The sequence below is a fragment of the Notothenia rossii genome (genome assembly GCF_949606895.1).
Source record: "Notothenia rossii genome assembly, chromosome: 4".
In the NCBI taxonomy this organism is placed as follows: Eukaryota; Metazoa; Chordata; class Actinopteri; order Perciformes; family Nototheniidae; genus Notothenia; species Notothenia rossii.
This window is the reverse complement of record NC_136902.1, coordinates 59,330,007-59,401,266: the sequence shown is the minus strand read 5'-3', so window position 1 is coordinate 59,401,266 and position 71,260 is coordinate 59,330,007. Positions and strand designations below refer to the sequence as shown.

General features: G+C 41.9%; 4 protein-coding genes and 1 long non-coding RNA gene across 12 annotated transcripts; 3 read left to right on the top strand and 2 right to left on the bottom strand.

The window, feature by feature from the left end:
• The first annotated feature begins 2,449 nt into the window (after positions 1-2,449).
• LOC307037920 lies at positions 2,450-10,743 on the top strand. Its single transcript, XR_013807821.1, has 3 exons — positions 2,450-6,520; positions 7,375-7,451; positions 10,377-10,743. It is a non-coding gene; the product is annotated as an uncharacterized lncRNA (long non-coding RNA).
• An 18,675-nt stretch (positions 10,744-29,418) lies between these two features.
• LOC307038228 (uncharacterized protein) lies at positions 29,419-33,365 on the top strand (the record flags this gene model as incomplete). Its single annotated transcript, XM_079679559.1, has 7 exons — positions 29,419-29,479; positions 30,413-31,089; positions 31,195-31,240; positions 31,963-32,054; positions 32,203-32,313; positions 32,439-32,712; positions 33,159-33,365. Exons 1-7 carry the CDS (start codon positions 29,438-29,440, stop codon positions 33,363-33,365), a joined length of 1,449 nt encoding a protein of 482 aa, XP_079535685.1. The 5' UTR covers positions 29,419-29,437.
• LOC307038229 (uncharacterized protein) lies at positions 33,055-38,523 on the bottom strand. Of its 7 annotated transcripts, none has more exons than XM_079679562.1 (13): positions 38,056-38,523; positions 36,777-37,002; positions 36,601-36,676; positions 36,174-36,454; positions 36,033-36,071; positions 35,865-35,938; positions 35,675-35,755; positions 34,995-35,377; positions 34,751-34,913; positions 34,548-34,654; positions 34,325-34,469; positions 34,054-34,180; positions 33,055-33,915 (listed from the first exon to the last, which is right to left on the bottom strand). In XM_079679562.1, the coding sequence occupies exons 8-13, from the start codon at positions 35,090-35,092 to the stop codon at positions 33,614-33,616; spliced, it is 942 nt and encodes a 313-aa protein (XP_079535688.1). In that variant the 5' UTR covers positions 35,093-35,377; positions 35,675-35,755; positions 35,865-35,938; positions 36,033-36,071; positions 36,174-36,454; positions 36,601-36,676; positions 36,777-37,002; positions 38,056-38,523; the 3' UTR covers positions 33,055-33,613. The 7 variants fall into 7 exon arrangements, with proteins under 7 accessions (XP_079535688.1, XP_079535687.1, XP_079535689.1 ...); XM_079679561.1 differs by lacking the exon at positions 38,056-38,523 and adding an exon at positions 37,249-37,401; XM_079679563.1 differs by lacking the exon at positions 38,056-38,523 and having other exon boundaries at positions 34,995-35,094; positions 35,172-35,377; positions 36,777-37,200.
• A 5,008-nt stretch (positions 38,524-43,531) lies between these two features.
• Positions 43,532-56,952, top strand: LOC307035969 (uncharacterized protein). Of its 2 annotated transcripts, XR_013807250.1 has the most exons (4): positions 43,532-43,645; positions 44,031-44,249; positions 44,715-55,736; positions 56,111-56,952. XR_013807250.1 is itself a non-coding variant. In XM_079675875.1 (3 exons), the coding sequence occupies exons 1-3, from the start codon at positions 43,581-43,583 to the stop codon at positions 44,929-44,931; spliced, it is 501 nt and encodes a 166-aa protein (XP_079532001.1). In that variant the 5' UTR covers positions 43,538-43,580; the 3' UTR covers positions 44,932-49,537. The 2 variants fall into 2 exon arrangements, 1 of the variants encoding a protein (XP_079532001.1); XM_079675875.1 differs by lacking the exon at positions 56,111-56,952 and having other exon boundaries at positions 43,538-43,645; positions 44,715-49,537.
• A 220-nt stretch (positions 56,953-57,172) lies between these two features.
• Positions 57,173-62,903, bottom strand: LOC307035968 (G2/M phase-specific E3 ubiquitin-protein ligase-like). The gene is made up of 11 exons (XM_079675874.1): positions 62,777-62,903; positions 62,356-62,665; positions 62,139-62,230; positions 61,692-61,739; positions 61,402-61,469; positions 60,483-60,575; positions 60,066-60,376; positions 59,779-59,957; positions 58,180-58,352; positions 57,862-58,057; positions 57,173-57,750 (listed from the first exon to the last, which is right to left on the bottom strand). The coding sequence occupies exons 2-10, from the start codon at positions 62,648-62,650 to the stop codon at positions 57,895-57,897; spliced, it is 1,422 nt and encodes a 473-aa protein (XP_079532000.1). The 5' UTR covers positions 62,651-62,665; positions 62,777-62,903; the 3' UTR covers positions 57,173-57,750; positions 57,862-57,894.
• Positions 62,904-71,260: the final 8,357 nt, after the last annotated feature.

Here is a 71,260-nt window from a genome sequence, read left to right as displayed (position 1 = left end):
TTTACCCCCGCTATTTTTCTAAATCTCCTCTGTCCGGTGCGCGCGCTGTCCTGCTATGTGGCGCGCAGTGTTGGGTGTAACGCGTTACAAAAGTAACGGAGTTACAGTAATATATTACTTTTTGCTGTAACGAAGTAATGTAACGCATTACTAATGAAATGTGGGTAATATATTACCCGTTACAATGCTCAGTAACGCAGTTACAACACATTTTAACCCGAAATTAAATGGTGTTTTGTTTTTTAAGAATGTACTAACATAGCGAGACATTCCGACACCGGACAAATTGTGCGGGTAGATTAGTAAACCTGGTGTTTACCCTTCAGGCTTCGCGTCGAGATCTTCGGGGAAGTTGAACGTTATGCAACCATTCAAAAAAGAGAACGTAGCGAAAAATACAAACAACACATTGTGTCAGGTGCGCGTGACCTGCTCCGCTGCGCGTGCATCATTTCCAAAGTGCTTCCACAACAGTGACACACATCTGATCTGTGGATAATCATTTATACGAAAATGGTTAAACCAACCATCACTAAACGCCAGCAACACTGCATCTACTGCAGACAGTAGCAACAGGTCAGATGCGGACATCACGCTACCCTCCGTTGTGGACACTAGCTTACTCCCGCCTGACTCGCCGGCCCCGGAGCAGCAGTCTTCGTCGCCCAAAACTACGCCGCCCCTCTGCGGCCCGCAGGTGCCAGGTATATCTAAACAACTACCCGCCTGTACAGTGGGGTAAGGCGGTCATTTTGCAGCTTGTGGTATAAAAATAGACAATGGCTAGAATATGCATGTGAAAATAGTACCATATTCTGACATGCCTGTAGAAATGTTGGGTCAAAAATAATGCATACAATAGCACAGATGCCTTCACCACGAATGGCTACAAAAATATCTCATATCCCAAGCTTATTATCAACGAGCTGATGTTGCAGCTGAAATGTTCTCCAGGTCACAAAGTCAACCTCACATAATGATGTGATACCAGTTTTCAAGCACAGTAAATATTCTCTTCCCATCGTATATGATGGGACCAAGCTGATGATGTAGTAGGCTACATGGTTTTAATAATACTTTTGCCTTTCAATGTTTGCCATTTCAAACCATGAGCATGGTTTAAATAATATTTGCCTTGATTTACAATATGTTAACCTTCATTATAGTCCTTGACAGCGGTCTGTACTGCTGTATTAACAACGTGTCACATGTTAAGAATTTACAATCAGAATCGAGTATTCAACTAAGCCCTGTAATACAAGTTGTTAGTAGCCTTAAGGGCCTACACAGTTGTTATGTTATACCACATTGCCCTTCACTGGATGCATAATGAGCTGCACTAAAATACATTTTAGCATTTAAAATACCTAGCTATTCTTTTGCGGTTATTTTGGTGAAAGTAACTAAAAAGTAACTAAAGTAGTGTAACTCATTACATTTCAGAGAAAGTAATATTGTAATGTAACTTATTACTTTCGAAAGAGAGTAATAAGTAATATGTAATATATTACATTTTGGAAGTAACTTGCCCAACACTGGTGGCGCGCACGGCTGCCTGGCGCCGTTCTCAGCGCCTGTTCGTGCACTATAGAGAGAGCTCGATCGGGCAACCTCTGTCTGCACAACGGCTGTCACACTGGCTGTGTGAGGCTGTGTCACAGGCATATGTCTCCTCTGGGGTGGAGCCCCCGGAGAACATCAAGGCGCACTCCACCAGAGGAATTTCCTCCTCCACGGCTTTGCACGGAGGAATGTCAGTCGAAGATATTTGCACGGCTGCATCTTGGTCTTCCCCCTGTTCATTTATTCATTTTTATTTGAGGGATGTCTCCCATTCCTCTCTGACACACCCTGTACTGGGTGTCCTGTCGGGGTGAGTGACGTCAGGGAGCCAGCTGTGCGCCTCTCTCCTGCCTTTTGGCACGCGGAGAGCGGCCCATTTCCCCTCTTATAGGAGGGATGTTCCTTTTTCCTCTAACACACTTTGTACGGAGTGCCTGGTCAGAGTGAGTGACGTCAGGGATCCAGCTGTGCGCTCTCCTGCCTGTCTGCACGCAGAGAGCTGCTGTTCCCCCACTACGATCGCAGGACGAGGTGGGACTTTCGTCTCTACTTTCTCACAGCGGCCGGTATGTATTGTTCCCAGCCTTCACCCCGTCGGGAAGATAGGCATGTTTTGCTATGTTCCAGGTACGGTGATGAGCCATTACGTATGGCACATCAGGCAGGGGGGTGTTATTGAGCAGGTATGTCTGTGCCTCTAGTGCCGGGCGGACCCAGTGGGGCGCAGACTACATCATGCTTCGCCCTTAACCCAATAGCGATAGCCTTAGAGGGCGAAGCCATATATGAAATAGAACTGAGGTTACCTACTGTAACCCCAGCTTCTATGAGTAAATGGCGCAGCCCTATAAGTGCGGGGCCCCACTGGCTCTACGAATAGCTGAAGAAAAGTTATGTTGTATGGGAGCAGATTGCCGGGCCACCTTCCTATTTATACCGGAAGGAGGCCCGAGGGTGGGGCCCACCTTGCGGGTGGGCGTGGACTACAAGTGTTTCAGTGCTGCGCGGGGGCGCAGGAGGATTACCCAATAGCGATAGCCTTAGAGGGCTGCGCCATTTACTCATAGAAGCTGGGGTTACAGTAGGTAACCTCAGTTCTTTTATTAAATAAATTAAATGCTTTCATTTTAAGTTGTGAGTTTAGTGTTTTTGACCCTAAGAAACACTGATGCATTAATCAATAACAATAATCCACAGCTCCTCTCTCCCCTCAGCCATCACCCCCTCCCCCCCACTGGCCAGTCAAATCCTCTGGAAAAACTCCAGTTCCACATTTTTGTTCCACTCCATCGCCGATGCCCTTTAGCCACTATTAAAACTCTGTGTTGAACACTGTCTTCACAACACATTTGCAAATACATGCATTTAAAGATATTTTTCTAGCAGGCACCTCCACTATCCAACTGTGCCGGGGACAGATAATGTCATGTAGCTGTATAAACTATACATGCTATCCAGCAAAAACTTTGACCGGAAGGCCGGAGGCCGCTAGTAGCTGGTAGCTGGACGTGGCCGCGACATTAGGTTGCGCGTAGCCTATTGTAAAAGCTAAACACACTACAAAACTCAACCTTATATCCAGGAATGAAACGCTATAGAGACTGTGCTACAGTGGAATAAATAAAAGCAATATTATTTCGTGTTTTAAAGAAATAAACTCCCCTTGATTTTAGATACTTACTGTAGTCCGTTGTCAGATGAAATTAATGAAAGTGAGGTGATTGTGGGTAACGTAACGTGGCTACGTCACGTTGCCGTCAAGCGCGACGTAACGTTGCCGTGGTAACGACGGAATCTTCTTCTGGTTTATTGTTGTTATAATAAAAATGATTATTATTACTATTAAACAAAAATAATTTAAAATACAGTCAGTAGCCATCGTCATTCCGATGTGGGGGGAGTGGTTTTCACCATCATTATCATCATTATATATTTTTTAAATGACTAATATTGGCCTACAATACCCCTTTATTGATCAAATAGGAATATAATTGTCTTTTAAATAACGTAAACTAAAGGGAAAAAACTATTTGACACAGCTGAAGCTCTGGCCTTCCTTAAAACATAACTAATTTAATAAAAACCACAGTTGTATTACACACAATGCACTGTTTTTTGAGAAAACAAATTTGGTAAATAATGCACCATAATGCATTCTGACGAAGAAATTTTTTTTATGAATACAAATAAAATAAAACAAGCCTCCCGTGAGTTACTACAAGCTATAAAGTAGTTTTTAAAAACGTTTTATAGAATAAAAAGCTCACTGCAGGACGTTGTAGAAATGCGTGTGTGCACCACGACAAAGGAGCCTCATTCACTTTACATTGGCTTTCTTTGCGTGGTGCCGACACGTAAATGTAACAAATGTCGTGACTCCACCACGCAATGCGGTGTTAAGGAGTCGTGGAGTCACGCATTCTGGTGAGATCAAATAAAAGCAATGGCTTGCTATTGAGTAAGAACATGTTTTCATGAACCACACAGCTTCCGGTTTTCCTATAACACGTAATGCCGTGAGACTACCAATAGAAATACATTGCTTTTAAAATCGTGCTGTGCAACACGAAAAAAAGGGGAAAATCGTGTTGGTGAACACAAATCAATAGATTAAAAATCGTGTTTGTGAACATGAAATGCCATGAGACTGGGTTGACTCAGGAGGGGACATTGACAGAGGATTATTGGAAAAGTACATATTAAGTACCTCATAGTACTTGTGGGGGTAGTTTCACTAGTACTGAGTCCAACAGGATCAATCTCACGAAGAACTAATGGCAACAAAAAAGAATTCCTTCATCAAACTTAGCAGAAGTGGCTTGATTTTGTTCTCAGCAGGGGACTTTGACATAGGATTTCTCAAAAAATACACAGTAAAAGTACTTCAATGTATTGTAAATAGTAGGCTAATACAAAGTCAAACAGTATCAATTTAATTAAGAATGAATGGTAAAATTATATTTTTATCATTCATCAAAGATAGCAGTAAAACATGCATTATGGAGGGGGACTCTGACAGAGGTGGCTACACATTAAAAGTTCTTCATTTTATTTCTGGTAGAAGTCAAACTAGAACCGAGTCCAACAGTGTCAGTTTCCTTAAGAACTTATGGTAACAAATATTTGTATAACTCGTCAAATATAGCAGGAATAATGAAGAGCAGCTGATTTGAAAAAACAAACGCGAGAGACGGCTGAGTGACCGCAGTGCAGAACCGCTGTATAGTTTAAATCTCCTAACAATGTTGTCCATTTTAGACAGAGGCCTATTATATTTACAGCCCTTAATAACATCAATTTTCTGGGCTCAATATGTGTCTTGGCCGTTTTCGTTGTGATCGCTAAATTCCCCCTGTTTATAATAATCACCGGTCCTTCAGCAGGATACTGTAGTGATTACAAGTGTGATTTTAGCAAACGAGTGCTTTTGTTTTGAAATCACTTCCGTGAGTTTGGCCCCGCCCCTCGCTCCAAGGACCATTTGACCATTTAGTAAGGTAAAAAGCAAAAAGCAAAAACGCCTCTCAGACGCTCTTCCGTTTACGTGTTTAATAAAGAAAAACAATTGGACGGTAGATACACGGATTGGTTTTGGTTTTTGATAACAACCCTCTTTCAATTTTCCGTTTTGTATTGAAGAATGAAGAAAAAAAGTCCGGTGGACCGGAAGTTAAAGAACATATTTCAAAATAAAAGACACGAGGCTATAATGGCAATGCTGTAAAAGTTCAATCCTGGAACCCGATCCTTGGCCCCCCTGCTAAAGGCAACCATGCTGACGAGGATACGTTTATTTCTGCATTGACATGAAGATATGCGTTTATAGAGAATACAAGTAATCGTTGCATAACTTTATTTCACTGACTTCCGGTTTGTACTGTGTCGGCAAATCCAGTGTCCAGCTTGCATACAGGTCTGCAAGATTTACCTGTGACAAATGTCAGCGATGTGAACAGAACTGTCGCCCTACTTTCACTTGCACACTGCGGTCAAGCCAGCCTCCACTCGGGAAAACCTAGTCAAGCCAGCCCTCACGTGATATTGCGGTGCGCGAATATCCTATGCATTACGGTAGAGTAAAAAAAAATCATCCCTCTGTGTTTAGATGAGAATAAAACAAAAACTGTCCAGTATCAAAGACTCATTTCACTTCAGGGTGATAGCAGGACATCCCATCTAGTCACTCAGAAAAAATCAGGACATTCTGATTTACAGTTTCAAAATAAAAGACCTTTGAAGTCTCATATATGAGCTATCATCCCTGTTTTTAGATGAGAATAAAACAAAAACTGTCCAGTATCATAGATCCATCTCACTCCAGGGTGATAGCAGGACAACCCATGTAGTCACTCAGAAAAAATCAGCACATTCTGATGTACAGTTTCAAAATAAAGACCTTTGAAGTCTCATATATGAGCTATCATCCCTGTTTTTAGATGAGAATAAAACAAAAACTGTCCAGTATCATAGATCCATCTCACTCCAGGGTGATCGCAGGACACCCCATGTAGTCACTCAGAAAAAATCAGGACATTCTGATGTACAGTTTCAAAATAAAAGACCTTTGAAGTCTTTGAAGTTATTGTCGTCATGGTAAGTGCCTTTTTAGTTAAAGTAATCAAATAATTATGATATTCTGAAGTGGGTTTGATTTCTGTGAATTAAATCCATATCTTTTTTAATTAATTTATACCTGTGCAATTATAGTCGACGATAAAAATATGACAAATACATAGTTCAAAATAATTGACCAAGAGTTTATTTCAGTTGTTGCTTTAGAACAGCTGCACTGTGCAAGAATCAGACCCATATGATATTGTGAATGCTTTTGTCATTTAGATGGCCAGGGCAGTGATGGCGGCATTTCAAGCTGTTCCAAAAATCCTTTTTGGGACATCAAAAAAGGAAATGAAGGAGGAGAGAAAAACCATGGCTCTCCAGATACTGAGGGCTTCAGGTTTGTAGAGAACGTTTTTGTCTGTATTTTTGAGGAATAAGAACAGAAAGATTTACACACAGGTAAACCACTCTGCCGATTTTATTTACAAAATACTATTGTGAGGGACTGTGCTCTCACGCACGGTTTAAATGACGAAAGGAATTGTTGTAAAATATTTAGGTTTATTAACAGAAAACATGTCCACAGTATAACATGCAAAATATATCAAAATAAAGTCACAGCTCTACTGGCAGCAGCTTCCAAAAACAGGTCACTCTGGGGCCAACAGGTCCTCTCAGGACCAAGTCTACTGCAAGAGACAAGAGCAACATACTTTAATTGTGTGACTGATTACTTGATCCTTGTCCGGCTGTCTGGTCTCCGGCTGAGTCACTCCCATCTCACCCAAGCAGCTGGTGCTCTAATCATACCCCACAACCACAACTATACTTAGTGATCCAAGTGAATTATGGCAGGTGATCAGATAATTTGGAAAGCTAATCGATAATTACGCGGGGATCAGTGCAGAGGCAGATGTGAGAAATTTGTGGACAGAATAGAGACGATTGAGAAACCAGGTATTTGGTTTTGGGCAGGAGGGGGGATCTGTATTGTGATTGGCAGTACAAACAGACACAAAAACCGAGAGATAGATGAATGGAATGGTAAATAGGAAGTGGAACTGAATAGTGTCCGGTGGAGATTTTAAAACAGCTTACCATAACAGTAATTCACACAGCAAATAGTACCTTTTTTAAATTGCTGTTTACCAACGCAACTAATTGGTTAATGAAAGCTTATTTATGATAAGTTGTCTCAACACTGAATTTCACACTAAATAGCTGATGTTTCAAATTGTTTTTACATTTTAGTGTTCAATCTGGAAAACAATTGTGCAATGTGTTCGATGGCAAAGCCACCTGGAGATGGGCCTGAAATGACAAATTGGGTGAGTAAACTGAATTATTGAACAAAAAATAAAAAATAAATAGTTATTGTAGGAGCCATGAAACATGTTTAGTATTGCGTTCTTGTTTTGATATAAGATATTTGTTTGAGCACTATTGATTGGTTGGCTTGGGTCACATGGTTATGGGCGGCTCTCATTATAATCCTGTTCACCTGCGTGAGGTGTGGGTGGAAGAGAGGGTGACACAGGGCCGTTATACTTTTTGTTGACCGCAAGTTGAAATGATTGCTTTGATTATTATTACAATGTAGCCTATGTCTGTTCACCGAGTTTTCCTTAAACCACATTATTTTGCAACAGAGTTTTGGATCTCAGCAAGTACTTTTTTTAGCGTGTCACACAATATCAAACAGGCCCGGCCTCAGCCTCTCAGCGACTTTGTTTGTTTCCTGCTGTCGCTACAGTTATTATTACTAAAAGTTACATACAAACTGATGTTGAAGTTACTCATTGGAAACCATTTGTTCCATAATAGTATGGGCTCAGAACAGTCTCATAAAACACACATGCACACAGAAGGATTCCCACTTGTATTTCATGATCCGCAAAAGGATTCACACTTGTATTTCCAGATCCACACTTGTGTTTTTCAATGCACACACAAATGTGTTCCATTTCATATACATGTAAATAAAATCCAAATACAGAAAAAAGTTTTACATATGTATTTTTGATCCACACATATTTGTTTTCCGTTTAAAACCTCTGCATCTGCAAACGCAAACCGCTTTCTGTGCACGGATCGCTGTGCATTCGTGTGTGGGTTTTTTGAGACTCCCCTGACGGTCAGCCGATTCGTACTTGTAATTTTTTTTATCTATAGCCAATCAGATGTCTCCTCAATTCTAAGCCAATCACATGAGCGTGCCCCCACGAGGGTAAATTTCTTGCGTTCATGACGTAGCGCTTCATGTACGCATTTTGCGCAGTCCGGAGCTGACAGGTCCATGGAGCCTGCCTGCAGGCGCTAATCTCAGGACACCTCCACTCTCAGTACATTGCCACTTTCCGAACAGGAAATGCATGCAAATACAAGCCTTTATATTATTCACTAAGAAGCCAGTGCTAGACAGTGAACTGTCAACTGGGGGGAGCCCCGCCGGTCATTATCGGCCGATATTCACTCTAAATAGTTTGATTGGTGCTCTCTATAAAGACCAATCAGGAGAGCTGGATCTGATCGATATGGACATAAACGCGAGTGAAGTGTAACCGGACGCGACAGAAGCCCTGTCTTAGGTCGACTATTTTCATTTCCTCGCTCCTCGGTCCTCGGTCTCACCGGAAGTTGATTTGTCTGCGCCATCTTGAGTACCGTCCCATGGTTCTTATTTCTGCCGGAGGACCGAGGATCGAGGAGCGAGGAGCGATAATGGAGGAGCGATAATGGAGGAACCACCACTCCATCTTCCGATGAAATCCTCAGATACTCGCCCCGCCCCCTTACTGTGTATCGCTCACTGATTGGACGATGCAGTGCATGCACTGATCTCATGCTTCTTGTTCTTGACATGGGAGCAGTATCCCAGCGGAGTGAAGAAAATAAATGAAACTCACGAGAGTCACTCCTCAGTTTAAACTGTGTTTTGTTTCAATTCATGTATCATTTAGTTACAAATATGTGATATATCTGAACAACAAAGTAGTCAAAAATCATTTTATTCATTGATTGGAAACATTTTCATGATCACTTTTTTCGTTTTATATTTTCATTCATTGTTATTTCCATTCAGTCAGTCATTACTGTAAGTGCTATTAAAATGTTAATGTGCTACATATCCACACAAACAAACAAAGTGTGCAATCCAATGAATGTTAATCTAACTGGGTTTTGATAGATAATATATATCTTTTTCTTCTCTCAATTATTTTATTTCTATTGTGCACTCTAACGAATATTAATCAAACTATTGTTCGTTTATACATTTTAAGAATGGTGTTTATCTTTTTTGAGAATGAGTTCGTATTTGATTTATTTATTGGGGTCTACAACAGATGATACAAATGTTTGTGTCAGTAAATGTGTGGCAGGGGTGTTTGTGAAAATAACGGGGACAGAGCTGCTGTCAGACGAACAGCTGTGCGGCGTCATCACAAACGGACGTCGCTTCACGTGACGCTCCGGAGGAAAGGACGTCCCATTGCTCTTAAAACTCATTTCCCTGCTTCTCGTGGTTTCCTTACTCCTCCATGCTTCCCTGGAGGGAGGGACTAAACACAGGGAAACTACGCAAGTGAGGGAAGCAAGGATTTAATTTAACCGACCTGAGACGGGGCCAGAGAGATCAGATCAGCTGCTGAGTCTGACGGAGAGACGCAGCTCTGCATGATCACCTGAAGCTCCGCCCTCTGTTTGGCGAGCTGACCGGACTGCACAAAATGCGTATATGAAGTGTCATGAACGCAAGAAATCATACCCTCGTGGGGGTGCGCTCATGTGATTGGCTTAGACTAGAGGAGACATCTGATTGGCTATAGATGAGAGAAATTACAAGTACGAATCGGGTGAGCGTCAGGGGAGTCTCAAAAAACCCACACACGAATGCACAGCGATCCGTGCACAGAAAGCGGTTTGTGTTTGCAGGTTCAGGTGATTTAAACGGAAAACAAATATGTGTGGATCAAAAATACATATGTTAAAACTTTTTTCTGTGTTTGGATTTTTTTTTTTTTGTTAAAACAAATTATTTACATGTATATGAAACGGAACACATTTTTGTGTGCATTGAAAAACACAAGTGTGGATCATGAAATACAAGTGTGAATCCTTTTGTGGATCATGAAATACAAGTGTGGATCCTTCTGTGTGCATGTGTATATTATGAGACTGTTCTGAGCCCATACAATAGTGACAGGTCAAAATTTGAATATCAAGTTTTAGATTTCCATCTTGTCATTTTGTAGATTCAATGTGACACATGCTCGAGATGGTTCCATGAACAATGTCTTGCCATGGACACTCGAGAACTGGAAGAAGCCAGGGCTGCAGCATGGGATTGCTGTTTGTGCCCTTGATAAAAACGGATTGTCCCGCAAAGTCCCTGGAGCCAACCTCGATGGGCATACACTGTTATTTCAGTATTATTTGTTTTTTATACTTTAGTTATGTATATTTGCATTTCAATTTTTGTAACATTAATCTCTTAATATTTATGTTATGTTACATTTATTTGATCATCTATTTTTCACACATTTCATTGTGTTTTCTATATTTGATTAGTTCTATATTATTAAGTTATTTTATTCCTCTATTTCTATCTATTCAACTTTTTTGCACTCTATTAGTAATGTTAAGTATTGTTTTTGTATTTAAAATGTATATAAAACGTATATATTTTAAAACAGTTTCCTGTTGTCTGTTTTTACATCCTGTTTTTGTGTTTCCCTCAAGTAAATTACCTGATTCTGTTTACCTGGTGCCCATGTGTGTTTCTTACCCTCCCAGCTGTTTATTGTCCTTGTGATGAATTTTGTATGTATAAGAGCCTGTCTGCCCCAGCGTTTCTCAGTTCGTCGTCGTTCCAGCCTATGTCTTGCCCTGCGTATTCCCTCGTGTTGTTATTGTGGATTCCTGTTTCTCGTGCCTTCCTGGTTTGTTCCTTTATTTTATTTGTGTTATATTCTAGACATAATATTTAACATAAATTGTACACATTGAAAACCTTTTTATCCATTACAAAATAATAATATTCAAAACTAATACATCAGAATATAGACTTTGGCAAATACCGTAAGTAAACTATAAGAAATATAATAGCGCATTTTTTTGTCCTCAATATCTGCCTCCCTTGTTTTAATACTGTGTTTGGGTCCTATCTTACAAATGCCCAATCGTGATACATACCATTTTATTTTCAAAATAAATCAGAATGTCCTGATTTTTTCTGAGTGACTACATGGGGTGTCCTGCTATCACCCTGGAGTGAGATGGATCTATGATACTGGACAGTTTTTGTTTTATTCTCATCTAAAAACAGGGATGATAGCTCATATATGAGACTTCAAAGGTCTTTTATTTTGAAACTGTACATCAGAATGTCCTGATTTTTTCTGAGTGAATAGATGGGGTGTCCTGCTATCACTCAGGAGTGAGATGGATCTATGATACTGGACAGTTTTGTTTTATTCTCATCTAAAAACAAGGATGATAGCTCATATAGGAGACTTCAAAGGTCTTTTATTTTGAAGCTGTAAATCAGAATGTCCTGATTTTTTCTGAGTGACGTGTCCTGCTATCACACTGGAGTGACAGTTTTTGCTTTATTCTCATCTAAACGCAGAGGGATGATTTTTTTTTACTCTACCGTAATGTATAAGATATTCGCGCACCGCTAAATCACGTGAGGGCTGGCTTGAGTAGGTTATTCGGAGTGGAGGCTGGCTTAACCGCAGTACCTGCACCCAGCAGCAAGCGGGAGAACGATATCTCATACAGTTCACACAGTAATGGAACAGTTGTTAAGCATTATTTTGTCCAACTAGTCTCTACATTATGAATTTGATGTTTGTCTAAACTGCTAAGAAGCTGACAGCTGAGTTAGAACAGAAAGACATGCAGGCCATAATCACTAGACGCTCAAAAGAGGAATGTGTGTGTAAGGCTTACATGAACTGAATTGAAACACTGTCCATTAGTTGATTAATAAACAAGACATTCAAGTCAAAGTTTTAGGCATTTTCATTTGTAGCACGCTGTAAATATGGACTATGAATGAACACATGCAATGTGGAAACATCGTTTTATTCTCAATACTCATAACAGTATCAGACACAATGACTTTACTGAGAGTGAAGATGACATGAACATAGTTACTGTATGGTACTGAAGACATAATACAATATATTGCATTTACCTCTTCCTCTAACTCTCTCTCCAGTGGCCTTCATTGTTGTGCACAACAAAGTGTTCAAGCTCAGGTTTCTAAGTGATCTAATTGGTTACATGAATTTTAACATGTGGGTAACATTCTGGGTGCAGCGGCTTGATAATTGAGTATGGTATTTCAATCGCAGTGTTTTGCAAATAACACACAGGCTGTCGGTTTTGAATAACGTGTCAAATGTAAATAAGAGTGTGTAGTTATTTGGTCAATCCAGTGTCCAGCTTGTCGCTGTGTGACAACGTCATGTTTGTTGCGATACCTACAAGATTTACCTGTGACAAATGTCAGCGATGTAAACAGAACTGTCGACCTACTTTCACCTGCACCCAGCAGCAACCGGGAGAAATGTTTCAAGTTGTACTGAAGTTACGTCTACAATTAAAGGGTGAGTAATTAAGCTTTTATTTCTGTAACGTTAAACTTATTGTTTTTCTTCATCAAGTTTGACTACATTGAAAGATAGAGGAGGGTCAGTATGTGCATTCTTAATGAACATACTTTGTATTTTGTATGTGTCAGGGTGTTGAAGGCACAGGTCCATGAAGACAGGCCCCACAGTGAGTTCAGGATGAAGTGTTGTTACTGTCTTAGTTACCGTCTGGTTAAACATGTTCCTGGAGATTCGGCTAATTGTAGACAGGTTAGACACAGCCAATAGTAAAACATAAACTTTAATATAACTAGCACAAGGTAGCTACTCCCCAGAAATGGACTGACTGGTCTGTGTGTGCTGCACAGAGGTCACAGTTGTGTTTTGTTCCTGTTCTGTTGTTAAAGAGTCATTTTTCTTCGTTCATAGTATAAAAGTAAATCAATTCATATCAGTATGTATAAGAAGTTGTAAGTATAGAAAACGTTTAGGAAAAAATATATGACTTCTTATTTACTCCTTAAAATAGCATAATGTTATAAAAACCAAAATGTTACCCTAAAATAAATAATACAAAGCAAACTGAATATGTATTTATTTTTGTTTCTCTTCTTACAGGTGGTTACAGGTGGGGCTGAAAGACTCGAACCCCGTTGAGCTGGAGCATCATGGCTGCAGGTGTGACGTGTGTTAATCTCCTGTTCCAGTCACATGACTCCCAGTGGGTCCCCAGTACTCAGCTGTACAGAGCAGAGCAGCAGTGGTGCAAACAAAGAACTATGGCAAGTCTGAGAATAATGTAATTGTAATTCAAATACTAAAACTACGCACTCGTCATGTCTCATTCACACATCATCTCATCATTTCTATATCTTGCTTAAACCCACAGTGTGTAAAACCAGGCCCGGAAGAGAACATGGCTGGGATGTCCGCAGTCCATAGCAGAGAACAATGTCAGAGAAAGTAAAATGAGAGATTAGTAGTTATGTGAAAGTAAGCTATGCACACAGAATAGTTGATGTGTTGATGTCTCTGAGAGCTGAGAGCTGCTGGATCTGTCTGCCCTCAAAGTGGATCTACAAGGACTTCACTGCTGCTTCTGCACCATAGGTATCCCTGTGAGGTGCCACTAGTGGACTCTGCTCTTGGTAAAGTTCAAGCCGGCAGTCCTTTGTCATATGAACATCACCATGACAGCTAGAAGTCACACCGCTGCCCACCACCATGCTCCACCACGGCCAGATCTACCACTGTCTGGCTACAGACTAAAACCCGCATGCGTTTTTTGTTGTTGTGAACATCAACAGCTGCCCTTAAGGGGATAGTTCTGGTCTTTTGAAGTGGGGTAGTATGTGGTATATATCCATAATCAGTGTACTAGAGTAGTCGTGTGGAGAAACATACAGGAGCCCCGGCACAGCAGAGCCATGTACTGCTGAGGACGGGGGCAAAAGCAACATTTATTTTATCCACCCAAAAAAGCTATATCAGTTTAAGTGTACGTTGTTTAATGCTAAAAAATAGCGAGGTGGGCCTTCATTTTTGGGTGGATAAATTAGGTTTTGCTGCTGTGTTTTTAGAAAAATATTTGTGGCCTATTACAGCTTTGTGCAATTACCAAGACACAAACTGGTACTTTTGGCACAATTATTAAACTCAAGTTGCCTTTCATCTATTGAACAGATATGCTAAATCATAAGCACATCGTCTGCTTTATACTAAGTTTGATATTCCAAAATACACTTTTTGCAAATAACTACTCACTCTTATTTAGCCTACATTAGATACGTTATTCAAAACCAACAGCCTGTGTTGTTTGCAAAACACTGCCATTGAAATACCACACTCAATCATCAAGCCCCTGCACTCAGAATGCTATGTTAAAATTAGATCACTTAGAAACCTGAGCTTGAACACTTTGTTGTGCACAACAATGGAGGCCACTTTTGGAGAGAGAGTTAGAGGAAGAGGTAAATGCAAAATACTGTATTATGTCTTCAGTACCATATAGTAACTATGTTCATGTCATCTTCACTCTCAGTAAAGTCATTGTGTCTGATACTGTTATGAGTATTGAGAATGAACCTATTTGTGTGTTTCCACATTGCATGGTTTCATTCATAGTCCATATTTACAGCGTGCTACAAATGAAAATGCCTAAGACTTGAATGTCTTGTTTATTAATCAACTAATGGACAGTTCATGTAAGCCAGGGCTATTCAATTACACATTCAGTTGGGCCAGATTTGATAACTACAAAATTCAGCTGGGCCAGACATTCAGCGGCCTGTAAAAAGCGGGTAGTGACACATTTTAAACCAACACATATTACTGCGATGAAAAACATGCAATTTTTATTCATTGTTCATCCAACAAAGGTACGTCAAAAAGTGCATAAAAACACAACAAATTAGCATTAATTTAACAGAATCTGAAAAAAAAGTGCAAAGTTGTAGCATTACATTTGTTTGCTTTAGAAGTCAAATATTCAGGTTATCTTTTTTGAACCAGGCACATCACAAAGTGCATTTACTGAATACAATAATAGCAGTCTTAATAAATGTCCTCACATTAAAAAAAAAAAAGCTAAAGAGCTCCAATGCAACACAAAGAGGTAGTACTGTAGCAATACTATTTTTTCACTTTTCAAGTAATAACAAAAAAATCATACGTTTTGGTCACATTTGACCCAGACACATTACAAAGTGCACTTAAATGAATACAGAAAGAACTGTCAAACCCTTCAGTGCACAAACCCATAACAAGGGATACGGGTAACTATACGAATGAATACTACACGTCTACTATAGTAAACTAGGTGCTTACTATCACCGCATTTGTGATTTGTCATCGCTGACTTTCTCAATGGGAGAAGGGACATTTTCAGTTTTGAACAAGAGCAGTGATTTTTGGCTCATAGGATGTCAATCCTAAGATATTGGTGAAGAGTGCTGTCAGTCAGGAAGCACGAGTGCTACTTTTGATTGAGTTCATGTGTGAAAAGCTTAATTCACATGTGCATGTTGATCCAAACATACTGAGCACACAGATCGCTACTTTCTGAACGTTAGGGAACTGCTGTTTTTTGAAATCACTCCAAAACTTCGCTGGCCCGTTAGTGCGCTGCATGTCAATAAGTTCCAGTGTATATTTCCCCTTGTCGATGCAGGGGACCACTTCCTTTGCTCTGGTTGATACGTCCCCCTCTATTGCAACAGTGAAGGGGTCTCTGGCAAAGCCCATCACCTCTGTGGACAGAGCAAGTCCATCCAATCGACCGGCAAAGTTCTCTTTCAACCTCGCAATGAAATCTATAGGTTACTTACGTAACCCCAGTTCTCAGAGTAACATGAAGTGAGATGTCTCACTATGGGATGCGCCTCAACGCATATGCACCAGAAGCATCAATCTCATTACGCCAATCCTGATTGGCTGGTGATCTTGACGCCAACGTCAGGGAATCCACCAACCCTATAAGTAGCTTGCGCCACGACGCAGGCGTCATTCAAAATAAGCACCTCTTCTCGCTTCGCCTCAGCAAGAAGGGCCGTCAGGTGAGACATCTCACTTCATGTTACTCTGAGAACTGGGGTTACGTAAGTAACCTATAGTTCTCATTCATAACACTCCGTTCGATGTCTCACTATGGGATATTGAGACTCCCGCATTGCCAGACATGCTTATCTCGAAAATCACCAACACAAAAACAGAACTTAACAGGTAGAACCCTGTCCCAATACGGGGCCCAGCACTGCGCGGGCCACACTTGGAGCAGAAACATCTAGCCTGTAAAAGCGGACAAAAGTGAGCGGCGAGGACCAGCTCGCTGCTGCACAAATGTCTTGAATGGAAACACCCTTGAACAAAGCCCAGGATGTAGCCAATCCACGAGTAGAATGAGCGCGCAGGCCCGTTGGTGCCTGCAAACCCTGACTCGTATAAGCCAGAGCAATCGTCTCCACAATCCAGTGGGAGAGCCGTTGCCTGGTAACGGGCTTGCCCTTATGAGGGTTAGCCCAAGATACAAAGAGTTGGTCATTGCACCGAAACTCTTTCGACCTGTCCATATAAGTGCGCAAAGCACGAACCGGGCAAAGCAAATTCGGCCGCTGTTCCCCAGAGGAACCTAGCGGTGAAGGAAATGCCTCAAGGTCAATGGGAGTGCATGAGCCAACCACCTTAGGCACAAAGGCCGGGTTGGGCTTCAGCAATACTCTCGTTTGCCCCGGGGCAAACTGAGTACACGAAGGATGCACAGAGAGCGCGTGAATATCACTGACTCGTTTGGCAGATGCCAGAGCCAGTAACAACACTGTCTTCAGTGACAAGTGCTTCATGTCAGCGTCTTCCAGGGGTTCAAATGGAGCTCGAGCGAGCCCATCTAAAACCACCGTCAAGTCCCACAAGGGCACCAATGACCTGGAAACGGGGAGGAGCCGGCGAGCCCCTTTCATAAAACGGCAGACCAAGGGATGTTGACTAGCCGTCTTTCCCCCAAAGCCCACATGGCATGCGGCAATAGCAGCCAGGTACACTTTGATCGTGGAGAAAGCTCTGTGTTTATCAATCAGATCCTGTAGAAATGATAGAATCACACCGACAGGGCATTGAAAAGAGATGTGTTTCTTTTGAAGACACCACTCCTCAAACACCCTCCACTTACAGTCATAGAGAGACCTGGTGGAGGAAGCCCTTGCACTCTGAATAGTGTTTATCACTTTCTGAGGGAGCCCCACTGTACTCAGGTTATACCACTCACGGGCCAGGCCCATAGCGCCAGGTGCTCCGGGTGAGGGTGAAAAATCATTCCCCCCGCCTGAGATAGAATGTCCCTGTGTAGCGGGAGCTGCCATGGCTGTCCGCACAGCAGCTGATATATCTCCGCCAGCCAGTACATTGCAGGCCAGTGTGGAGCTATCAGGATCAGTGTGTGGCGTTGTTCTCTCACTCTGGCCAGAGTTGGAGGAATTAGAGCCAGGGGTGGGAACGCGTATAGAAGGACCGGGGGCCAAACGTGCGCGAGCGCGTCCACGCCTAACGGTGCATTTAGATCGCGCATTGAAAAGAACAGCTGACATTGAGCATTTTCTTTTGATGCGAACAGATCTACCGCGGCCCGGCCGTAACGCACCCACAGCTGACTCACAATCGTTGGATGTAGAGTCCAGTCTGCGTACAGTGGTGCACCTCTGGACAGCAGATCTGCCCCGAGGTTCATCACTCCCGGTACGTGTGTCGCTCTCAGAGAGAGGAGACGTCCGCAGCTCCATAAGATCAGTTTGCGTGCCAGCCTGTGTAACTGTAGAGAACGCAAACCCCCTTGGCGGTTTATATACGATATCGTGGTCGTGTTGTCTGTCCTCACGAGGACATGATGTCCCCTGAGAAAAGGCAGAAAGCGTCTTAGGGTGAGAAACACCGCTAAGAGCTCCAGATAATTTATGTGTGACCGTTGGAGGTCTCTGCTCCAGAGACCCCTCACAGGTCGACCTTCGTATGCCCCCCCAGCCCGTCAGACATGCGTCCGTGGTGACCACCTTCCGCGATAAGACAGCACCCATAGGCACGCCTCGCACCAGGAAAGTCGGGTGCAGCCAGTGGCGTAGCGCCGTTACGCAGTGCACAGTGACCATCACTCTCCGCGCGCCATGACGCGTGGGGTTTAGTCTGAGGGCAGCTACCCAGCGCTGAAATTCCCTCATGTGTAAGCGGCCCAGACGTACTACTAGGATGGCTGACGCCATGAGCCCCAGTAACCGCAGACACGATCTGAAGAGAACATATTTGCGTGGCTGGAAACGAGCGAGGCAAGCCCTGAAGGCTCTCACTCTCTCCGCTGACAGGCGGGCTGTGAAGGGCACCGAGCTCAGGCGTAAGCCCAGGAAGAGCACCGACTGGGCTGGGGACAACATGCTCTTTTCTGTGTTTATTACAAAACCCAGGTCGAGCAGGTGTTTCATGAGGATATTCGTCTGCATAATAGCCTCCTGCTCCGACTGTGCCAGAAGGAGCCAGTCGTCTAAATAGGTTGCCAGGCGAATCCCCTGTTGTCTTAACGGGGCTATCGCTGCCTCCGTACATCGCACAAACACCCGTGGGCTGAGAGACAGACCGAAGGGAAGCACTCTGTACTCGTAACAGACACCCTGAAAAGCGAACCTCAGATATTTCCTGTGTGGATAATATACTGGGATGTGAAAATACGCGTCTTTCAGGTCGATTGATGTGAACCAATCGTCCTGACGTACGAGACGCAGTAGGGATGTGTGAGTGAGCATCCGGAATTTGTATTTTCTGAGATACCCGTTCAGAGCCCTTAAATCTAGGATGGGGCGAATTCCATTCCCTCCCCGTTTGGGAACGAGGAAATATTTGGAATAGAAGCCGCTCTGACTCCGTTTGGAGGGTACGATGGATATGGCTTTCTTTTCTAGTAGCGAGAGAATCTCCTGCTCTAGAATGTGAGCCGACGCTCCCCGGGCATGTGATTGCACAATGCCCGAGAAGCGAGGGGGGGTGACAGCGAATTGGAGTCTGTAGCCCCGTGATATCGTTTTGAAAACCCAAGCAGAGCATGTGAGCATTTTCCACCTTTCGCTCCTCAGAGCGAGCGGGGATGTCACCATATCTCTGTTGTCTGCACCCTGTGACCGCATTGGTTGTGTTATGGCGCCCTCTAGTGTCTGAACACGGTGGCGCTCTAGGGTGACAACCTCGGTTGACACTGCGCATGCGCGCGGTGATGGTGCGTTCACAGGCCCGGCCACCGTCCGCATTCCGAGAGAGGCGTTCATAGCCACTCTCAGAAGCGGAGCAGTCGCCTGACTGTTTATTGACATTATTATTTGTCTTTTTAATATTTTCAACTGTGCCCTTGGCTTTAAGCCTGGAAGCAACAGTGGCAAACATTTTATTTTTAGACCCTTGTGTGTGTTTGTGTGACTTGAACGACTGGCAGGAACTGCTGCCAGTGCTGTGAAGTCTGCTTCCCTCATGGCGCGAACTGGAGGATGACGTGCAGTCATCACCCGAGGCGGCGGGAAGGCGGGAGCGTGGTTGTCCCCCGGAAACACATGGGTGCTGGATACGTGTGGAACACGATCCAGGGCTGAAAGAGAACAGGAAACCTCCAGCCCTTTCCCCGAGGGGGGGAGGGAAGGCTGTCAGGCTGCCCTCTTCTTCTTCCTCGCCTGGTGACTGAAAGTCTGGGTCGGCGGTGCCTGTGTGGCTGCTGCCGGGACCGGGGACTTTCTCGGCCAATTCGTCCGCGCCTCGCGTCTCGGTGGGAGACCGGGGGCGGGCTGTGGCTTCTGCCATCTCGGGACCTTGAACAGGGCCGAGTGCGGGGTAGCCTGGGGGAAGGTCCGTCGCAGGACCGTTGGGGGCGGCGGCTGGGCTTTCCGAGGGAGGCAAAGCTGGAGAGCTTCATCCTCCTTCTTCTTGGCCTCACACCGCTGTTGCATGGAGGCAAGAGCTGAGCCGAATATGCCCTCAGGGACGATTGGCATGTCCAACACGTCCTCCTTTTCCCGGTCGGGGAGGTTTGTCAGGTTCAGCCATCTGGCTCTCTCCTGCACCACCATCATCCCCAGCGATTTTCCTGTGGCCTGTACTGCACAGCGCTGCACGCGGAGGCAAATATCCGTGATCGCCATGATCTCCTCCCACACGGCCGGTTCAGGCTTCACCGTCATGTCCGCGCACAGCTCCGCTTGGTACGCGGTTAGCATGGAGGAGACATTTAGCGCCCTGGCGGACAAAGCAGCCGCTTTGTAGGCCCGTTCAGTCATTGCGGACTGGAACCGGTCCGCCTTTGTCGGCAGTGTGGGGTTCCTGCTCGGGGCCGCCGACACCCGCGGTTGGAGGTGGGCTGCCACAAGCGGCTCCATAGGAGGCATGCGGAGTAACCCGAGCTTCTCCATGCCCTCACAGTCCAGAGAGGAGGCTCCCTGGATTGGGGCCTTGCTGCTGAAGGGGCGGTCTCTCCAGGAGACCGACACCTCATCCAGCAGCTCCGGAAATACGGGGAGAAGTTGCCTGGTCAGCCTTGCGGCTTGGGGCAAGTTCTTTCCCTCGTATCTAGACCTGGAGGGCTCTCTGGCCGCTTCAGGCCAGGGGATGTCCAGCTTAGATGCAGCGCGTTGACACACGGCCTGCAGGTCCATGCTGAGGCGGGGGAGCGGTGGCTCGTCCTCGCCCGGGGAGGTAGACATGGCCTCAGGCTTGGCAGCCTGGGCAGACGAGACGAAGATGTCATCTTCGCCTTCGTCTGAGTCGGAAAGAAGAAACTCCGAGGCGTATTCTTCTTCCTCCTCCTCATAGTCCAGCTCCAGGACATCCTCCGCGGGTGAGGCCATGGTGAGGTCCAGTTGGGAGCCCCAGCTTGACACAGCACGGGGCCCCCTTCCCGCGGCTGTCGCCGCCACCGAGTCCCAGCTTGACACAGCGCGGGACCCGGCACCCGTGGCGGTCGCCACCATGCCCTGCTCGCCGGCCGGCGAGTCTACAGGCATGGGGAGGTCTCGGACCGGCATGCTAGCTTGGCGCGCTAGCCGCCTGCGGCGGCTTTTGGCGGTAAAACGGGAACAATGCCCGCACGCGCCGGGGGTGTCGATAGCCTCCTGGGCATGTTGCAGCCCGAGGCAAGACGAGCAGACCTGGTGTGAGTCAGTACTCGATATCTTTAGCCCGCAGCCGCAGAGCCGAGCCTCCGACACTCCGTCTCCTCTGGTGTGAGGGAGGGAAGAGTCCATCTTAGCTAGCCTTGGTGCGGCGTAGAAAGGACAAACGAGCAACAGGCGTGTTACCGTTTGCGGGAAAAAATCCAAAAACCTTACCGTTACCCGTTGGAAAAAAACGGCAGGGTAGATTCTGATATTAACTGGAGTGTTAATACAGTAAATTCCCGTGCGAAGCAAAAGTAGCTGGCGAGCGCCCGTCGACCGAAGGTTAGCTTCGTATATCAGTCTGTGGACCGTTAAGCTAGCTAGCTACTGATCTTTCTCGAGATGTGCTCCGAAGCGAGAAGAGGTGTTTGAATGACGCCTGCGTCGTGGCGCAAGCTACTTATAGGGTTGGTGGATTCCCTGACGTTGGCGTCAAGATCACCAGCCAATCAGGATTGGCGTAATGAGATTGATGCTTCTGGTGCATATGCGTTGAGGCGCATCCCATAGTGAGACATCGAACGGAGTGTTATGAATGAGAACTGTCATCACATCCGTGATTTGTGCCGGAGATGTGATGTGTTTGGGGAGCGTCAGAAAATGCATCATCCGACCCGTGCTCAAGTCGGTCGTGAAAAGGTCCAGCTTGACTTGGATCTGCTCCACAAGATCAATGACTGTTTTGTCTCTGTTTACGCTTCAGAGTTGAAAGAGACATGTTTTAGAGTTGCTATCATAGGACCACCGTTACTAGCACCACTATGCACTTTCAAAAAACTTGCTGCGTTGTGGTTTGGTGGTTTCTATGCAACGCCGAGTGTTGCATTCATGGTCTGTACTAGTAATACTAGGAATTTGGCTACGGGAGGCTGGGCCACTCGGGAGTTGGTTCTGGGCCGCATCTGGCCCGCGGGCCGCCAGGTGAATAGAACTGATGTAAGCCTTACACACACTACTTTGAGCGTCTAGTGATTATGGCCTGCATGTCTTTCTGTTCTAACTCAGCGGTCAGATTCTTAGCAGTTTAGATAAACATCACATTCATAATGTAGACTAGTTGGACAAAATAATGCTTAACAACTGTTCCATTACTGAGTGAACTGTTTTAGGGGCCGACTGTATGATATATTGTTCTCCCGCTCTCTGCTGGGTGCAGGTGAAAGTAGGGTGACAGTTCTGTTCACATCGCTGACATTTGTCACAGGTAAATCTGGTAGGTTTGCAACAATGACGTTGTTCAATGGTTGTCACACAGCGACAAGCTGGACACTGGATTTGCCGACACAGTACAAACCGGAAGTCAGCGAAATAAAGTTATGAACAGAGCTTGCATACGTTTGTATTAATCTCTATAAACGCATATCTGCATGTGAATGCAGAAATAAACATATCCTCGTCAGCATGGGTGCCGGAAGCAGGGGGGCCAAGGGTCGTCAGGCTTCTGGGTCTTTTACAGCATTGCCATTACATCCTTGTGTCTTTTATTTTTGAAATATGTTCTTTAACTTCCGGTCCACCAGACTGCTTTTCTTCATTCTTCAATACAAAACGGAAAATTGAATGAAGTTGTTATCAAAAACCAAAATCAGACCGTTTTTTGTATTAGGTCTTCTTGTTATTCGTTTTTTACGGTGGCCCTGAGAGGCCAGGGTGCTGCAAATAAAAGAACGCTGCAAATAAAAAAAACGCTGCAAATAAAAAGAAACAGAAACGCCACGCAAATAAAAACGCCGCCATGCAAATAAAAAAGCCACAACGGAAGTGAATTACCGGGGACTATTATCGCTGATGCACATGCGGTTTTTTATGCAAGAGAAGAAGAAGTCTGGGGGATCTCCAGGAAACATCAAATGGGTAAGTTTATAATGTTAAAGTTACACAGGATGTAGATAATATCTGTCGCTGCCGTATTTATGACTTTAAATGACGTTATTTTGTGTGTGGGAGCAGATTATGTGTGTAGTGTATAATGTTAGTAGAACATAGCTACTTTTATCTGCTAACGTTAGCTGTTTTCTAAACAAACGGATCTGAGCCGACCGGGACTTAAAGATGATGCTAAGACACACAAAGTAAGTTGAATATGCCTTTATTCAACAGACGAGCTCGGGTCCTCTCCTCAACATGCTCTAAAGAAGGGGTCTCAGACTCAATTTACCTGGGGGCCGCTGGACGTAGAGTCTGGGCAAGTCTGGGCCGCTTCAAATATTCCGCAAAACATTTATTAAAAAATACAACATTAACAGTTATTCAACATCTTCTTAACATGAACTGTTCTTCACAACATAACTATATACAGTTGCTCTTTCTTACCTACTCCTTGCTGGTAGAGACCTGGCAGCGCTTCCTCTCACACAGCTGAGCCACATTTGGTTTGAGGGAGGAAGCAGTTGAAACCCTCAGTATGGCTTGAAGATGTGCATCAGTAAGTCTGGACCTGTACTTTGACTTATTGAAGTTCATGGTGTAGAAGAGCTGTTCACACATATATGTGCTCCCAAAAAGGCACATGGTCCACTTGAACATCCTGGAAATCTCAGGGAAGGAGGGGGGCAAATCTCTCATGAACACTTCCCTGAACTTGGCTTTGAGCTCAGAATTGCACTGCAGGTCGATGAACTCCATTTGAAGCACACCAGGGGCATTTTCCACATCAAAGGAGAAGGGGTCTGCAAACATTTGTAAAGTGGCTCTGTGTGTCTTGAAGTCTGCAAACCGCTGATCGAATTCCTCCTGTAGCTTCACAATGGCATCAATATACTTCTCACCACTGAATGCTGTGCCCCTGTCCATGAGAGCCTTGCATGCTGGGAAATGGCAGAGGTTTTGCTGAGGGAGCTGGGCTTTCCATAACATCAGTTTTGTAGAGAATGCTCTGACATTGTCATATGCTGCACTAACAAGCTGGCCCTGGCCCTGCAACTTCTTATTCAGAGCATTCAGCTCCTGCGTGATGTCAACAAGAAAAGCTAAGTCCATGAGCCATTTGGGATCACTCAGCTCGGGAACAGCCATCCCACCCTTCTCCAGCATGAATACTTTCAGTTCTGTTCTCAACTCAAAAAACCTCTTCAGGACGTTTCCCCTGCTGAGCCAACGTACCTCTGTGAAGTAGAGCACATCCTCATATTCTGACTCAATTTCCTCCAAAAAAGCACGGAACTGGCGGTGCTTTAAGCCCCTGGATCTGATATGGTTGATGCACTTCACAACGACAGACATCACATTGTCAAACTTCAAGCATTTGCTGCAAAGGGCCTGCTGATGGATAATGCAGTGCAGAGCAATAGCCTCCTCCACACCCTCCTCCTCCAGTTTTCTTTGAACAAGTGCCACTAGCCCATTTTTTCTCCCTGTCATTGATGGCGCTCCGTCCGTCGTAATTCCAACATACCTCTTCCATGGCAGACCGATATCCGCAATGGCATCACACAGTTGCTGAAATATCTCCTGAGCGGTGGTCTGGCCATCAATCAATGTTTATTTATATAGCCCAATATCACAAATGTTACATTTGTCTCAGTGGACTTCACAGTTTGTACAGAATATCAGTATGACAATACGACACCCTCTGTCCTTAGACCCTCACATCGTACAAGGAAAAACTTCCAGAGAAAACCCCACAGTTTAAAGGGAAAAATGGGAGAAACCTCAGGGAGAGCAACAGAGGAGGGATCCCTCTCCCAGGACGGACAGACGTGCAATAGATGCCGTGTGTAAATTGAAAAGATAATACATTTGCAACATAGGTAGTCCAAATGTTTTGAAATGCATATGTGTATAATAAGAAGATGAATCCACGAGGATATCCATCCAGGACTTATGATCCAGGACCGCAGCCACGACTCAAGATCCAGGACTCGCAATCCATGACACAGGACCGCAGGATCATCCATGACTCCGGATCCCGGCGTATATAGACACCAAAAAGAAAGAAATTTGGGGAAGCTGGGTTAATCGGAACATGAGAGTACACAGGTATAGACAGAGAGAAGGAAGAAGTAAGATGTCCCCCGACAAACTAAGCCTATATCAGCAAAACTAGGGGCTGAATCTAATCAGCCCTAACTATAAGCTTTATCAAAAAGGAAGGTCTTAAGCGCACTCTTAAAAACGGATAGGGTGTCTGCCGTCCGAACACAAACTGGAAGCTGATTCCACAAAAGTGGAGCTTGATAAGAAAAGGCTCTGGCTCCCATTGTACTTTTAGAGACTCTAGGAACAACCAACAACCCTGCATTCTTGGAACGCAATGCCCTAGTAGGACAATAGGGTATAATGAGTTCTTTATGGTAAGATGGCGCCTGCCCATTAAGGGCTTTGTAGGCGAGAAGAAGAATTTTAAATTCTATCCTGTGTTCTATAGGGAGCCAGTGTAAGGCAGCCAGAACAGGAGTAATGTGGTCCCTTTTCCTAACTCTGGTTAGTACACGAGCTGCAGCATTTTGAATCAGCTGAAGCGACTTGACTGACTTCTTGGTACACCCTGATAATAAGGAGTTACAATAATCCAGCCTTGAAGTAACAAATGCATGGACTAGTTTCTCTGCATCGTTTTGAGGCAAGATATGCCTGATTTTTGCAATGTTACGTAGATGGAAGTAGGCGGTCCTTGAAATTGATTTTATGTGGGCGTTAAAGGATAAATCCTGATCAAATATAACACCAAGATTCCTTACAGTCTCACTGGAGGCCAAATTAATGCCATCCATAGTTAATATATCTTTAGATAATTTGTTTCGTAGATTCTTCGGGCCAAGTACAATAACTTCAGTTTTGGTCGTGTTTAACATCAAAAAATTTAAGGTCATCCACGTGGCCATGCATTGGTTTCACTGTAAGCAACTCCTCTGTCTCTTCAAAATTGTCATCAACACCACGGACATACATTGCGAGCTGAGCGGTGTCAGTGATGTCTGTGCTCTCATCAAGAGCCACAGAGTATGCATGGAAAAGTTTGGCTTTGTCGCACAGCTGTTCATATATGTCACTTGATAAGTCAGAAATGCGCTCTGCCACTGTGTTAGCTGACAGGCTGATGTTGTTGAACTGACCCTTCTTTTCCGGACAGACTATACTTGCAGCCTGCAACATGCATTTTTTTACAAACTCGCCTTCCGTAAACGGCTTTCCCGCACTAGCAATCATCTCACTCACCACATAGCTAGCTTCGACTGCTAAATCAGCCTCATTGCTTCCTTTCTTGAAGAGATTTTGTTGCTTCCATAGAATGTTTTTTAGCTCTGTGACTTTTTTCTCTCTCTCATCTCCCAGGTATTTTGCATACTCTGCATGTTTAGTTGAGTAGTGACGTTTGACGTTATACTCCTTGTATACAGCGATTTTCTCTGTGTATATAAGGCACGTTGCGTTTCCCCTGTACTCAACAAAAAAATATTCAGTCTCCCACTTCTCCTGAAATGTTCTGTGGTCATCATCAATTTTTATTTCCCCTGAAAGTTTTGATGAAGACATGGCGATATATTTTGCTTCCACTCTGTGTTACTTTTGGATCACTCTGGATTGATTGCGCTGCGCGCATTTGATTGACGTGTGGCGGAGTTCCCTCGGAGGGGGGAGGGGCGAGGGAACTCCGCGCAGCAGTTCCCTGCCAGCAGCAGCAGCAGTATGGCGCTATATTTGTGCCTCTATCCTGAGCACGCAATGAAACATGTTGAGCATAGAAAATGCTATTGAGCGCGCACTTGAACACTTTTGAGCACAGAGAAATATATTTTCTCTCATAAAACTCCTGCTCCGTGCGCAGGCAGACCGCTGCACGCGCTCTCTCTCCCTCGCTCGCTCGACCTCTCCAGCCTGTGCGCGCTCAACTTTGCCTGCGCGCGCTCAACTTTGCCTGCGCGCGCTCGCTCAAATTGTCACAGCGTTACAAATGTGCCACAAAACCAACCAATCGGAGAACTCGAGAAGGTCAATTCTGATTGGCTGGCCGTCTCCAATCATATCTGAGATGAGAGAAGAGAGGGATTTTCATCTTCGGTTGCCATCAGGCTGTTGGCGTTCCTATTATCGTTGACATTTACAGGACATGACAGACTCGAACGAAGAGATTACTACGCCACAGTGTCAGGTGAGTTATACATTTCTGGTTTTCTGATATCACGTTATTGTTTGTAATACCTTTGACGAAACCTTTTATCCGATCGTTTCAGATAAGGGTGAGTTTGCTAGCCGGCAACATAGCTATACAGGACTGTCTCAGAAAATTAGAATATTGTGATAAAGTTCTTTATTTTCTGTAATGCAATTTAAAAAAACAAAAATGTCATACATTCTGGATTCATTACAAATCAACTGAAATATTGCAAGCCTTTTATTATTTTAATATTGCTGATTATGGCATACAGCTTAAGAAAACTCAAAAATCCTATCTCAAAAAATTAGAATAGTTCCTCAGACCAAGTAAAAAAAAAAGATTTATAACAGCAAAACACAATCAAACATTTGAAAATGTCCATTAATGCACTCAGTACTTGGTTGGGAATCCTTTTGCACGGATTACTGCATCAATGCGGCGTGGCATGGAGGCAATCAGCCTGTGGCATTGCTGAGGTGTTATGGATGCCCAGGATGCTTCAATAGCGGCCTTTAGCTCATTAGCATTGTTGGGTCTGGTGTCTTTCAGCTTCTTCTTCACAATACCCCACATATTCTCTATGGGGTTCAGGTCAGGGGAATTTGCAGGCCAATCGAGGACAGTAATGCCATGGTCAGTACACCAGTTACTGGTGGTTTTGGCACTGTGGGCAGGTGCCAGATCATGCTGGAAAATGAATTCCTCATCTCCATAGAGCTTTTCAGCAGACGGAAGCATGTAGTGCTCTAAAATCTCTTGGTACACAGCTGCATTTACTCTGGGCTTGATGAAACACAGTGGACCAACACCAGCAGCTGACATGGCTCCCCAAACCATCGCTGACTGTGGGAACTTCACACTGGATTTCAAGCAACTTGGATTTTGCTCCTCTCCAGCCTTTCTCCAGACTCTGGCGCCTTGACTTCCAAATGAAATACAAAACTTGCTTTCGTCTGAAAAGAGGACTTTGGACCACTGTGCAACTGTCCAGTGCTTCTTTTCCTTAGCCCAAGTCAGACGCCTCTTCCGTTGTCTTGAGTTCAGAAGTGGCTTGACCATGGGAATACGGCTATTGTAGCCCATTTCCCGGACACGTCTGTGAACAGTGACTTTTGATACCTGGACTCCAGCTTCAGTCCACTGTCTTTGAAGCTCCCCCAAATTCTGGAAGCGACTCTTCTTCACAATGCTGTTAAGGCTGCGGTCATCTCTCTTGGTTGTGCAGCGTTTCCTGCCACATTTCCCCCTTCCAACAGACTTTTTGTGGATGTGCTTTGAAACTGCACTCTGTGAACAGCTTGCTCTTTGAGAAATTTCTTTTTGTGTCTTACCCTCCTGATGGAGGGTGTCAATGACGGTCCTCTGGACAGCAGTCAGATCAGCAGTCTTCCCCATACTTGTGATTTAGTTTACTGAACCAAGCTGAGTGTTTTTCCAGGCTCAGGAAACCCTTGCAGGTGTTTCGAGTTAATTAGACGATTCAAGTGATTCGTTGAACACCCTACTAGTATACTTTTTCATGATATTCTAATATTTAGAGATAGGATATTTGAGTTTTCTTAAGCTGTATGCCATAATCAGCAATATTAAAATAATAAAAGGCTTGCAATATTTCAGTTGATTTGTAATGAATCCAGAATGTATGACATTTTTGTTTTTTTAATTGCATTACAGAAAATAAAGAACTTTATCACAATATTCAAATTTTCTGAGACAGTCCTGTATGTTCTTTATATAAAAAATAAAAAGATGACTGATTATAGTAGATTTGTTCTTGTGTAATTATTGACTCATATTTCAGAAATGCTTTTTATTTTTCTGTATTTATAGGGCTGTAGGATTAACATTAGCCTATATGTCTTCTTATCTTGAGACATCGGCTGTTGTGTGAGTAACTAAAGTTTGACTCATCCTTCTCTATCAATCCCAGCTGGCCACAACATCCGACAATGTCGAATGAACAGCAACAAAATGTCACAGCAAGGCCACATGTAAGTCGTTTTTGATTTGGTTGTCTCCTGGGACCCAGCCCATTGAAAATGTCCTCTGTAGTGGACATTTTGTTAACACGCATCTCCTTTTACTCTTTTGAGCTACTCTATCAATCCCTGATGTACTGTACAGAGGACATCCTGGTCTTTCCAGTGATGTGTCATTGGTTAAAATTGCATGCTGGGAAGTCCCTCTTTCTTTTCATCCAAAATGGCTGGCATACCAAAAACAAAATGTTATAGAAGCAGGAGGAGAAGTCAAATATTGTTGAATAATTGTAATTTTTACCATGAAAATCATATATATTCTTGTTTATTAACATGTGAGGAACTATATAATTAGTTCTGAAAGCAATTAAATAATTCAAGTTTTCAAATAACAGCCCTTTTATAAATGTCCATTCTAGTGGACGTCAGGACCATCTTCATGGACTTAATGACTCAATATTGTTGCAGGAGACGGAACTGAAGCAGACTTTTTCTGTACCAGATAGTTCAGGGAGATTCAGATTTTGAGCTCTCAGATGATGAGAGAGAGAGGCTTCATATTAATCTGCTGAAAGTGTTGCTTTGTGCTCATTGAAAATAAGATTTGGATGTTGAAATATAAAGCCTCTGGTGCACAAATACTGAGAATTGACTTTACAGTGAACTAGGAGGCATCGTGTTGCAGTTAAACTTGTGAAATGAAACATATTTGCATATTTATAGGTTCTGACATTTTTAAGGAGGGAGGAGTAGATGTAATTTTAAGGAGATAATTTAACTTGTTTTGTGGATAAACTTTATCAAACTAATTATTATTTGATATTATATAAGGGGTAAATGTAACGTTATTACTAGCTTCCACATCTCATAGCTCGTTATCAGTCACCTATATGACTAACAACGAGTCCCTCTTCTTAACTAATCTGAGCTCTGTCTGTCCAACAGGACATATTGAGACAGCAGTTGATGGAAAGACTTCTCACCAAACTGCAATCAGCCTTGAACCAGCAACCACTAAATGTGGATTATTTGGAGTTCCTGACTCGCCATGAGCTGATTATGTTTGAATCGTTCCATGAGCAGATAGGAGGTGTATCAGAGATTACAGAAGCAATACGAAACCTACATCATGTTGTCCGGTTGGAAATTAACGCAAGGTCTATGCCCATTGTAGAACAGGAAACAGAAGTTGGTCCAGGTTCTGGTCAACCCAAAATTGTGATAGAGAGAGAAAAACTAACACATTTGCTGAACACACATCTGCCAGTCTCCTGCATTGCAAAATGCCTCTGCGTTTCAAGAAGAACGATTTACAGGAGAATGCAAGAATTTGGCTTGTCTATAAGAGGATCATACAGCAAAATGACTGACCAAGAACTTGACAACGTAATTTTAGGTATTAAAAGTCAGATGCCAAATGCTGGTTATCGAATGGTTCAAGGCCATTTGGTTTCAATGGGCCTCCGTGTTCAGTGGTGGAGAATGATGGCCTCTATGCATCGGGTTGATGCTGCTGGGATCTTCAGACGGATCACAGAACTAGGGTGTGTTGTGCGAAGAAGTTATTCCGTGCGAGGCCCTCTCTCCCTGGTCCACATTGACACAAATCATAAACTGATAAGGTAGAGTAAAATATCCTGTTTATGCAATTACCTACACAGTGAATGTTGGGAGTATATAATAAGAACAACTTTAGTTATATAGTAACCTTTTTCCCTTTTGAACAGGTACAATATTGTGGTCTTTGGTGGAGTGGATGGCTACTCAAGGAAGGTAATTAATGTGTTGTTGCTTATTATTGTTAAAGAAATGCAGCTTAAAGTACAAAGCCTCTTGTGACCAGCAGTTATACTTCTGAAATAACACTTATTTGCATATTTATAGATTATGTTATACACATCTTAAAACATGTCTAGGGGGGAATCATCAATTTTATTAGCTTGATGCAGATTGTTTTGATTGTATAATTAGAGCTTAAAATGCATATTGTATGAAGATCTCAACATCCACACGACGACATAGCTGACCTATGCATGGAATCATAATCTGCTGCTTAAGACATGTAGTTCTTATCGTTAGTTTGATCAAAAAGTGTATATTTTTTCTCCTGCTCCTTGGAATAATTATTGAGCTAGAAGGTAATGATTCCTGTTTAGATCCAATTATTATTATCCAATCTGGTTATACTTTTTTAATACAAAGCATCTTAAGGGAGCAATAATGTATTGCCTTAAAGAAAATATATCTGAGGAAGCTGTAATAAATCAAGCTGCATTTTAGTATGTAAAATATACCAAGTTGATATTTTTGAAAATTACCTATATAATAATTGAAATACCAAATCCTGTTGATGGTTCTGTTGAAATGAAATGAAACTATGTGTAAAGATTTAGGACGTGCCGATCTTTCTTTTATGGTATAATACAACACTAAAAGCTCTAAGGCTAGCCATAGCTGAAAGCAGATGTAAATGATTTCATCTGGTTTCTATGCAGATCATGTACTTGGATGCTGCAACAAATAACAGAGCATCAACTGCATACTCATTCTTCCTGAGATCAACCCAGCTTCATGGCTTACCATCAAGGTATTTTGCCCTGTCAAAACAAAAAGTGGATGTTTTTTTACACAAATATACTAGTTACAATATCTTTCATTTCGTCTACTGAAGTTAAAGTAAACCTTGTTAAATTAATTATTCAATAATTTATTATTAAAATGTATTTTGATCTTAGGGTAAGGGCGGATCAGGGAGTCGAAAACGTGGACATCGCACAATACATGTTTGCCACACGGGGCACAGGAAGAGCCAGCTTTATCTCTGGAAAGAGTGTCCACAATCAGAGGTTAGTTGTGTTTTTGTCTTGAAATGTTGACTGTATAATTATTAGTAACTGTAGCAGTTTGGTTGTTCAATGAAAGCACAAATAGCTGTATAAATCCAAGTAAATCAATTAAAATGCAATTCTAGGATAGAGCGACTTTGGCGTGACGTCTGGGTTGCAGTCAGCAGCAAGTACCATGATGTTCTTCACTCTCTGGAGGAAGATGGTCTGCTTGATATCTCTGATGTGGTTCACCTCTTTGGTGTGCACTACATCTTTGTCCCTCGACTTCGAGCAGACCTTGACGCCTTTATCCAAGGATGGAATAATCATCCTCTAAGGACAGAGGGAGGTCTCACTCCTGAACAGCTGTGGTGTATGGGACATCTACAAGATCTAGACAAAGGGGAGAGACTTGAGGTAACAGTTATAGAGTTCCCATTAAATATATTTTAAAAAACAATTGAGTTGTAGGCAGATATATCTAGTTTTGAGACATAATAGACATCAATGCCAATTGGACAATGGAGCATGAAATATTTATTTCTAAACAACATGGTTAAAAGGTCTGAATCAATGTGAGCTTCTGTCTTCAATTGTGCATAGATATGCTGTAATTCCATTTTTTTCCATCTACAAACCTTACAGTTCTGTTGCATTGAGTGATGAGAGGCATATCTGACAGATGTATAACATTATTGGAAACAGCAACCTGTTCAATAACTAGTATTTCTAGAATAATACAACTTTGAGTAAACAAAATCACCTTTATGTAACATGTTTATTTTTAAAAATCACACGTTACATAAGTGTATGAAAATACATCATGTACTAAACGTATTTTAATTGTTTTCCTGGATCCTTAGGAACTTCAAGACCCAGGCATCAACTGGGAGAGTACCATACTGCAAGAAGACTCAAACGGGGCAGTTGTGGTTCCTGAAGTTGTGTGCCCCCTGGATGACGAAGACCTAGAAGAACTTCAGAGAACTGTTGATCCTCTGGAACATTCTCAGTCACATGGCCGTGACTTGTACACACGATTCTTGCACCGTGTGTACAATGACAATTGAACGTGAACTCTTAAACTGACACATTAGCTGATTACAACAACCTTGTTTAACAGATATCTGTTGAGAATACACAGAGCCCAACCATTGGTCCTTATTTGCCTTTCTGCTTGTCTGATGTTTTGTTAAAAAACTTTGTAACAATGTATGCTTTCCCAACTAATAAAAGCATGACTTCATCAAACATTAACAAATATATTTAAACATATATACACTCAGCTCTTGCCTTAGTTTGAGTAGAGCTAGTTGTTTTAAACTCTGTGGAATCCACCACCATATCTCACTGCTTCACCCATGATTCTTCTAAAGTCAGTGTAAGTGCTGAGATGCTTTACTGGAAAAGTCACAGTTTTAGTGCACGCACTCACAATTGGGTAACAAATTAAGTGATCTCCTAGCCGCTCCCTGCAGTCATGGTCAAATTTGCATGTTATTTTGAAATGTCTCTTTTCATCAGGGAGGATGGGGATGTGGGCCTGCCCTGTCATCCACTGGAGCACGTGTGGCACTGCAAGAGGCTCCTTGTCACCAGCTGCACTGTCTGTCTCCCCATCTGTGACGGATGTATATTTTAAATAACACAAATTAAGAAAAGCAAATATCCAAGAACATTTATTAGGTATGTGCTCAGTACATTCAAATCAGTAAAGCATTCATTCATATGTGTACTGCATTCTACAGTATATCATACCTGACATTTCAACTTCCTGCAAGAAATCTTGCAGGAAGTTGATCACCTTCCTCTCAGTTCTCTCCTTAGACGTCCCTTTTTCGCTAAAACGTGGCTGGCAGTTCATCATGATGAAATCTGCATCAGGCTATAAAGAGAGTGAATGCAGATTTAGTTTAATATCTTGCAAGTGTTCAAACCAAAGCTATTAAGGCAATACAGAATGAAAAGTACAATACAAAAGAAGAATAGAGTCTAAAAATAAATAAATAGTGGCAGTTAAAATTCTTACTTTGGTGATCTTCCCTGGAACAAATAAGGAGTGACAAGCTTCAGGGTTTCTAGCCATCTGATCCACCAGGCCATACAGCTCCATGCCCTTTCTGAGTTGCTGCAGCATTGGAATCAGTCTTGTTGTGGAATGTAAGACAATTGCTCTTTGAAGAAAAGCAGAAAGAAATTACACACTGGTTTGAAAAATAAACATTGTCAAATTAATATTGTACAACTCTTACCGAATGATGCTGTCTTTATTGTCCAGTTTGAGCTGGCTTGTATATCCACAGCTGACAATTTCATCAGCCCACAACATCAGAGACTGCTCATCTGCAGAATCTTCAACCTGAGAATGTGCAACATTGAAATAAAGGACAGATTTACAATAGGTGTTAAAACATATATCAAATTCATATCTAACAAAGCTCAACAGAGTACTCACCTTGCTGATGAGAAGACCGGATTCTATATCAGAAACATCCTCCTTTGAAAGTGAATGAATGTCCACCTCTCCTGTGCAGAGGAAGTTGTAGCACCACGCTCTCAGAAAGGCAGGAGGTGGGCCACCTTGTGCGATGCTTACTGACATTATTTCACCAATAGTTCTGTGTGCAAGGTAGAGAAAGTCTTTGTAAAAAAACTCCTTACATAAATGACAACGTGTACAAAAACAGTATGTTACCAACCTGAAGTTGTCATTATCAAGGTCTGTCAAAGAGTACTTAGGATTTTTCCCCTGGCTCCCAGTTCCTTCAAAGAATCTGTTTTCAATACCTGAAACCATGTCTTACAGAAAAAAAGCAAATAAGCAATGATCCTTTGGTTTTGTTTAATATCAAAACTAAACAGTTAAATGAACTTACCAGTCAAAAACTCTTTCCTTATTGCTCCAGTGTCAATGCCTGCCTCTCCTATGTAGACCACCTTAAGAGCACTGGCAGGAGATGCAGCTTTTTTTCGTTTCCACTGGAGAATGCCCCTGTCTGGAAGGCCGTCTCTGTCCACACACAGTTTGAACTCTGTTGTGTTGTCAACTTGGTGTTCAAGTAAGCGCAATACATCTTCCGTGCTTAAGGAAGAGGACAGAGAAAATATAAGACTATCCCAATTTTCCAAACATTTTGTATACATTATTGCCATATAACTGTCCTATTATTATGCTGAACAATATTTGGGAAAGAAAGGGCTATCAAATGGCGTAATTAGAAAAGAGTGCACCATGTGCTATGTTTTGAATAGCCTGTTAAAATAATTTGAGAGCTAGCTTTTGGGGGAGACATTAAAGCATGTGGATTGCATGATGGTGCTCATTATTTATTCTGTATTTGATATAAACTCATGCAAATGTCATCTTAATAAAACGTACCTTTTTGGTTTGCATACTGGAGGTTGAGCAGCTGTACTTGGACTATTGTTCTCTGATGCAGGAGTCCCTGTACATTCAAAGCTGCACAAACAATATGCAGTTTAAAACACTGAATATGTAGACATTCTACAGGTGGTACATCTATCAAATATAATGTTTATGATACAAAGAGCAGAATAAGACAGATCACCTCTCTCCACATAGACTAGCATGGACTGTGATTTAATCGTCTGGGAATTCTTTGGTGCAAATTGGACACACCACCTAAAGTTTGAAAGAAATATGCTCCATGTTACAAACAGCTGAAACACTAAACTAAACTGATTGTGCAGTTTAGTTGTGTGCTGTTCTACTGTACCTTGCAAGCGTTCTCCACGATACACAATTCATCAGAGGACTGCAGATTAACAAAAAAGTCATTTATTTCAATAAACAATTTATATTTTCCTCGTCTTTTTCTAAAGGCAATTTACCAAATACAAAAAGAATTTGCTCTCACCTCATCAACAGTCTCATCAGAGGACAGTTTTCCACTGCATGTCCTAATGTGTACTGCAAGCATCTGCAAAGGCATCACTTCATGACATTGGAAACATGTCTTCTTTGGCATTTTTGCAAAGCAGTGCGAGTCAGGAGGCAGTGGAGCGGTGTCCAATGTCTCCTGAAGTGGTACTATGTAAAAAGTGGCTTTGCCACCTGCTGACATAGCTCGCAGAGCTTTGACAGAATACCCCTCTGCTTCTGGTGGAATGACAGTGAGCTTTCGTCTTCCACTGCCACCTTAATTGAGAGAAAGAGAGAGAACATGTTTTGTCATTCTGCCACCTCTAATGCTTACAACAAGTAATCAATACCTCAGAAGGGTTCATGCACACCAACAAGTAATACAGTAATATGAAAACTCAACAAAACAAAATCCCACAAACCTGTAGCCTTATGCAAGAGCCATCCTCCACATAGACCCTCCATTTTTGGAAATGTGTCAGCCAGGAGCCTTAAAATCTTGAGAGAGAGAGAGAGAAAAACATTGATGGTGACAATACGCTGAAGTACAATAATTGACTTTAATGATAAGTCAAACAAATGAACTGACAAACGATACCTCTGTGTGATCACCATCTTCAGGAAGAGTCAGTGTTTGTCTTCCCATGCCTGCCTGGAGGAGTTCAAGCTCCTCAGTTGGCAACGGTGTGTGGGCGATATTTTTTGGCAACAGATACAAATGTAAAGCAGTTGTTTTACTTGTTGTCTTAACAAGATGCTTGGTGGCAGTCAAACACCTCTTTTTACCACGACGGAAGTTTGGTTTGAAATATCCTGGAAAAGATCTGTGGAATAAATTATATGTTTTATATTTATTTATAACAATCAAGTGTTGCACAAAAAATCTAAATAGTACATGTTGGCTATATATATTTTCCAATGCTATTACAAACCAAGTCTTGTTCAAGTCCAAGTTCATATTTTAATTTAATCATGTCAGCGATGTGACTACTGGACTTAAGAAAACAACATTGATTTTTTGAATTTTTTTAAGCAAAACGAAAATATAATGATGTGGCTGAAATACGAACCTTGCCATCTCTTGCGGCACTGTCACTGGCACTACATTCCTAGGTGCAGGAGGCTCTGTCTCCGTCGGCCTTCCTGAGCCGCTTGCGGCCATAGTGTTAAGGAGCAAAGACACCAGGTTTCTGGCTGCTGACTCAACTGCACCATCGCCCGAAATCAATTCAGGATGTAACATTAACATGATCATATTTTCAGTTAAACTAGAACCGCCAGGGGTCAAGGTACAATGTTCTTTTATTTATGATACTAGAACACAGGGTTAAGAGTGCGTTTTTATCGCAGAGTGATGAAACGTATACCAATAGAATCTGTGGACTCAGCGTTCATATGACATCTAGTATGTGCAGATTGCATGAAAGATCGCTACCGTGAGTTATGTGCAAAGTCTCTCTCTCTCTCTCTCTCTCTCTCTCTCTCTCTCTCTCTCTCTCTCTCTCTCTCTCTCTCTCTCTCTCTCTCTCTCTCTCTCTCTCTCTCTCTCTCTCTCTCTCTCTCTCTCTTAGGAACCGCAATAAACAACAGGCGTTGCTTCGCACAAGATCAATGGCGCGAAAATCACTGAATGTTCTATAAGGTAAATATTACCGGCTGGCGCAGATGGGTATAAATGGCAATTTATATTGACAATATTTGTCTAATACTAGCGCTAATATTAGGCTACGGTTTGTTAGCTGTTTGCTTAAACTATCCATATAGCTATGTTGCCGGCTAGCAAACTCGCCCTTATCTGAAACGATCGGATAAAAGGTTTCGTCAAAGGTATTACAAACAATAACGTGATATCAGAAAACTAGAAATGTATAACTCACCTGACACTGTGGCGTAGTAATCTCTTCGTTCGAGTCTGTCATGTCCTGTAAATGTCAACGATAATAGGAACGCCAACAGCCTGATGGCAACCGAAAATGAAAATCCCTCTCTTCTCTCATCTCAGATATGATTGGAGACGGCCAGCCAATCAGAATTGACCTTCTCGAGTTCTCCGATTGGTTGGTTTTGTGGCACATTTGTAACGCTGTGACAATTTGAGCGAGCGCGCAGGCAAAGTTGAGCGCGCGCAGGCAAAGTTGAGCGCGCACAGGCTGGAGAGGTCGAGCGAGCGAGGGAGAGAGAGCGCGTGCAGCGGTCTGCCTGCGCACGGAGCAGGAGTTTTATGAGAGAAAATATATTTCTCTGTGCTCAAAAGTGTTCAAGTGCGCGCTCAATAGCATTTTCTATGCTCAACATGTTTCATTGCGTGCTCAGGATAGAGGCACAAATATAACGCCATACAGCAGCAGCGGGAAAAATCAAATTGAAATATAAAGCGCAAACCTAAACGCGTGGGCCAGATTAACACTATTACATGATATCAACAAAGGGGCCATGAGAAACTGTCTCAAGGGCCACATCTGGCCCGCGGGCCTGGAGTCTGAGACACCTGCTCTAAAGGAACAACTTTTACTGAATTAGGGCTGGGCAAGTTAACACGTTATAATCGCTGCCCAGCCCTATATTGAATACATACAAGTATAGATCTTCACTAACATCCTGTAGTCAATCTTGACTCCATCAACATGTCATCTAAATGTGCCTGTCTAGAGATAAATGAGGGTCTCTTATCCTGCTTAGAGATAGAGAAGGGTCTCTATCCTGTCCAAGACGTGCTTCCTTTGAGAAGTTTACTGGCTTTAAATCTTTATTTTTTTTTTTTTATGTATTTTGACATTGTAGATGCATGGTTCAGATATTAAGTGATTGCGGCTGATATCTGCTGTTAAATTAGTGTCAGCTGTTTGCAGGTAACATTACCTGCTGCAATAGCTTACCAAGTAGCTGTTACTTCATTGCAAATGAATAACATTCACATTGCTCCTTTTCCACAGGCAATGTATTGTCCATATTGTGGGACTGCTGAGTGTTTTGGGAGGTTTTGCGGCTCCTGTGGCAGCAACATTGAATGTTTGGCTCCCTTTCTCGAAGATGGTAAGCTCCTCCTTAAAAGTCAAGAATTTCACCAGTACAGTGATAATGTCTTATTTGTATATGATTTGTTACCATTTTAATATATGCTATACACATATTATTGTCAGTCATGGCAATTTCAACATGATTTAGAACTACTGATAAAAAAAAATGCCAACAAGTAAAAAAATCTGGTGAAATACCAAAGTTGACCAATTATGTGCTCCTTCATGTGCTGAGGGTTGAGCCTTCTGATGCGTTTATGCACAAATACAGGCATTAAAAGGGTACCTTTTTGTTCGCTACCTCTAGATTGATATGTATTTTTATCCTTACCAATTATGTAAGTATCCCAATATTTTGTCCTTTGCCTGTTTATTTCTCTTATTTTTTGCTCCTCATGTCTGGAATTGTTCACGCATTGAATATACTGAAAACATACACTTATGCATCAAACAGTTCAGGTATTTTCCTCATTACTGATACATTTTCATTTTTTTCTTAATAGGTTTTTTGTTATTAAGTTTCATTCATAATTACACTGTTGTCTTTTCCCTTCAGTCACAGAATCTAATGAAGGAATCGAGGCAGGCCTCATCCACAAGTACTTCACGGAGGGACACGCTTATGAAGTGATAGTTGATTTTCTAGAAAAAGGACACAACATTTTTCTTAGTCTGAGGACCTTAAAGAGGAGGCTACAGAACGCTGGCTTAACAAGAAGGACAGACTACACTCCCATTGGCACTGTACACCAAACTGTTGCACATGAACTGAGAGGCTCGGGTCAGCTGTTGGGTTGAAGAGCTATGTGGCAGACATTGCAACAAAAGTATCACCTGACAGTAAAAAGGGAGGATGTTAGACAGACGATTTCCAGACTGGATCCATCTGGTGTTCAACTTCGTTCCAGGCGAAGGTTTGTCCGAAGGGGATACGTCACAGCAGGACCAAACCAAGTGTGTCACGCTGATGGATATGATAAACTTAAACCCTTTGGTATTGCCATCAGTGGCTGCATCGACGGCTTTTCAAGGAAAGTTATGTGGCTCAGGAGTGGCAACACTAACAACGATCCGGGCATCCTTGCGCAGTATTACCTGCAGTGTGTATCGGAGTTTGGACTACTTCCAGCCCGCCTTCGCACTGACTGTGGAACTGAAAACGGCACTACAGATGTAGCGATTCATTTCAGACAGTTTGAAACGCGAGGGCCGTGATTGGTACGTGATCTGCCCTCGCTCAAGGGAAAACCTCCAGCTTGACTTGAGACCGCCCCCGTGATAGATAAATGTAATTATAATGAAGCCAGCTGCAATGGATCATTGATCCACCAGGGGGTGCAGTGGGGTTCCACACTGGAGCTCATGTGAAATAAAGTCAGATATGTCACGGATGTCATACTCTGTGCTAAATAAGAGACATGTAATCATTTACAAAACATCACCATGTTGTTATTTAACAAAATAATGTTGTTTAGTCGAAAAAAACGAACAGGAGGAAAAGCAGCCCGGCTCTCGATTTTTAATCCTAATTTAATCATCATCTTCACCACGATCATTTATGTTTATGTTCGCCGAATTGACATGAAATCACTGACACATATGAATATACTGTATTCAACTTCATTAAAACGTTATTAACGTGCCTAAACTCAGTAATTCACAAAAAATATTTATATTTTAATGGAGCCTCGTCGGCAGATCAGGATCCCAAAGCGTGGCGGAGGGATCCTGATCTGCATGACGGGTGTTATTTTCCCCATAAGGAACAAGTCGCTGCAAATTATCCCGCTTATTACATGGCCACATTCTCAACAAAGTAACGACATGACTCCCAATATTAATTTAAATGCTTTTATGGATTTAGAAAATGTTTTTATTGATTTAAAAAATAGTTGTATTGATTTAAAAAATAGTTGTATGTATTGATTTAAATTGACATGCATCCGCTAAGAAAAATTGTCCGTTGTTAACGTTTTTTAAACAGTCTGAATGAAACGGCAGCTCTCAGCTGTGTATTTGCACAACTAATGGCCCATCAACCACAGCTCTCTCCCCCCCTCCCCCCCTGATCTTTCTTCTCCAGCAGCTAAATTAACTGTAGGTTACTCTGAGGGACAAGCTTACAGTTAGACACAACACTGTCATTGCAAGTGACCCTCACTTAGTTGACTTTTATGTTCAACTGCTAAATTCGTTACTGATAAGAAAGGGCTTCTACTGTACCTAATTACCTTAACACTAGAACCGGCAGAGGTTTTTGTATAGGCCTACCTAAACCTGTCAAATCCCGCTATTAGAATGCAATTTTTAACAACATAGGGTGCTACATAACACACTTTCAGGAAAAGTCACGGACTGGGAGACTTTAATATTTTATTGAAAAAAAGTTACATTGCACACACACATCACACATCACACAAATTGACCCGATTGGCGGTTCTAGTGTTAAATAAACTCACTAATTAATGATACCAGTTCAATACGTATTATTCTTATTCTTATCATTCTTTATGAGCGCTGAAGTAGTCTTAAAATCAGATCTGTTTTTTAAATGAAATCTGACGGCAGGCAGTTAGCTCTGATCACCTATGATAAATGCGCCACACCTAATCTGGCCATTCAGCCACAGAGGTCCCTCTATACCAGGGGTGGGGAACCTTAGGCCCCCGGGCCGTATACGGCCCGCGAGACAATTTGGTATGGCCCTCGAAGTAACTTATAAACACATGCAAAAAAGAAAAACATTAGAGAAAAATCTAGACCGCAAAAAAATTAAACAAGCGAGTGCCTGTTTTTCCTAGCCAAGATCAGGGTCCTTGAACACAACACGAGCCTAACGTGTCATCACGTGGTATATGTCTCGTCTGATAGGGGTGCAGTTCTGACGGAGAGCACCAGAACGCCACTCCGGCACTTCAAAAAATTGCAGTACCCATAAGCAGCGCCACAGACTGCCCATAAGGAGCCGTACACATGCCGCTGTTTTTGCGTGGCTGTGTCTTAGTTGTAAGCCCAGTGGCAATCTGTCCATCTGTCATACTGATCAATAACTTTGTTGTTATTAGCATCTGGTTAGCTAGCTATGCTAACAAATATAAGAAGCTTTTTCTACAACCAGTGAGGTAAAGGCACATCTTTATATTATCATTATAAAAAAATAAGAGAATAAAGTAAACAGGTATAAAATACAATATGACAGTAAAAAAAGTTGTTATTTATAAACAAGAATACAGTTTGAAAGGAGTGATTTGTAAAATATCCACAAAGAAAAAATAAATATCTGCTTACAGTTCTGTTTCATATGGATGTTGAGAGATGTATCCATAGATCTCCTCCTAATGTTGCTCTTAAAGTGCACAAGATTGATGCTTTTAACTTCAACTTGAAAAAAAAATCTTCCCGGGGGTCCGGGGGGGACCCCCCTAAAGGAGGTTAGGTCCCCCCCATACAATACATTTGCAGTTGCACACATCTTGTGTCCATATCTTTCTGTTTTGGTGGTCATGCCACAACCGTGCACGTGAGTCATGGTAATATATCTGGATTAAGAGGTTGCTTTTTCTTTGCACAGCATGAAAGAAAGGCGAAATGAATGGGCTGTGATTTTAGTATTTTTAAGGAGAGGTCAATAATTTGTACGGCCCTCGAGGATATTGTAAAAATTGAAATTGCCCTTGAGACAAAAAAGGTTCCCCACCCCTGCTCTATACAAATCAAACTGTAGACGGTGTGAAAGCACCTATTGTTTTAAATAATGGTCGGAATGGGACTTGTGAGCCTTCTGAATGACCGTGGGACAGCACATTCTAAACTAAAATGTTCAATCAATAAAGTAACATCTTATCTTATCTTAATAATATCTTCATATTAATAATAATAATAAATCATACAGTATGTGTCCGAAAGGGAGCAGGAGGAAGCAAACACAAAAATATACAAAAAATATACTGCATATTAAAGCAAACGATTGTAAAGGTAAAAGTATGAGCATAACAAATAAAGTGTAATGTAAACATTTACATTATAATTATGATTATTTAATATATGAAGACTATATATTATTGAATTACAAGATTAGATATACTTTAGTTGATCTAAAATATTGATGTGTTCAAATGCTCTTCAAAACACAACTGAAAGTCCATGAAACTTGTCTTTCTGTATTTTTGAATGAAGCGTCATCTCCTGGTTAAAACCTGAAATTGAAAATCTGGCAACGCCCTATTGGAAAATAGTGGGAGGGCTTAACATTCCTCTATACTGGTTTTAGGCAGGTCGTAGGCAGGAAGCTGTAAGCTGGAGTCTGAAATTCAGTGCTACATCTGTATGGCAGTTACACATTACGATCTCAACACACAGATGATTTTGCAGGAGCCCTCAGTCACATGTATGGTACCTCAACTGCAAACCAGCGCATCGAGAGTTGGTGGTCTTTCTTCAGAAAGCAAAGGTATAGCCTTTTAAGGTCAGGTCCAAGAATGTATGTGTGTGTGTGTGTGTGTGTGTGTGTGTGTGTGTGTGTGTGTGTGTGTGTGTGTGTGTGTGTGTGTGTGTGTGTGTGTGTGTGTGTGTGTGTATATATAGTACAGAGGTGCCCAAATACTTTAAATCTATCTGGATGAAAAAAATGGGAAAAATGGTGAAATTACATTAGAGCTGTACACTAACATTTTCCCAAGGGAGTTTATGTGCTCCCAAATGAAATAATGTAGGAGCGCACCAAGAAATGTACAACATTTCTAGAAATATTGCGACTTTTTAGCAAAATATTGTGACTTTTTACTTGAAGTTGTCTTTTTTTCATGAAATACAAAAGTTTTGAATTCCACCATAAGGACTCAGTTCTGGATCGAGCTCTTCAGTGACCTTAGAGAGAGGCACCTCTTCAATGGGAGCCATGAGCACAAGTGTCTGCTGCGATATGTTTTTTTGGGCATCTTACAAAGAGACCTCGATGAGTACAGACAGCTGTGGAACAACCACACCATCCGACCTGTTCGCCTGTCTCAGTGTCCATCAGGTAAACCTGATGCCATGTACCACCTGCCTCACAGGTTTGTATTCAAATTGTTTGGTAATATTACTTTAAAATATATCTGACTTCATATAATTTGGTGTATCAGCCCAATATGACAAGTTTGTCACTTGATAAATAACGTGATTCATTTAGTCTGAAAACTCATTATTTCAAAATGATTTCAAGTCTTAAACGACTAAAAATGGATTCCAACACAAAACCTAAATCAGAAGATATCCAAAGCTATTCTGTCGATTTATCTTACTCAATTCCAAAAAGTACCTTGTGTTAGAAAGTGAGTAGAATGGCCATATTTGACTGAAAGAGCTGCTGTCAACCTGAGATTAACTTCTCAAGTGAAAGCTCTTTGTTTAGGATTTAATTAAAGAAGAACTGACTCAATGGAGTTTTAGTTATAATGCTTATCTAGCATGTTTGGGGGGTTAAATGATCCATTTGTAATCACTTGACTCACTATGTTTCAATTTATGACTGGTCTTAGGTTTGGCGGAAGGGAGTGTGGATTTCCAGTGTCCTGGGAAGCCCTACACCACTTTGATGGCATCATGCAAGCATCATCCCAGTACAATTTGTGTGGTGATGAGAATCTGGAGATGCATTTTGTGGACTTGCAAAGACGAAGTGGGTTGGCTCCACCAGTGAACTGGACAGCTGCTGTTCAGAATTACATTTCCATGAAAAACATGTCTGGAGTGTAGAATACATTGCTCCACCAGCCCCCCAGAACCTTTTTTGTGTGTACAAGTTTCCAATGTAGGTTGAATATTATTTAGAATGCTGCAATTCTGAGTAGATAAGTCCAGTGAAATATTCAGCTTGTATCTTTGCATAAGTCATTAGACTGAAACCTTTCTTTGTTTAAATAAACATACAGCATATTCATGTATTTTGTAAAACATGTTTAGTGTTACATCCGTGTTATCAGTTGAATGGTCGATCGTCAGAAAATTATTCACCTAATATTTTGGTAATGGATTTTAATTTTGTTTTGAATATAAGAAGGTTCCAGCCTCTAAAATGTGAATATTTTCTGGATTAATTTGTTCTCTGTGAGGCTTCACTTTCTGACATTTTAAAGACTAAGGCGTGTCCGAAATCACTCTCATTCACTAATGAAGCTCAGCGCAAGTTCAGGCAGGAAGACCTATCACTTCGTATTGCGCGTCATGGCAATACTCGCTCCCTTCACTAAAGGATAGGGAGCGCCACTCCCCACTCCTCAGCTAACCTATCACTTCCCTCCATTCACAAGCCTAATCATCGCACCTGTTAATCCCTCTATATATGCTCTCCCCTTTTCCATCAGCTGTCTTCGAGGCTCGAGAGCGGACACACGTGCTGAGACTGAGTAGACGGAGATAGGAGTGAACGTTGAAGTGAGTGCGAGATTGAGAGCAGCTGGTGGAATGGCTTCTCTGAGTCCTGGAGAGGAGGATATGGAAAGTGCATCTGAAGGAGGATGGAATGAAGTAAGGAAAAAGACTTCAAGAAAGAAGATAGACATGTCAAGTGACAGTCTTAGTGAATCTGATTCACAGAATGAATTGAAGAAAGTAAAGAAAAGGATTGACAATGAAGAGTGGAAAGTGATTGTGGAGTTTGGTGAGCAATCCGCAGCTAAGCAACATCCAGTGGCCCTGACTAAAGCAATTCACAAAGAAATTGGATCGATAAAACAAGCAAGATTTCTGAGCAAAGGACGGATGTTGGTTGAGTTGATTAATGCAAGACAACAGGAAAAGTTACTGAAAATGAAGACCCTGAATGAAGTTCGAATTAAATGCCATGTTCCTGGAGCAAATCGGAAAATACTTGGAGTTATCAGTGGAGTTCCCATAGAAATAGGCATAGAAGAACTCAAGAAGGAAATTAAAGGGGGGAAAGTGACTGTAGTAAAGCGTCTTCCTACTAGGTATCAAGGTAAGATAGTGGATAGTTTGTCTGTTCTTCTTCAGTTTGAAGAAACAATGCAACAGAAGATAATGATCGGTTGCATGAGCTTTCCAGTAAGAGAATTCATCCCTAAACCTCTGCGGTGCTTTAAGTGCCAAAGGTTTGGGCATGTGGCAGACAAGTGCAAAGCAACTAAGCCCAGGTGTCCAACATGTGCGGGGGAACATGAATATGGTAGTTGTACTGCAGGTGCTCAGGTGAAATGTTGTAACTGTGGTGGGGAACATAGTGCTGCGTATCAGGGCTGTGAAGTGCAGAAAAAGGCCAAGGAGGTGCAGAGATACAAAGTGCAAAATAAAGTCTCATATGCTGAAGCAACAGAAAAGGTTTCACTAAACATAGCTAGGAAATCCCAAGTAGCATCAAGTATTTTCTCTTCAAAAGATTTTCCCAAACTCCCACAGGCAAAGGAAAGCCCCACAAAGTGTTCACATAAGTGTGTGATAGGAGAGGATGCATTGATTGTTAATAAGTACAAGTTTGTGGCCTTTATTGGAAAAGTGGTGAATGTTGCTTTACAACAGACAAAAAAGAGGTCAAGACTGAAGACAATAGTGGAGGCAGCAGGTGAATTTTTGGGGATAAAGGATCTAACCGTTGAAATGATACATGAAATGCTAGCCACCAATAATGATGATTCACAGATTGAGTAGATGAATGGTTTTTCTCATTCTGCAATGGAATGCTAGAAGCCTTATTGCAAATGGACAAGAATTGAAGACCTATATATATCAGTTAAAAGAAAAACCAGACGTTATTTGTATTCAAGAAACATGGCTGAAGACTCATTTGGACTTCATAATTGGGGGATATACTGCTATAAGACAAGATAGAAATGATGGCCAGGGAGGGGGATGTGCAATCTTTATCAGAGAAGTCATGTCTTATAGTAGGCTAACATTTAAGAACAGTCATGATTTAGAAATAGTGGGTGTAGAAGTTTGGATTAATAAAAGGAAAATTAGTGTCCTGAATTTTTATAATCCATGTAATAAACTCAGAATAGAGGAATTAGACAGTCTTTGCCAAGGAAATGAAATAATATGGTGTGGTGATTTTAATGCACATAATACAATGTGGGGAGGGAGAACAACAGATTACAACGGACAGGTGGTGGAGGATTTAATGGAGACAAAGGAATTAGTTTGTTTAAATAATGGGCAAGGTACAAGGATCAATTTTAGAGATGGAACAGAGTCTGCGATCGACCTAACTCTTGTAACAAGTGAATTAGCTTCTGGTAGCAGTTGGGAAGTATTGACAAATAACAGTATTGGGAGTGATCATCTTCCAATTATAATCAAGTTTGATATAAATCATGTGGTTGAGCTAGACGGTATCATGAGATGGACTTTTTCTAAAGCAAATTGGGAGATGTTTGCTAAATTGTGCGATAATGGATTGGATCAGATTGATATGGCAGAAAGTATTGATGAAATAAATGAGCAATTTACTTCAAATATAATTAAAAGCGCTAATCAAACTATTGGGAATAAAACTGGGAAACTTGGTAAATGTGTTAAGATGGTACCGTGGTGGAACAAAGACTGTAATGATGCAATCCGAAACAAAATCAGGCTGTTTGGAAAGCTAAGAAAGACACATTCATTACATAATTTATTCGAATATAAAAAGGCACAGGCTCAGGTAAGGAACATTGTTAAAAGAGCAAAAAGTGAGTGTTGGAGAGGATTCTGTTCAAGTATTGGGAGAACTACACCATTAGATAAAGTATGGGGAATGATTAAGAAGATGAGGGGAATAAGACATCAGAGTAACCTGCCAGTATTAGAGATTGGAGGGGAAGTTGCCACTGGTGCTTTGGAGAAGGCAGAAATTCTAGCTGAAAATTTTGTCAAAGTTCATTCTTCGGAAAATTTGACAGAAGAAGGTAAGATCAGGAGGCAGGAAGTGTTAGATGAGCATCCTAATGTATATGAAGAAAGACATTCGTCGCAGAGTGTTGTAAATATACCTTTCTCTATTCAAGAGTTGAGAAGAGCATTAAGTAAGTGTAAAATGACTGCTCCTGGGAAAGATAATGTATGTTATATAATGTTGACCAAATTAAGTGATTTTGCATTAGGAAAGCTGCTGGAGATGTACAATAAGATCTGGGAGAAAGGGAAGCTGCCAATAATATGGAAAGAGTCAGTCATTATTCCTATTAGGAAACCTGGGAAAGATCCAGCCAGTCCAGGCAGTTATAGACCTATAGCTCTGACATCGCACTTGTGTAAAGTTATGGAAAGAATGATAACAGAAAGGCTAACATACTACATTGAGAAAAATGAACTAATGACTCCTTATCAGAGTGGGTTTAGAAGAGGGCGGAGTACTTTAGATCCACTGCTGTGCCTGGAGTCTGAAGTCAGGAAAGCCCAAGCGAACAAGGAGTGTGTTGTAGCTGTATTCTTTGATGTGGAAAAAGCTTACGATATGATGTGGAAGGAAGGATTATTAATAAAACTGGACATTATGGGTCTGGGAGGTAATGTATATAATTGGATTATGGATTTTTTGTTTGGCCGTGCCATCAGAGTCCGAGTTGGCAAGTCATATTCTCGCAGGCATGAAGTTGAAAATGGAACCCCGCAGGGGAGTGTCATCAGTCCTCTTTTATTTTCTATTATGATCGATGATATATATACACAAGTAGGATCTGATATTGGTAAGTCACTTTTTGCAGATGATGGAGCTATTTGGAAAAGGGGCAGAAATGTAAAATATATTGTAGCTAAGATTCAGGAAGCCATTAGGGAAATTGAAAGCTGGTCTCTGACATGGGGGTTTAGATTGTCGGTGGAAAAAACTGAAACTTTATTTTTTACGAGGAAAAGGATAGGTGAGGAGGTTAGGTTAAAACTTTATGGACAAGATCTAAAGAAAGTGAAGACATTTAAATTTCTGGGAATATGGTTGGACGAGAGAGTCACATGGAGTACTCACATTGATAAAGTCGTAGATAAATGTAAAAGGGTTTTAAATGTTATGAGGTGCTTGGCAGGCACTAAGTGGGGGGCTGATAAAGCTGCTTTGAGGAACGTATACACGGCCTTAATTAGATCAGCCATAGAATACGGACTAATAGTGTATGGGTCAGCTGCATACTCTTCTCTTAAAAAATTAGATAGAGTCCAGGCACAAGCACTAAGGATATGCTGTGGGGCAGTAAGATCTACACCAGTGTCGGCACTTCAGGTAGAGGTCGGAGAAGTACCTATTTCTTTGAGGAGAAAGCAGTTAATTGTTCATTACTGGGCAAATCTACAGGGTCATAAAGATACTCACCCTACTAAACAAACTGTACAAACAAGTTGGGAAAGTAACAAAATAAAAAAAGAAAGTTTTTGTTTTTGTGTTTCGGAAATATGTAAGGAATTCAAAGTTAAAGAATGGAATATTAGTCCGACGGTGTTGTTATCAGCTGTTCCACCATGGTTGCTACCTCAACCTATAGTAGATTTATCACTATTGAAACGGGTACATTCAATGAAAAACAAATTCAATGTACAGGCTTATGTGAACACTGTTCTACATGAACAATATGGGCACTTTATAAAAATATTTACTGATGGATCCAAAAATCCAGAAAATGGTCTAACGAGTTGTGCATTTTATGTTCCTGAGTTAAAAGTCAAAGTGGGAAAGCGTACAAGTGATCACATTGCAGTATATACAGTAGAGATGATGGCTATCTCTCTAGCACTTCAGTGGGTAGAGGAAATACAGCCAATGCGAGTGGTCATTTGCTCTGACTCCAGTGCAGCTCTGGAGAGTATAAACAACTTCTCTTCAGAATGTCGTCAGGATATTTTACATGAAATTTTACAAAGCATGTTTAGGTTAGTTCATCTGGGAATTGTTGTTCAATTTGTGTGGGTTCCAGCGCATGTGGGCATTAGAGGGAATGAAGTAGTGGATCAACTGGCAAAATGTGGTTTGAAAGCAAACCAGATTGATATTATGGTACCCATCAGTAGAGCAGAAGTCAAATCTTTTACTAAAGTGGTTATCAAGCAACAATGGCAAAAACTATGGGACAGTAACACCAAAGGAAGACATTTATATCAGATACAAAGGGAAGTAGGAACAGGAAGCACTTGGGGGAGTAGTAGAAGAGAGCAGAGCATCAACAGCAGGATAAAATTGGGACACTCTGGACTAAACCCATCACTGCATCTGATTGGAAAACATCCAAATGGCAATTGTGATGGTTGCCAACAACCAGAGACAATACATCATGTATTTTTTAGCTGCCCGGATTATAACAGACAAAGATTAATTCTGAAAACTGCACTGGAACAACTCAACATCAAGGACATGGATTTCAAGGCAATATTTGAAAGTAAATCAAGAAATTAAGCAAACAAGCTGATCTTCAAATTCCTCAAAAGCACTGGTCTGAGGACAAGGATTTAGTATGAACATTTAATAACTAAACAGTAGGTGGCGATATATGCTCCAAGTGGAAGCGATTCGCCATTAAAGAAAAGAAGAAGAAGAAGAAGATCAGCTGTCTTCCAGGTGTCAACGCGCAAGCAGCAGCAGGGCTTCGTCCCAGCTCCGGGTATTAATCCATCAGCTCCGCAGTCTTGCGGATTAAGCTACAGGGGGCGTTCCCCAGTTGGCTAGCGGTTCTAGCCGGCCACCCCGCAAACCCGGATGCGGAAGAAAAAGACAAGGATACTGAGCTCCACGGAAGTTCCTCCGGCTTAATGGAAATGGGCTACTTCAGGCAAACAATTGACACACGCCTTCAGTCTCTCGAGAGGGCATCACTGGCATCAGGGCCGCTCAAATGCGGCGCTTCCGGCCTTCACGCGGAACGGGCCCTCATCGCTTGCGAAGCTTCACCCACTTCCGGCTTCAACCACAACCCCTCTTGCAGGCAGGCAGGGCTCAAGCTACATCTCATCGAAGCTACTTCTCCTCCCGGCTCAGTAGCAGTACTGGTCTCTAAGTGCGTCTTAGGTGGCAAGCAGGTAGTGATGGCGAGATGAAGCCTTATGAAGCTTTGAAGCTTTCCAGCAATTGGTTCGCAAAGGGTTCATGTCATGAGGCTTCATCATGGGCTTCATTTGAACATAAACCCCTGTTGGTCAAAGCGTGTAAAACAGGCAAATTGGAAATCTCAACAGTTGCGCTCTATCTCATACCGAGTTCCCAATGAGTAAAGCCTTAGAATAACTCTAAACAACGGACATAAAATCCTATTTTCATGTTAACAATATTGTTTTCATTCCAGTTGAACGATTGTGATTGAAAAGCCTATAGGAGGCTGGTAAACATTGCAAAGAGGGATTCGTATTCCTTAATATTATTCATAAACTTAACCACGTTGTAGCCTGAGAAGGCTAAACCATATCAGGAATACATTTATTAACTGCATTATCTCATTTAGCTGTAGCTTCTATAAGCAAACCCTGCGGTCGTGGGTCGGCTGCTTTCCAGCGAGCCACAGCCCACACGCTGAATCTACCCAAAAACACTGGATATATCTAATCTGCATTTATTCATTTATTTATTCATGTTTTATTCCTACATTTATTTATGCTTGTATCTATTTATACTTATGACATTTTCCGACCTCTATATAAGTGAGGGTCTGAGCTCTTTTAATTCCATCGTGTCACCAGCGGACCCGGGTACAGGAGGGGTAATATGGTTTAGTTATACATCCATGGGTATTATGAGCGTTGTGGCTCAACGGTTCAAATGAATCGCTTCCCGAAGCAGTCACGTGGTATCGACAGGCAGCGAGGTTCGCTTGTCATCGATGACGTCACTGGCCCAAAATGATACAAGCCTCGATACATGCTTCACAAAAAGATTGGGGATTACTCGACACACGCTCCGAAGCCTCGGCGCAATACGTAACATCACTACTAGCAGGTTCAGCGCACAGCAGGCTCGCCTCCTTTCCCTGCGCCTCACCGCTAAAACAGGTAAGAAAAGAGAGAAAGGAAAGAAGGAGAAAAGAAGAAGAAAGAGAAAAGCAAAAGAAGAGAAGAACGAAGAAGAAGAGAGAGAAAGAGAAGAAGAAAAAGGAGAGAGGAAAAAAGAGAGAATATCGTTGCTTTAGTTTAGGGTTAAGGTGAGTTCCAGGCAGTGTCGGGTGTAACGCGTTACAGCATGGAGTTATGCAGTTCGGGTAACTACTACCCGTCACAATGCTCAGTAAGTACCGCAGTTTCAAGCTTCACACAGCCACGGATGCTGCCCATCCGTGGTTTTTGGGGGTTTCTTTCAGGGAGAAAGAGATGTTCATGTAAGATGATAGAAGACAGTCTAATCACCCAACCAGCACATCAGCATCTACGTCTCACCGTGGCGTAATTAAACTGCTAATTAAGCTAGTCCTATACCAGGGCTCGATAGTAACGGTTGCCATTGGCAACCATTTGGAAATGTCAACCACTTCTTGGACTTTGGTTGCCATCAGTGGCAACCAGTTTTTAACATAAGAAATAAGGAGAGCAAACGTGCACCCCAAAATAGATAAATGTTCATATTCGTTTTTAAGAGTGATATTTAATTGTTGTGACCAGTCGGAACCTGATACTTAAATTGCACGTGCATTGGCGTGATTACAGAGCCAGAAGCGATGCACGTTTACTCGCGTGCGCGGTGCGCCGTGTGTTTGTTTTACAACAAAATGGCGAAGCAAAAATAAGTTGCTTGACTGTGATAAAAGTTCAGCCAACACCTCAACTTCTCCAATGAATGTTCAAAGTGATTCAACTGATGGAGCGTAAGGTAAAACCCGAACGAAAAACAAAGAGGAATGTTTTCTATTCACTTCCGGTAAAAGTTCCTTCAAAATAAGAGTCCCGATCTTATTACTACAAAATAAAAGTGCAAAACGAAACTTTACCATAGAAAATGGTTGCATTAAATTATAATCACTCTATAAAAAGGTAACACATTTTAAATATAGTTAGACATATTAAAGGTAATTTACAGCATCAATAATTAATATCAAATGTTTAACTATGAATGGTTTTCATTTATTTAACATTAGAAATGTATTAGTCTGGCCAATCCAAGACTTCATGCTGAAGGGCCAATGGGTCTATGGTGGGGGTCAGCACAAAGGTCAAGAAAACCCACATTTGAAAGGGAGACAACGGATGATCAAGAAACTGGTGACTTGCTCAATTCATTTGTGAGGGATCTATGAAGACAGGACAACAGCAGCACTACTGGTATTTTGTATACCAGCAATTGAGGGTGGACAAGTTTACTACCACTTAGGTTCAAATAAGTGCGTTAATTACTTATTGTAAAGCATTTGAACATTCTTGTGTCACATGTTCATTATTAAGTGGATGTATAACTGTATAGCATCTTAATTATTTAAAATATAAGGTATCAAAAAGGGCAACCGTTTTGTCAGTTGGCAACCAAAAGCGGATGCCTGGTTGCCAGCCTGGCAACCACTTTTAAAAGTTAGCGTTGAGCTCTGCCCAGTGCTTAATTTGTAAATCATAAGGTGCCGGAACGCAAAGTACATATGACAGCTCAGGGATGACGAGACGCGTACAGGTCCCGGAACGTATACAGAAAAGGTGCTGAAAACAACATGAAAATGTCCACTTGCAACGCTGTGGGACTTACAAGCCTCAATTTCAAATAGTATCCATGGTATAAATGTTATGACGATAATTTATAATTTATCACAGGTGGGACTTCAGTATACAGCCAGCAATTAATTTCTCAACAGGTTTAACGTGTAAAAAAAATATTTATTAGGCCTATTCAAAGATTGGCACGGCGGCCTATTAATAGACAGTATGTTTGCTCATCATATTTAGTTGTTTAAAACACCCCACATCACGAGCATGTCCGGATTGTCCTCTATCTCTTTTTTTCTGCTTTTACTGCGTGTGTCTGTGGCAGTTCTGTGTCCTTTGGCCACCCAGGACCTCACGTACGGGACTGGATTGAATTTAGCCAGGGGGGGTCCAACAAGATTTAGGAAGAGTAAAGATGACATGGTAGATGTGAGCAAAGAGCTACGGTTGGGAGTGCAAATCAAGTTCATTTGAGAAAATCCGCGCTCACATTCAGCACTTGCAATGGGAATGCTGTTGACAGCAACAAGTAACTCCATCAGCTCATCGGGGGTGTCTTTACCATCTGAGTCTCTGTACGTTCTGTAGGCCCGTATGACTGCGCGCGGGTTGGCAATGTTGAAGCGCTGACACAGTGACTCGACCTCAGTCTCTCCATACAGCGCACCTGCGTCCTCGGGCCAGTATTGTGCGTAAAGCACCTTCAACTCCTCAAGGAACTTGTTATATCCAGTTTTATCTGGCATCCGGCCTCCTTGAGATAAGATACGGTCCTCGAAGTTCTTGGCCACAGTTAGAAAAAACTGACCTGTCGCTGTCACACTCTTCTACGCTCAATGCGCTCTCCTCTCCTACTGAATCTTCCTGCTGTAAGCCAGCTGATGTCGCGGTTCCGCTCGCCTCTTGCTCCGGCTGTTGTACCGGGCTAGTTGATGCCAGGGTACCCACCCTTTGCTGTTGGTGGTCCACCTGGCTGACGGTAGCTGGCTCCTGTTCCGGCTGGCGGTGAACCTGTCCCGCTGCCCGGGCTTGGCTAGCTGTCGGTTAGCTAGCTGGCTAGCTGTTGCGGCGCTAACCTCCCCCTGGTTTTGACCATCAACATGACCGCTGCAGCTGCCCTCGTCGCTGCTTGTGGAGGCTTTTCTGACTCGTTTTGAAGTGTCTATTACCTCTTCCTTCTTTTTGAAGAAAGACAGTAAATGTAAAGTCTTTTTGACATGCTTGCATTGAATCACCGTTTCTTCCTCTCTGCGACGTGCTCCTCATGTGGCGAATTTCAAAAGTGAAAGACGTTTGTCCGTTGGTCCAGCTTTTCAGTGCGTCAACACAGATATCCGACTCTTTCAAATCTTAATCTTAATTAAAGACATGAAATTCTTGGGATTTTTTCTGTAAATTAATATCTGCATATTTTATTTCATTTTAACCATTTTTATTTTTTATTTTTTGTGAGAGGTACCGGATCTGCCCAAATAGGTGCCGGAACACAGGGTGGCCAAAATGAAGAGGTGCCGGATCCTGTTCCGGCAGGATCCGGCTCAAATTAACCACTGGCCCTGCCTATATCATGGGTCATGTCTCAGCATTTACCTAAGCAAATATTATTTCATGCTGCTCATATTGCACTCATATATTTGGTTCATGCTCACATGGCTTATGTTAAGCAGGGTATGATATTCATGCATCATTGTACTCAAGCCAACAGCCGCATTACATTGTCTACATCTCCCTCTTCGCCGGGCATCGGCTCGTGCCGGCTATCCAAGATCTCTCCAGTTTACCTCTGGTAAACATGCATATAACTGGTGGTGGTGTCTTAAGAGCATTTCAGAGCTCGTTCAGGATAGGTGCAGCAAACCTGCCGCAATCAAGGTAATTGTTCCTCTTCCCTACAACAACCGCTTCTCATCCTACATTCGTCCGAACGCCAGTGCCGTGCTGGCTATCCAAAGGTCTCTCCAACCTTCAAATTGGTACGTATCCATATAACTGGTGGTGGCTCTTAGCATGTCAGCACGTATATTCGCCCCGCGGCTCATGTTTATCCTTGCATGTCTAACCCTGTACGTCCAGGTTGTAACCTTCGGGTCTGTATAAAATGTGTCCCTGCGAAGTCAGGTTGCCCCGTACGTCCGGGATGCCCTGTACGTCCAGGATGCCCCGTTCGTCCGGGATGCCCCGTACGTCCGGGAAGCCCTGTATGTCCAGGACGCCCTGTATGTCCAGGATGCCCCGTACGTCCGGGATGCCCCGTATGTCCGGGAAGCCCTGTACGTCCAGGAAGCCCTGTACGTCCAGGGAGGATGCCTAAATCCCCACATGTATTAACCTCTCATTTCATCCATAGATTTCCACTGCATCCCACAAGGTAAGATTTCATCACGTTCAGTACTTCATACCTTCACATCTTTTGGGGGTTCATCGGAAACGGTTCTTCCCTTCCCGAATGACATCCTACAAAACCTGGGCCTAATCGCCAAACACCATTTCATTCACTTGTTATAAACTGTCATCATTATGTTTCATTTATATAATGTGACCCGATAATAAACATGTATTCCATACATCACGTCTCTCCTGATTGAAATGAAGCTCAGCGCAAGTTCAGGCAGGAAGACCTATCACTTCGTATTGCGCGTCATGGCAATACTCGCTCCCTTCACTAAAGGATAGGGAGCGCCACTCCCCACTCCTCAGCTAACCTATCACTTCCCTCCATTCACAAGCCTAATCATCGCACCTGTTAATCCCTCTATATATGCTCTCCCCTTTTCCATCAGCTGTCTTCCAGGTGTCAACGCGCAACCCTCCTCCACCCCTTCGCCTCCTGCTTCCAACTCAGGGCCAAGCTCAACCTTCTCCCTTCCAACCGGACCTAACCACTTATCACCACCACCAGTGTCTAGACCCAGGGGGGTTCATCGGAAACGGTTCTTCCCTTCCCGAATGACATCCTACAAAACCTGGGCCTAATCGCCAAACACCATTTCATTCACTTGTTATAAACTGTCATCATTATGTTTCATTTATATAATGTGACCCGATAATAAACATGTATTCCATACATCACGTCTCTCCTGATTGAACTCCCTACTCCCTATATAGGGAATTCTATATAGTGAGTAGTGAGTGATTTCAGACACAGGCCATAACAAATTGATGAATCAACAATAACATTCATTCATTGCATCGGTCACATATGCTACTGTTATTTCTGTTTTCACAGTGGATCTGAGAATAAAATCTTGTGAACCAGCTACAGCCGTGTCATCTTTGTAGCGAGTGTGTAACATATATGCTATACGTTGAAAAACAAGTCCTTACGTTAAAATGAAACACTTTTAAACCATTTAATGAAGAGTCATTCAGCTTTACTCTTTCACAAAGTCCATGTAAAAACATGTTGATAAAATGGCCAAAACAAAATTGGCACATTTGCACGACAAGATGCCTTTTGCAGTCTTTATTTACTGTTTATGTAAATATTTGTAAAACATCTTAACACATGTTCTGAACTCTTGATTTAACCACGGTCTACCTTACCTACCTAACGAGAATACAATAACAATACAATACAAATGTGTGGTGTTCACATGTTAGATATGAAATAGGACAAATCTGCCATGAAAAATACTCACATCTCTCTTACGTCACAACATTTTGGTCTGACAGACCGCAACATTAAAACAACGGACTGTGTACTGTGTGTGGCAAAATTAACTTTTACCACAAGTTATTTAATTGTTTAAAGGCACCCAAAGCCGGGGGAATTATTAATGCCAAAGTTCATGTTGGCTTTGAAGGCACCATAAGTGTCCAAAAGAGGAAGCTTTAAAATGTTGGCACAGGTATTTGCCATTGGGAATGTTGACGTTGTAGAACATAGGAACTGAAGGCGTGGCAGAGGACTCATACACGCAGGAGGCACACATGGCACACCTGTAGCGAACATTAACACCTTCTCCAAGGTCACTGAGCTGTCATTTTCTAAAAAGTAGAGAACATTGGAATCAATTGACAGTAAATACTATCTACATCAACACCGGAACTTTTTATAATCTGTGTGTATAAAAATCAGACAAGAGCAAATTGACTAACCTTCACAATCGAGAAAATAGTCTGCCCAGTAACTCATAGCTTTCTCTTCCTGAGTTGACTAAATTCAGGCTGGAACAGATTTTCCATCTCTGCAGCAGACAGCTTCACATCGGCATGACAGAGAGCAGGGGTCAGGACCGTCGGATGCTGCTGCAGAGCTGTCAGAAACTGCAAACTTTCAAGTCCAGCCTTGAATCTAAAATACAATTAAAAGATGCATGCAGAGATACATGTGCATCATGTAGAAGTAAGTAAGCAAGAAAATGGGACAACAGCAACACGTTTTTCATAATTATTTTAGCAATAACAATGAAATACCTTTCGATTGCAGTGTTGTTCCTGTGGATTATGTACCACTTCAGGTAATCCTCTACTATCATTTTTTTTTCTTCACATGACCTGACATGTCTGAAGCACCCAGCAGTCTGCAACATGGCACTGTTCCGTATCATCAAGTCCTGAAGGATCTCCACTGAGGGTGAAGTCTGAATCTAAAAGAAGAGATAAAAGAGTCCCACACATTTCAAATATGACACGTAATTATAAAAAATGGTAATGCCAGAAGTATATCTTGAAAGAATGGTTTAAGTCAGGGGTCGGCAACCCGCGGCCCTTTAAGCCCTCTGCTCTGGCTCCCTTGAGCTTAGACAAAAATAAGAAGGAAATAAAATAAAAGTATTTGTAGGACTATTTATATTTTTTTGCATGGTTGAAAATGTTTCGTATCTTCTATTTTGAGGTGATACTGTGACACATAAATAAAAAACAAAACGGTTTTAATTAGGTCAACTAAAATATGCGTCACATCCTGCTACGGTCCCGCGCGAGCGCCTTTTCCTGCGGGTGAATAACCTTACCCCCGGCTCGATGAGCGAATGGATAAATCAAAGAACAGTACAGGAGAAACACAGGATTTAATTCTGTGTGGACGGAGTTATATGCTTTCACAGCAAACGATGCTGGTTTACCGGTATGTTTGATATGTACAGTAGAGAGAAGTTGTCAAAAGTGCTGCAGCCTTTACGTATCGAGGAACAACGGGAAGAACACGGAGAGGAAGACAGCTGACGATCTTCAGTCATAATCATAAGTCATAATTCAATGGGGTATGTAATTTATTTCAGAAAACACTTTTTGTTATATTCCATGGAATGCTCTTAACATCCCGATAGCAATGAATAGATTAAATGCTTTGACAATAAATACAAAAATTAATCTCTGGAAGCCGTAGCGCTGTAAAAAGCACGACCAATCATCTGAGCCGGCCCGGCTAAAATAACTGGATGGCCTACCTGCCTGTCAGCCTGTCAGCCTTCCATCTGTGCACAAATGTATCTCGTGGCCTCATTGGTCATGTGCGCGTTCGTGTGTGTTGGAGGAGGGGCTCTGTGAGGAAGTCTGAAGGAAGAGGCATATTTTTTCCAGTTGTGTATTTTCAAATTCTAGCGCACTCGAGCTGGTTTCTCCATTCTTACCTACCCTACCTTTAACTATTTTTAGGGTGCAGCTAAATGTTTTATTTATTTCAAAGTGGGCCCATTTTAATAATATTTGTTTTCCTTCAAATGTGCAGAGGACTCCCCAAGTGCTGTGTTTAATTTATTTTAAAGTAGGCCTGTGTATTATTTTTAATTCTCCTTATAGGAGTTCTTTGTTTCTTATTAGAGGTTAACAGTTTCATATAATGTAATAAATAGCCTAATAAATGCAAAAAAAACAGTCGTTTTTGTGTGATATAACAATAAATACAACTTTATAAGCTATCAAGCTATGAAATATGTTTTGCGGCTCCAGACAAAAAAATGTTTTGGAAAAAGCAGCAAAATAGCTCTTTTGGTCAAAAAGGTTGCAGACCCCTGGTTTAAGTGGACAAAACTCTTTCTTTACCTATTCTAGAATTTCACACCCTTCTCATACCTCTTGTAGGACTTTCCCTATCTCCTCATCTGTAATGTCTCCGACAGATGCCTTGAAACTGCTCTGCCCTGAGATGTAGCTGATCAGATCCTCTGACAGAAAATTAGGACCAGGTCCACCATGCACAATGGACACAGCAATCATCTTCCCTGCTAAATAATACTCATCCTCTCTGATAGCTGTCCAAGATAATGCAGAATAAAGAAATATTAAATCAGTTTCCATATTTGAAAACACTACAAGGTTGAAATATGGGTTCTTTTAAAACATTATACACAAAACAGAACCTGTTGAATTGTAGACCAGGTAGCGGCTCTCCACAGGTCCATCAAATATGGGCCGTTTGTTCAGCTCTTTCATGAGAAGGGAGAGGAATTCTCTCTTGGGGCCACCTGTATCGAGACCTTCCTCAAACCTCCCTTCATCGTCAGAGAATTTCACCAGGATGTCTTTCTTTTCTGAGAATGTTGCCCTTTTGAATCCTCTGACTGCTCCATCCCAGATGTTCGAGCGACAGATGTTAAATCTGCTGACAGCTCGATGGTCAATCTCGAGAACCAGGTTTGCAGTTATCTCGGAAAGTGATTGCTGATCCACCCTGTCATCAGATAAATTATGACCATGTTAAATGGTACACCATAGCACACATTTTTTATCAGGAAATATAACAACCACAGTTGAAGTAAGGGTAACTTTTCTCTTACTTTGTATCCTCTGGAATGTCATGACTGCACTCAACACTGTCTGAGTCATCCTTATCCTCTATTACAATGGGCGCATACAGCTGAGTATATTTGCTGAGAAATTGACATACACAAGTTTACATTGTTGATGTTTTCAAATAAAACATACCGTAATTTTCGGACTATAAGGCGCACCTGAATATAAGCCGCAGCAGCTAAATTGAATGATGTGTACATATATAAGCCGCACTGGACTATAAGCCGCAGGTGTTTTAATGTTTAATTACCATATGTAAGGGTTCGTGCACAGAGGGGGTTGTCGGGAAAGAGATGGCTGTTTGAGGAAGCTCCCATTTATTAACATTTCAACAAACAAGTTGCATATTTACATAACGTATTCAAGTGTTACCATTTAGTGCAATAGTAGCTACAGAACATGTACTGTGCTGTGTAAACTGTACTGTATCACATAGCGTTTCAGACTCACAAACTTTTCAACTTTCAAACTTAAACGGTGCGCTCCCAGCGCACGTACCGGCAGTGATCTACAGCAGTGGTTTTCAACCAGTGGTACGGGGACAAACTGTCTCGCTCTCGTAATGTCTGTCTGTCTTCTGTCTCTCGTACCACTCCCGGTTCCACTTTTACTTTTGCGCGCTACCTGTCTCACTCTTTTCCGGCCTCCAGCTTTTCCTGCTGGAACCCGCCGCTTAAAGTTGGGGGTCCGCGGACCAGCCATAGAGCCCTTAGAGTTAAAGGTGGTGGATTGTAACCTGTAAAACCCATAGATTTAGGAGGTCCCCTAGTGGCCGTTAGCTGTAAAAATCCATAGATTAGCCGCACCGTTATATAAGCCGCAGCGTCGAAAAATGGGAAAAAAGGCGCGACTTATAGTCCGAAAATTACGGGTACTTGAATTGTAGAAAGGAAAGTATAATACCTATAGCACGCGGTTTCCAGCACACCTCCTGATGTTCCTGGGCCCTCTTGTGAGTCAGAAAATAAGACCTGAATCACAAACCATAACAGGGATAGGACAGGTAAGTTGAAGTATTTTAAATCATGGCTATCTGAGGGCTGATTTAGAAAGAAAAGACTATTCTAATGTACACAAACGTGGATCTCTGGGTCAGTGTGACTACACATGTAGTTTAAGACATTAATTGAATGACAATATTTTCAGACAAGGCTAAATGTGAACAATAGACAATGTTTAGGAGCCACAATTACCGGAGCTGCTGAATCAGTGCCTGACTCTCCATCTGCAGGTTCCCATACCTGGAAGTAAAAAACAATATATCAGTGTGACACTTCAAATTTGACAGAACTAGAGCTTAACACATTTGAACATAAATATTGAATTCTATTATTCTGACAGAAAGTGTATGTGATTTGCGACAGGGGGAATGATCCTTCTTACATTATTACTTTCAGTGAAAAACCTACAAATTATTATGGTGTGATTTTGCATGGATCTGCATTAAATAAAGTTGTTTTCTTAAGTTTGTATAATATGTGTAGGCCAGGACGCTGCAACATTTACCGCAATTTAAAATGCTATTTTGGGACATGTTTAATCGTAAAAATATGCCGTCTATGTGAAATCTAGAAACATTTTCACTTCCAGATAGAATTTACAATATAAGCGATCTCAGATACAACAAATGTAGTACTCACTAATGTATCAGCTGCATTGAATTCTGCAGAAGTTGGACTCATGATGATCACCTCTGAATCTGATGAGTTGGATTCAGAGCTGGTTTCCTGAGCTGTGAAATACAAGAACAGGTATAAGAGGATTTTAGACTACTCAGAACAACAGAGTGCTTTCCTTGACAAACAAATCAATTTAAAAAGCTCTTCTTGGTTGGTAATTAATTTCACAATTACTTACAAGATGTAAAGAAATCTTCAGCTGTACAAATGTACAGTGTGATACGTTGGTAGGCCTTCCCCACTACCTCTTTGTACTCGTTTAGAGTGAAGGGTACTTCTGTTCCTGGTATATTAGTTATCTTTGTACCGTCAGGGTAGAGCAGTACGTAGGGACCGCCATGTAAATTTCGGTCGAAGGTCTTCATTTTTTGCTCAGCAGCTCTCTGCAATTCGTCCGCATCCGACTCTGGTCGCATCAAAAGGGGAAGTACTGTTCCTCTTAAAGTCTTCAGTACACCATCTTTCAGCCTCATAAGGCCTACTGAAATCTACAGAGAAACAATGAAATAGGGGACTGTTAACTAGTTCAGTGTCACTATAAATACATGACAGAATGGACTGTCGGCAAATTATTAGTATATCTCAGCTAAAAAATGTACCTTCACAACCTTCAGGTTGTCTTTTGATGGTGTTTTTTTTTTTCTTAAAACCTGCTCGTCTCTCCTTCTCTTTTACACTCCGGAAATTCCGAAATAACTCCAGTGTGCTATTTCCTGTAGCCTCTGCTTGAAATAAGAGTCCAATCAATCGTCAATGACAAAGAACAGAGAGACATACAGTGTTCTCACCCATACTCATAAGATATAGAGTGTACATTGCCTAAGCCTAATTCAAAAAATTTAAAAATTAAAATGACCTCCACTTGTGCCTGTTTTATCAACATCACACAGGAATTTGATGTCCTTGCCATATGAACAGCAAAAGGCTGATTTAGAAGCCTGCTGCTGTCCACAAAAAGGACAATATATTATGACCTGCAACAAAACAAATAAAATATCATTAGGTTGCTTTGCGCTTCAATTGCATGAACATCTATCTATCTATCTATCTATCTATCTATAAAGCAAGAAATGTCCGTGTGTGAGTGTGTGTGTGTGTGTGTGTCTGTGTGTGTGTCTGTGGCTCGCATATCTCTCTGACTGTTTGTCAGATCGACCTAAGCTTTCGGATATGGCTTGCGGATTGCACGATGATGTGCATCCTTCATTTAGAATTTTTTGGGATTCATTTTTCTAAACCTTTATTTTTGACGAATCTACGCGCTCCGATCGGGTACGCCCCCCGGACAACATTGCAAGCAGCAATTATGGGAGCCAAAAAATCGGTCCGCTTAGTACGGGCACAAGCTCTGAACTAGTTTTTAAATAACACTAACACATTTGGAAGGACTAATCAGTACTACTTTCAACGCTGGCTTAATACAAGGAATATCCCAACATGGATTGCAAGTGTGTCTTAATCACGACATTCCCCACTGACAAGGGCAAGACAAGCCTCAGGCAATTAAACACGCAAGAATATTGTGTGTGTGTTTGTGTGTGTGTGTGTGTGTGTGTGTGTGTGTGTGTGTGTGTGTGTGTGTGTGTGTGTGTGTGTGTGTGTGTGTGTGTGTGTGTGTGTGTGTGTGTGTGTGTGTGTGTGTGTGTGTGTGTGGTAGTCTAGATTTAAAACGGTTCAAGCTGCACGGATAAATCGAGCAGAATCAAACAGTTTTCACAGACAAGCAAACAACTTGAAAATAGCTTTCTGCAGTTTTGATCAAAGCTATGTTCTACTAACATTATACACTACACACATAATCTGCTTCCACACTAAGCTTGGGCGGTATGACGGTATTACGGTATACCAGGGTATTTCGAAATACCGTCGGTATGATTTTCAATACCGTGACGTCACAGACTGTGCGCCAAATCACAGATGCGTTTCATTCTATTACACTGACACGGAGTTTTGACAGGGACGACATTTGTTGTAATGCACAGCACGCGCCAGCAGAGGGCAGGGGAGGGCAGTCCGTCTTTCCCGCTCTCAGAGCTCAGCACAGAGCTGAGCTGAGCAAGATGGCGGCAGCATTTGCCGGCCCCGAACTCGGTTATGGCTAGAAAGGATCCGTCTAGTGTAAAACTCTCGTGAGAGTTTGGCTGAATGTCACGTGGCTGAATGTTTACGTTTGGCAGGCAGCCTTTCAGTTACGATCGTTAACATCAGTTGGCCACAGCAAATGATGGTGAGAAGCTAAACTATCTATTAATTATGTCAATGACAGTGAGTGTGATTGTTGAAATAGGGTGTTAGCGGTCTTGCTGGTGTTCAAAGAAGAATGACAACACTGTAGATCACCAACACTATGGTTTATTTTTTATTCACAGGCAAGTCAACGTTGTCGAAGTAAAAGTCCCAAGATAGTTCATGGTGCAATAAAATGTTCCCTTTCAGTGTTTTACTATTATGTCTGATGTTTCTCTATTGATATTGCTGCTGCATTAATGTGTATGTTGCATCATGTTACTGCTGTAGATGTGTTTCCGAGCCGCTCCGATTACAACGAGAGTTACAACGAGAACGTGACGTCATATTTACACTAGACTGATCCTTTCTAGCCATAACTAGACCCTCCAGAAAAACGCGGGCAAAAATCCTTGATTATGCAGGCTAAATTCCTTGATTATGCGGGCTAAAATCCTTGATTATGCGATTAAACATGCAGGGTTTTGTGTGATTTTATGCGGTGAAATTGCGGGAAGTTAGGAAATATGCGGAAAGTTGCGAAATATGCTAAATATGCGGGGGAAAAGAATTTTAAAAAAAATTAAATATTGGGCTGTCTTATTTATTCTCTCTCACACACAACCTGCCACTAACGTTAAACCCCTTTACTATTCAATTAAACACATTCAATGTTTATTTATTGTAAAAGCAATTGGGCTATTTTAATCTCACACACACACCACCCCCACCCCCCCCCCACACACACACACACTTCTCCGCCTCATTCTGTTTTCATTTACTCGTTCGTTATCTGACCAGCTTCAATCTTGTAGGCTACTCACTTCGTTTCTTGTAGCCCTCGAAAGGGTTTTGGAGGTTGATCCCTCGGTGAACGGGAGTTGAATGGCTTTCTTGTCCGCAGCAGCAGAAAGCATTTTCGAATGTTTGAATGAATCAAAGTGGGTCGCCACCGTCGATTTTCTCTTATGCTGCAACACACAGTTGCACGGGGTGCAGAATAGTTTCTCCCCACTTTTTGCCCGGTCTTTAGTAGAAATGTTCGTTGGTAAATGAGCTCTATACAGTGTTGTTTACATTCTGTGATGCGCGAGCTGATGACGTCACGTCAAGACGAGTTAACTTTTTTTTCTTCTCAACTTTGTGTGGAAAAATGCGGGGATTATGCGGCCTTTTGATAAATATGCGGCTTTTTTAAAATCTGCGCCATTTTGCTGATTATGCGGTAAATTCTGCGATCGCAGAATCGCGTTTTTCTGGAGGGTCTACATAACCCTGCAGCTTCTACGGAAGCCAGTCCCTACTTTCCCTACTAGTCCAACTTTTGAAAGATACGACAGAGACAAAGCTACACATATATGATGATATTATAGAATATGATGCATTGCTGCAGATTAAACTACCCAACGGGATATAAAAGAGGTAAACACATCTACAGCAGTAACATGCAACATACATTTTATTGCACGAGGAGCTATCTTGGGACTTTTACTGCAACAACGTTGACTTGCCTGTGAATACAAAATAAACCATAGTGTTGCTGATCTAAAGTGTTTTCATTCTTCTTTCAACAGCAAGACCGCTAACAAGTATTTACATACTTAATATAGTTTAGTTTCTCGCCATCCCAAACGTAAACATTCAGCCACGTGACTGCGCTTCCGAGCCGCTCCGATTACAACCGAGCCGCTCCGATTACAACGAGAGTTAGAACGAGAACGTGACTTCATATTTACATTAGACGGATCGTTTCTAGCCATAACCCCCGAACTCGGACAACTAGTAAAAAAGAAAAATGCCTCTGCGCCTGTTTGGGACTATTTTGGGTTTACTCGTCGCCAGTGACTTCATCCAGCACAACGAGAGACAGAGGCACTTCTTTGGGAATGTTTAAGACGGGGTGAGTGAGTGTTGACATTTTTTAATCCTATGCAACTGGTTGATGTTTTTTTTCCTTGACATGCTTCACGTTTTGAAATTTCACAGACATCTGTTACGGTTCTTCCACAAAACGTTCACATGTAAGAGGTTTATCTCTCATTCAGAACAATGAAGCCTTTGATCTCAACTCTAAACACCTGTGTAATGGAACACGATGATGTCATCAGTCCAACTGACATGCTCAGAGCAGCAGACTCCAGATAGCAGTGTGCAAACAGTCCAGCCGTGAAGACATCTACGAGACAGTTTGAAGATTCCTTCAAATGCCGTTGCCATGGCAACACAATGCTCGCCTTGAAACACGGTTTTCTCATAACTTCAGTGAAAATACTCCAAACAGCCTAGAACTTCACAGGTTTGGTAACGATGCAGCCATCAACGCATCTAAGCGTAGTATGGGGTGTCATCAAATGCCGTTGCCATGGCGACGGACCACTCGCCATGAAACACGATGTGGCTGTAAGTCCCATCGACACGGTCCAATCGTCCCCCAATCTTCACTTGTATATCACCGGTCCATGCCTCAACAGCTCTACGCCAATACTGAGATCTCACCATATGCCGTTTCCATGGAAACGCATCCCTCGCCATAAAACATGATGTCGCTATAACTCCTATGAAAATGTTCAAAAAGTGCTCAAACTTCACATGTGTGCCAACAGTCCAGCCGTGACATCTACTGGACAGTTTTGAGATTTCTTCAAATGCCGTTGCCATGGCAACACAATGCTCGCCATGAAACACGGTTTTCTCATAACTTCAGTGAAACTGCTCCAAACGCCACAAAACTTCACAGGTTCGGTAACGATGCAGCCATCAACGCATCTAAGCGTAGTATGGGGTATCATCAAATGTCGTTGCCCTGGCGACGGATCATTCGCGATCAAGTTAGTTCAGAAGTTTGCAGTTCAAATATTCTGCTGCTTTTCCAAGCCTTTTTACTTTATTTTCTTCTCTCATCACATATTCAAGCCCCCAGTGTTCATGTATCATTTCAATCTAAATTCTTCACTTTCTTCTTACACATGACATTTCAGCATAGCAGTTTAGCGTCAGATTTTCAGCATAAAGCATTCTCACTAGCAATTTCTTCAGGAATTGCATTCTCTAGTTAATGTTAAAATCTGAAGAAAACCTCTAAAACAAGGTCTGAACAATGTTTAATATCTCTAAAAGTAAGAATCAGATTTAAAAGTTGTTTTACACGAATAATGTCAGAAAGATGTGTACAATTTTAAAGTTAGAATGAGGTTTCTGAGTGAAAGTACGAATGAACAGTTAGCAGTTGAAGTCGCATGAAGATTTGTTGAAGTTAAAGAATTTCTCCATTGACTTCAATGGTTAAAAATGGGATGTATTATGGGATGTATCTCTGGAATTATGAAAGTTATGAATGAGAAAAGTAATAGCCATCGATTCCTGACCGAGCTGAACGTTTTGAGGTTCGAACGGAGTTTCTGCGATGTTCAATGCGGGAGAAGCGCGGCAAAATAAGTCGGCGGAATAATACACTTTTCGTGCGTAGAATAACAGTTAGTTGGAATGCTGTTAACAGCATCCCCCCTAAATAAACAGTGAGGGGTATGCATACACTAGATATACACAGCAGCCTGTGAGCAGTATGAACAGTGTGTATGAATATGCTAAGATATATAAAGTATGAAAACGGTAAGCAGTGCAAATATAGTATAAAATATATGGATATTAATTTCATGATGATAAACATTGTGGAACAATGATGAAAATGTTTAATGGAAGGGGCGACGTAAAACTGACACAAAACAACAACAAACTTTTGCCGAGCCAATTGGGGAGTTTCATCACCAGCACGTGGTAAAAACCACCAATGAGCGCTCAGCTCGAGATACCAGCGAGTCGTTTCCCATCAAGCATTTCGCTTCCGCAGCCCGTGGAGAGGAACTGCGCCGCCTCGCCGCGCCTCGCTCTCAAGGTTGCGGGCGTCTTTGTCCCGCGAGATTTCAACGTCTCATGTAGGCGAGCCTCCAGAGCAAGTCGGACAAAATGACTAACCATCATGCAACGCACTAGCAAGACGTTGATAGAAATTGCGCAGGTCTAAGCAGGTCCCGCTTGTCTCAAACAAGCCTATTGATAACAGGAGATAGAACTACGATTTTTGGTAATTATTAGTGAATAAAGGTTTTGATTTGCAATATTTATACAACAAATCGATATGTGTATGTATTTACATCAATATGTTTTAAAAAATAAAATTGAATTTGCTAATATTAAGTGATAATATTAGGATTAGTGTGAACAACTAGTTTACATGTTAGGCTAACAGTGCCTTGGTTAAAGAGCCTGTTGCTGTTTATAGCTTTGAATTCTTTAAAACCAATATTATCTTCTTAAACTTGTATGGTAGTCAGGAGCATCACTTTCTAATGTTTATTGATATATTTAGAGGGAGGGGATCTAAAGGAATGCTTCAAAATTCAGATTAGATTAATTTCTACCATTTTCTTAAATTCATGGTAGTTTCAGTAATCCCATGTTAATTGAGGACACAAGTTATCTAAATGACTAATGTCATCTTTATGGCTTTCAGAAAGGACAGGAGACCGACAGGTGACTATCAAAGGACTAGCAGCATCAGCGGCAGCATGATGATGATGTTAAATGTGTTGTTTTAGGAACATCCATTGCAAATACATGGAATTCAATAAACATTGAATAGCATAATATCATGCAGTTTGTCTGTGCCTTTTCCTCCGTGTTGTCCTGGTTTGCTGTGCTGCCTCCTAGTCGCCACCATGGTTTGCTGTGCTGCTTGGGGATGCTCAAATCGCTCTGAGAAAGGAGTACGAATGTACGGCTTCCCCACTGACACAGAGCGGAGGAAAAAATGCCTGGCTCAAGTCAGCAGGAGCAATTTCACGACCAACAGGAAAAAAATATGTGAGGTAATTATATACAAACACTGCATTTGCACTTTTTCACAAAACGAAAACCACACCATTGGGAAAGCTTAATTTTTGTTTAATACAAAAAAACAGGGAAAGGCTTGAAAAACACAGAGTTGAGACTCAGGGTGCAGGGTGAGGGTCTAAGTGCAGGTATTCAGGCTCCATTGAATCCCCCTCTGGTTCTTGTGCTGAAAGAGGGAGTAACAGACAGGAGAAAGGAATCACCTATATAGCACACCTATAGAGAGCCGCAGTGACGCGTCCTTAAACCCGGAAGTAAACTTCTTCCGGTTCCTTCGTCTAAAACGCAATGCAATTTCTCCATAGGATTTTGGAAAATAGCTCGAAATAAGGTCTGTGGTTGACACATATTTAAGAGATGGATCACGTTTTGTTCAGCCGGATAATATCCACATGTCAACCCTACTTTTATAATTTTTGAATAATAAATCTAGTCAGCAGAAGCAAAATGCTAACGTTATGCTATAAACGAACTACAAGCCAGTACAGCAGCAGGGTTGCACGACTTCAACGTCACGCCAACTTAAGATCGTTTCAACTGACTTGCACTGAAACTGCACTTTGAAAACTTTAAATGTATTAACATTTTTAAACTGTATACCCCGGTTATATAGGCCCGTTTTGTTTAATGTATACCACGTTTATCTAGGCCCTTTTTGTTTTATGTATACATGTCACACTGTGGGAAACGATATTTCGATATTTCTGGATGTATAACACATGTAGAATTTTTGACTATAAAGCTGAATTTGACTTTCACGTGCTTGCATATTTTAACAAAGCTTTTCATTTGAGCCACACTGAATTTAACTAGAAGTCATGGCTGTGTCAATTACCAGTCTGATATCGTTTTACAAAGATGACAAGAAGAGTGTACACAGGAGAAAACCACTACAAGTCAGGACACGTTACAGTGCAGCCTAGATGAAGGTGTGCTTACCGGTGTTGTCAGGGCTAGCATGAGGGACAAGGTTTATAGTGTCGGTGAGTATTGATAGCAAGAGTACCGTTAACCTTTTAAGACCGAGTTAATTTATTCACATTAATTCCCATCAACAAATCAATTTTATGTGTCACATGAAATCTTTATTAGGCAAGGCAAGTTTATTTATATAGCACTTTTCAACACAAGGCAATTCAAAGTGCTTTACAAAAAATGAAAGACATTAAGAAAATGGCATTTAAAATCAGTCATTAAAAAGAAAAGCTAATAAAATAAACATTAAAAGAAAAAATACATGGATAAAAGTTACAGTGCAGTTTAAGATATGAATAGTTAAATTAAGAGCAGCGACAAAAAGAAAAGTCTTCAGCCTGGATTTAAAAGTAGTAAGTTGCAGCGGACCTGCAGGTTTCTGGGAGTTTGTTCCAGATATTTGGAGCATAATAACTAAATGCTGCTTTACCATGTTTAGTTCTGACTCTGGGGACAGAAAGCTGACCAGTCCCTGAAGACCTGAGAGATGCGGATGGTTCATCATTTAGCAGGAGGTCAGAAATGCATTCTGGTCCTAAACCATTCAAAGCTATATAAACAACAGCAGTATTTTGAAATCTATTCTTTGACACACAGAAAGCCAGTGTAAAGACTTCAGAACAGGAGTGATGTGATCCTTTTTCTTAGTGTTGGTAAGGACTCGAGCAGCGGTGTTCTGAATCAGCTGCAGCTTTCTAATAGATTTTTTAGTGAGACCTGTGAAGACGACATTGCAGTAGTCCAGTCTACTGAAGATAAAAGCATGGACACGTTTTTCCAAATCCTGCTGTGACATTAGTCTTTTAATCCTAGATATGTTCTTTAGGTGATAGTAAGCTGATTTAGTAACTGTTTTAATGTGACTGTTGAAACCAATAACTAATTTAACCCGCTGACAAGAGGGCCCACCTCCGAAGATCGTGACTGGCTGAGGGACAGACTCGGGGGCAGGTTTTCAGGAATTTCTTGGCTTCTCTCCCCCGAGCCAGAAG

Coding starts and splice junctions, on each gene's coding strand:
- LOC307038229 (XM_079679562.1), bottom strand. CDS start 35,092: ATGGTTTCAGGTATTGAAAACAGATTCTTTGAAGGAACTGGGAGCCAG. Junction 34,181..34,324: donor TTCCAGGGAAGATCACCAAA/GTAAGAATTTTA, acceptor CTCTCTTTATAG/CCTGATGCAGATTTCATCAT. Junction 33,916..34,053: donor GCAGGAAGTTGAAATGTCAG/GTATGATATACT, acceptor CATCCGTCACAG/ATGGGGAGACAGACAGTGCA.
- LOC307035969 (XM_079675875.1), top strand. CDS start 43,581: ATGTATGGTACCTCAACTGCAAACCAGCGCATCGAGAGTTGGTGGTCT. Junction 43,646..44,030: donor TCTTTCTTCAGAAAGCAAAG/GTATAGCCTTTT, acceptor TTCCACCATAAG/GACTCAGTTCTGGATCGAGC. Junction 44,250..44,714: donor ATGTACCACCTGCCTCACAG/GTTTGTATTCAA, acceptor GACTGGTCTTAG/GTTTGGCGGAAGGGAGTGTG.
- LOC307035968 (XM_079675874.1), bottom strand. CDS start 62,650: ATGAGGCTGAAAGATGGTGTACTGAAGACTTTAAGAGGAACAGTACTT. Junction 62,231..62,355: donor TGAAGATTTCTTTACATCTT/GTAAGTAATTGT, acceptor TGTATTTCACAG/CTCAGGAAACCAGCTCTGAA. Junction 61,740..62,138: donor TCAATGCAGCTGATACATTA/GTGAGTACTACA, acceptor TTTTACTTCCAG/GTATGGGAACCTGCAGATGG.